General features: G+C 43.9%; 1 long non-coding RNA gene across 1 annotated transcript; it reads right to left on the minus strand.

The window, feature by feature from the left end:
• Positions 1–29,346: 29,346 nt before the first annotated feature.
• Positions 29,347–36,808, minus strand: LOC138674116 (uncharacterized). The gene is made up of 2 exons (XR_011320491.1): positions 36,108–36,808; positions 29,347–29,428 (listed from the first exon to the last, which is right to left on the minus strand). It is a non-coding gene; the product is annotated as an uncharacterized lncRNA (long non-coding RNA).
• Between the last annotated feature and the right edge of the window lie 35,281 nt (positions 36,809–72,089).

The raw sequence follows: 72,089 nt of genomic DNA on the forward strand, positions 1-72,089 counted from the left end.
TCCAATAAAAGGTTTCACATGTGCAATATCTTTATCATCAGGCATGTGAGGGCTATCAGATATACCCAACAGTAATTCTGCATCTTCTCTCATATCTGCTAATGCCCCCATACCTGCCATAAACCCCAATGGGCCAATCTGACATGGTGTCTCACCTTCTGGGACCGCTACAGACTGCGATTGATTTATAAATGCTTTATGGAGATGGATTTTCCTAATAGACTTAAACAGATCAATTTTAAATTCTGGTGGCTGCAATGGGATTCTGCGTGGTCTCTCTGTTTTCGCTTCTTTGACAGTTGGTGGCAGCAGTGGAATTTTGAGTGGGGTCTCTGGTGCCCTTTCTTTGACAATAAGTATTAAAAAATGCCATAAAATGCACTTTTGCAGTGCATGCAATTCATGTAACTTAAAAGCAAATCTCACATCAAACTTCACAATACTGACCAGATTTGATGCAAATAGATTCATAGGACCAAGTCCATCCTCCACGTCAATTATTCTGTGGCAGCTGGACAGGATCCCCGAGATGTTAATTACCTGATGGCCTTCCACAGCTCTTCCTTTGATTGGTTGGCCTGGCAAAAGTCATCTTTGTTGCTTGATGCACATGGAAAGTCTCAACAGGCCTGCTATTCAAAAGAAGAGCCATCAGGTAAGAAACTGTTCTTAAGGCTCAAATCCAGTAACCACAGATTCCTAACATACAGCAAGCAGATCTTATGGCTCACATCCTGTGACCACAGATTCCTGACATTGGTGGTTACTACGGATCACATTCAGCAACCCTAGGTTCCTGAGATTCCTGACATACCAGATTCTTAATATCAATTTGCATCAACTTTCATATTAAATAATCTCTTAGGCCTTTTTACAGTGATTAATGGAGCAAATACTTTGATGAATCTGAACTTTAGACTCATGAGTTCTCACTCGATCACTCATAAAATGCTCATCTCATCTTATTGAACAATTATAAAAAAAATGTGTAAAAAGCCAATCAAGAAAGGAAAGTTTGAGACAGAGAGACTCTTTGCCAAAGAAAGTAAAAATAATTCAAAAATATTCTTCAACTACATAAACAGGAAGAAACTCGAAAATGATAGTGCTGGCCCCTTCAAAAATAGTCTGGGTCAAATGGTGGAAGAGTATGATGGAAAGGCCATTCTATGAAATGCTCTTTTCAATACAGTATTTATACAAGAAAATCCCATGACAGATGACATGATTACAGCTATTATCCAGGGACATGATTACAGCTATTATCCAGGGAGATAGTGGATTATATCCAGACAACTCAGAATACAAAATACAGTTAAGGGATGATGATGGTTAATTGTACGCGTTTCGAAGTCATCAGGACTTCTTCTTCAGGATATACCACAAAGACAGTCGATTGTCTTTGTGGTATTTCCTTAAGAAGAAGTCCTGATGACTTCAAAATGCATAGAATAAACCACAATCATCCTTTAACCGTATTTTGTATTCTTAGTTGTCTGGATATAATCCACTATCTCCCTGGATAATAGCTGTAATTAGGTCGCTTGCTGAATTGTGGATCTGCGGCAGCTGACATACAAGCATTGTTTCTACACCACCAGGTGAGCAGTTTTTGATCAAAATTGCACATTGTATAACGTGGGATAAGACCCTATCTGCGCTCCTTGTTTTCCTACAGTTTGCACTACTAGATGACATGATTAGGGATACCATAAATTCTTCATTAAATGTCACCTACTTAAACCAGCAGGAATTATAGCACCACCTTAAAATCACTAAAATAGACAAACTCCGGGCCTAGATGACATACACACCATCAAATAATGCAGGAATTATGTACCATGATAGATTGACCATTATTTTATGTTTAATAGTCAGACACTGATTCCATAATAACTACTGTAGATCTGTAGCACAGAACTGGAACATAGCAAATGTGGTGCCAATATTCAAAAATGCGACAAAATCTGAGCTTGGAAATTATAGTCAAGTAAGTGTAAAATCCTTTTTTGCAAAAATGCTACCCTGGAATTTCTCAATAAGAATAGCCTTATGACCCAACATGGGTTTATGAGGGATCAGTCCTGTCAAACTAATCTGATCAGATCAAAATGAGAATCATGGGACTAGGGAAAAATATCTATAACTGGGTTAAACAACTAGATCAGCGATAGGAAGCGAAGAGTGTTTATTAACCCCTTTCTGTCATTGGACGTACTATTCCGTCCATGTGGGGTGGGCCTTACTTCCCAAGGACGGAATAGTACGTCCAGCGCGATCGGCCGCACTCACAGGATGGTGGGGGGGGCGTATCGCGGCCGGGTGTCAGCTGCCTATCGCAGCTGACATCCGGCGCTATGTGCCAGGAGCGGTCATGGACTGTCCCGGCACATTAACCCCTGGCACACCGCAATCAAACATGATCGCGGTGTGCCGGCGGTATAGGGAAGCATCGCACAGGGGGTGGGCTCCCTGCGGGCTTCCCTGAGACCCCCGCATCAACGCGATATGATTGCGTTGCTGCAAGGGTCTCTTACCTCCTTCCTCGCTGCAGGCCCCGGATCCAAGATGGCCGCGGCATCCGGGTCCTGCAGGGAGGGAGGTGACTTACCAAGTGCCTGCTCAGAGCAGGCGCTTGGTAAGCCTGCAGTGCTCTAAGTCAGATCGCTGATCTGACAAGAGTGCTGTGCAATCTGTCAGATCAATGATCTGTGATGTCTCCCCCCGGGGACAAAGTAAAAAAGTTTAAAATAAGATTTCCACATGTGTAAAAAAAAAAAAAAAAAATCCTAAATAAAGAAAAAAAATATATATATTATTCCCATAAATACATTTCTTTATCTAAATTTAAAAAAAAAAAACAATAAAAGTACACATATTTAGCATAGCCACGTCCGTAACGACCCAACCTATAAAACTGTCTCACTAGTTAACCCCTTCAGTAAACACCATAAGAAAAAAAAAAAACGAGGCAAAAACAACGCTTCTCATACCGCTGAACAAAAAGTGGAATAACACGCGATCAAAAAGACAGATATAAATAACCATGGTACCGATGAAAACGTCATCTTGTTCCGCAAAAAACAAGCTGCCATACAGCATCATCAGCAAAAAAATAAAAAAGTTATAGTCTTCAGAATAAAGCGATGCAAAAATAATTGTTTTTTATATAAAATAGTTTTTATCGTATAAAAGCGCAAAACATAAAAAAATGATATAAATGAGGTATCGCTGTAATCGTACTGACCCGAAGAATAAAACTGCTTTATCAATTTTACCAAATGCGGAACGGTATAAACGCCTCCCCCAAAAGAAATTCATGAATAGCTGTTTTTTGGTCATTCTGCCTCACAAAAATCGGAATAAAAAGCGATCAAAAAATGTCATGTGCCCGAAAATGTTACCAATAAAACGTCAACTCGTCCTGCAAAAAACAAGACCTCTCATGACTCTGTGTACTCAAATATGGAAAAATTATAGCTCTCAAAATGTGGTAACGCAAAAAATATTTTTTGCAATAAAAAGCGTCTTTCAGTGTGTGACGACTGCCAATCATAAAAATCCGCTAGAAAACCCGCTAGAAAAGTAAATCAAACCCCCCTTCATCACCCCCTTAGTTAGGGAAAAATTAAAAAAAATGTATTTATTTCCATTTTCCCATTAGGGTTAGGGCTAGGGCTAGGGTTAGGGCTAGGGTTAGGACTAGGGTTAGGGCTAGGGTTAGGGCTAGGGTTAGGGTTAGGGCTAGGGTTAGGACTAGGGTTAGGGTTAGAGCTAGGGTTAGGGCTAGGGCTAGGGTTAGGGTTAGGGCTAGGGTTAGGGTTGGGGCTAAAGTTAGGGTTAGGGTTGGGGCTAAAGTTAGGGTTAGGGTTTGGATTACATTTACGGTTGGGAATAGGGTTGGGATTAGGGTTAGGGGTGTGTCAGGGTTAGAGGTGTGGTTAGGGTTACCGTTGGGATTAGGGTTAGGGGTGTGTTTGGATTAGGGTCTCAGTTATAATTGTGGGGTTTCCACTGTTTAGGCACATCAGGGGCTCTCCAAACGCGACATGGCGTCCGATCGCAATTCCAGCCAATTCTGCGTTGAAAAAGTAAAACAGTGCTCCTTCCCTTCCGAGCTCTCCCGTATGCCCAAACAGGGGTTTACCCCAACATATGGGGTATCAGGGTACTCAGGACAAATTGGACAACAACTTTTGGGGTCCAATTTCTCCTGTTACCCATGGGAAAATACAAAACTGGGGGCTAAAAAATAATTTTTGTGGGAAAAAAAAGTTTTTTATTTTCACAGCTTTGCGTTATAAACTGTAGTGAAACACTTGGGGGCTCAAAGTTCTCACAACACATCTGGATAAGTTCCTTGGGGGGTCTAGTTTCCAATATAGGGTCACTTGTGGGGGGTTTCTACTGTTTAGGTACATTAGGGGCTCTGCAAACGCAATGTGACGCCTGCAGACCAATCTATCTAAGACTGCATTCCAAATGATGCTCCTTCACTTCTGAGCTCTGCCATGCGCCCAAACGGTGGTTCCCCCCACATATGGGGTATCAGCGTACTCAGGACAAATTGGACAACAACTTTTGGGGTCCAATTTCTCCTGTTACCCTTGGAAAAATAAAAAATTGGGGGCGAAAAGATAATTTTTGTGAAAACAAATGATTTTTTATTTTTACGGTTCTGCATTATAAACTTCTGTGAAGCATTTGGTGGGTCAAAGTGCTCACCACACCTCTAGATAAGTTCCTTAGGGGGTCTACTTTCCAAAATGGTGTCACTTGTGGGGGGTTTCAATGTTTAGGCACATCAGTCGCTCTCCAAACGCAACATGGCGTCCCATCTCAATTCCTGTCAATTTTGCATTGAAAAGTCAAACGGCGCTCCTTCCCTTCCGAGCTCTCCCATGCGCCCAAACAGTGGTTTACCCCAACATATGGGGTATCAGCATACTCAGGACAAATTGTACAACAACGTTTGGGGTCCAATTTCTTCTCTTACCATTGGGAAAATAAAAAATTGGGGGCGAAAAGATAATTTTTGTGAAAAAAATGATTTTTTATTTTTACGGTTCTGCATTATAAACTTCTGTGAAGCGCTTGGTGGGTCAAAGTGCTCACCACACCTCTAGATAAGTTCCTTAGGGGGTCTACTTTCCAAAATGGTGTCACTTGTGGGGGGTTTCAATGTTTAGGCACATCAGTGGCTCTCCAAACGCAACATGGCATCCCATCTCAATTCCTGTCAATTTTGCATTGAAAAGTCAAATGGCGCTCCTTCGCTTCCGAGCTCTGTCATGCGCCCAAACAGTGGTTTACCCCCACATATGGGGTATTGCCGTACTCAGGACAAATTGTACAACAACTTTTGGGGTCCATTTTTTCCTGTTACACTTGGTAAAATAAAACAAATTGGAGATGAAATAAATGTTTTGTGAAAAAAAGTTAAATGTTCATTTTTATTTAAACATTCCAAAAATTCCTGTGAAACATCTGAAGGGTTAATAAACTTCTTGAATGTGGTTTTGAGCACCTTGAGAGGTGCAGTTTTTAGAATGGTGTCAAACTTGGGTATTTTCTATCATATAGACCCCTCAAAATGACTTCAAATGAGATGTGGTCCCTAAACAAAATGGTGTTGTAAAAATGAGAAATTGCTGGTCAATTTTAACCCTTATAACTCCCTAAAAAAAAAAAATTGGTTCCAAAATTGTGCTGATGTAAAGTAGACATGTGGGAAATGTTACTTATTAAGTATTTTGTGTGACATATCTCTGTAATTTAATTGCATAAAAATTCAAATTTGGAAAATTGCAAAATTTTCAAAATTTTTGCCAAATTTCTGTTTTTTTTCACAAATAAACGCAGGTAATATCAAAGAAATGTTACCACTATCATGAAGTACGATATGTCATGGGAAAACATTGTCAGAATCACTGGGATCCGTTGAAGCGTTCCAGAGTTATAACCTCATAAAGGGACAGTGGTCAGAATTGTAAAAATTGGCCTGATCATTAACGTGCAAACCACCCTTGGGGGTAAAGGGGTTAATGGAAGACACTCAGGTTGGGTCATAGTTAACAGTAGGGTATCACAGGGGTCAGCATTGGGCCCTCTTCTTTTTAACATATTTATTAATGACTTTGTAGGGGAAATACAGAGTAGAATTACAATATTTGCAGATGATACTAAACTCTGCAGGCTAAATAAGTTGGAGGCTTGTGCTGAGAAATGGCAATTGAAGTTTAATCTAAATAAATATTAGGTTATGGAGGAAATAAAATGTATAATTATATACTAAATAATTGTAAAACACTGGGTAAAATCATCACTGAAAAAGCCTTGCGTGTATGGGTGGATGCAAACTCAAATTTAGTGAGCAATGCCAGACAACTGCTGCCAAAATGAATTAAAAATAATAGGATGAACAAAGTTTTGCTTCTCAACAAGTCACTAGTGTGGCCACACTTAGAATGCTGTATGCTATTTGCTAGTGATGAGAACAAAATTTTGCTTCTAAGCAAGTCGCAAGTGCGGCCACACTTAGAATACTGTGTGTTATTTTGGTCTCCAGTGTATAAGAAGGATGCAGTTGAAGTTGAGCGAGTGCAGAGACGAGAAACCAAGACAATTAAGGGAATGGTTGAACTGCAAAAGCATGTTCTTGGTGATATTAAGTTTAGACAAATGAAGGCTAATGGACAATGTTATTACAACGTACAAATACTGTATATAAGGGGAACCCTCAAACAAGAAGTATGCCACCGCCTACCTAGATGACATTGTGGTCTTCAGCCCTGACCGGGGTAGACATCTACCAAGGTGCAGGCAGTTCTGGATGCCCTGAGGAATGCGGGGTTTACCATAAACCCCCAAAAATGTGCCATAGGAAAGGAATATTTATTTATGGGTTCAATATATAGTTTTTTTTGTGATTTAAAAATATATATTTTTACAATTAATTTTTACTTTTTTGTGGGACTTTCACTCTCAGCAGTCTGATTACAGCTATGTAGCATTGCAATGCAGGAGCTAACCATGGCAAGCATCGGGTCATCGTGATGACGTCACAGGGTGCCAATCGGAGGTGAGAGGGAACTTCCTCTCTCTCCCTGCCTCCTAAATGCTGCGATTGATATTGATTGCAGCATTTAAAGGTTTAAACTGCCTGGAGCAGAGCAGGCACTGCTCCTGGCATTGAGAGCCGGGTGTCAGCTGTGATGTACGCTGACTACCCATCGGCCATCACCCGCGCACAGCCTGCTGTGCATGGGCGATCGCAATGACATACAACCCCTGGCAAAAATTATGGAATCCCCGGCCTTGGAAGATGTTTATTCAGTTGTTTGATTTTGTAGAAAAAAAGCAGATCACAGAAATGGCACAAAACTAAAGTCATTTCCAATGGCAACTTTCTGGCTTTAAGAAACACTAAAAGAAATCAAGAACAAAAATGTGGTAATCAGTAATGGTTACTTTTTTAACCAAGCATAGGGAAAAAATTATGGAATCACTCGATTTTGAGGAAATAATTATGGAATCATGAAAAACAAGCAAGCAAAAAACACTCCAAAACATCACTAGTATTTTGTTGCACCACCTTTGGCTTTTATAACAGATTGCACTCTCTGAGGCATGGACGTAATGAGTGTCAAACAGTACTCTTCATCAATCTGGCTCCAACTTTCTCTGATTGCTGTTGCCAGATCAGCTTTGCAGGTTGGAGCCTTGTCATGGACCATATTCTTCAACTTCCACCAAAGATTTTCAATTGGATTGAGATCCGGACTATTTGCAGGCCATGACATTGACTGTATGTATCTTTTTTCAAGGAATGTTTTCACAGTTTTTGCTCTATGGCAGGATGCATTAACATCTTGAAAATGATTTCATCTTCCCCAAACATCCTTTCAATTGATGGGATAAGAAAAGTGTCCAAAATAACAACATAAACGTGTGCATTTATTGAAGATGTAATGACAGCCATCTCCCCAGTGCCTTTACCTGACATTTCAGCCCCATATCATCAATGACTGTGGAAATTTGCATGTTCTCTTCAGGCAGTCATCTTTAGAACTGCACCAAACAAAAGTTCCAGCATCATCACCTTGCCCAATGCAGATTCGCGATTCATCACTGAATATGACTTTCATCCAGTCATCCACAGTCCACTATTGCTTTTCCTAAGCCCATTCGTTCCTCATTTGTTTTGTTGTGCATTTCCTGTTTTGGAGACATATTGCTTTAAGTTTCCAGTCTTGATGCTTTGATGTCTTCCTTGGTCTACCAGCATGTTTGCCTTTAACAACCTTCCCATGTTGTTTGTCCAGATTTTAGACACAGTTGACTGTGAACAACCAACATCTCTTGCAACATTGCGTGATGATTTACCCTCTTTTAAGAGTTTGATAATCCTCTCCTTTGTTTCAATTTACATCTCTTGTGTTGAAGCCATGATTCATGTCAGTCCACTTTGTGCAACAGCTCTTCAAGGTGTGATCATGATCACTCCTTTTTAGATGCAGACTAACGAGCAGATATAATTTGATACAGGTGTTATTTTTCAGTATGAAAATTTACAAGGTGATTCTATAATTATTTCCTCAGAATTGGGTGATTCCATAATTTTCCCCCTATGCTTGGTTAAAAAAGTAACCATTACTGACTACCACATTTTTTGTTCTTGATTTCATTTAGTGTTTCTTAAATCCAGAAAGTTGGCATTTGAAATGACTTTAGTTTTGTGCCATTTCTGTGATCTGCTTTTTTTCTACAAAATTAAACAACTAAATGAACATCCTCCAAGGCCAGTGATTCCATAATTTTTGCCAGGGGTTGTATGTCATTGCGATCGCCCATGCACAGCAGGCTGTGTGCGGGTGATGGCCGATGGGTAGTCAGCGTACATCACAGCTGACACCCGGCTCTCACTACCAGGAGCAGTGCCCGCTCTGCTCCAGGCAGTTTAAACCTTTAAATGCTGCAATCAATATCAATCGCATTTAGGAGGCAGGCAGAGAGAGGAAGTTCCCTCTCACCTCCGATTGGCGCCCTGTGACGTCATCGCGATGACCCGATGCTTGCCATGGTTAGCTCCTGCATTGTAATGCTATATAGCTGTAATCAGACTGCTGAGAGTGAAAGTCCCACAAAAAAGTAAAAATTAATTGTAAAAATAAATATTTTTAAATCACAAAAAAAACTATATATTGAACCCATAAATAAATATTTGTATGCAAAAAAGAATAAACAAAAAAGTAAACATATTTCGTATCTCTGCATCCAGAACGACCCAGCCTATAAAACTGTCACACTAGTTAACCCCTTCAGTGAACACCGTAAAAACAAATTAAATAAAATCGAACCAAAAAAGTAATTTCATCGTACCGCGGAAGACAAAGTGTAATAAAACACAATAAAAAAGGTGAATGTAAATAAAGTTACTACCACTGAAAACTTCATCTTCTCCCACAAAAATCAAGCCACCGTACAGCTACCGTAATTTTTGGACTATAAGATGCACTTTTTTCTGGCTCTGGCTGTGGTGGGGAGGTGAGGGAGCTGCATCTGCATACCAGCGGGTCACAGAGGCAGGAGGCGGCTGCTGGGCTAACTTCTGTGGCAGCTGCTAAAGAGAAATGAATATTCACTGTACTGCATTTCTCTTTAATAGCATCCTGGTATGATAAGCCCCCAACCCCTGGTATGCATGGCCCCATACCTATCCTGGTATGATTGGCCCCAACTACATCCTGGCATCCATGACCCCATCAGAAAATGCTAAAAAAAACAAACCATTACACTTACCTTCCTCGCATTATCTTGTTCTGATGCCAGCAGCTGCTTTATGCTTGTAAGCAGCACATGGCATTGAATTCATGGGCTGTTTACAAACCGAAGGGTAGCTGCTGAAAAACTCACTGCTCTGCAAGCCTGGACTTTGTGCATGGAGAGCAGTGAGTATTTATTGCTGTTTAATAGCGAGCACAGTGTCAGCCGGAGCCTTCCTGCAGCTGCTGGCGGTCACATGTCCCCGCTACTAAAGGGAATAAATATTCACCGCATTCCACGCCCATGGGAGTTGAATGCGGTGAATATTCATTTCTCTTATGTAGCTGCACATGTGACACAGGGCTTGCTATTAAAGAGCAATGAATACTCACTGCACTCCATGCACACAGTCCCAACATGCAGAGCAGTGAGTATTTCAGCAGCTGCCCTTTGGCTTGCAAGCAACACATGACATCCCTGCTATCTGCTGCTTGCAAACATAAAAGCAGATACTGGCATCGGAACAAGACACTGCGAGGGAGCGCTAGGAAGGTAAGTGTAATGGTTTGGGGGGTTTATTGTTTTCTGATGGGGCCATGAATGTCAGAATGGAGGTGGGGGCCAATTATACCAAGATAAGGATGAGGCCATGCATACCTGGACAGGGATGGGGCCAATCATACCAGGTTAAGGATGGGGCCCTGCATACCAGGATAGGAATGGGGCCATGCATACTAGGATGAGATGGGGGCCCTGCATACCAGGATAGGGATGAGGGCGATCATTCCAGCCAGGATAGGGATGAGGGGAGCCATTTCTACCAGGATAGGGATAAGGAGGCCATGTTTTCAAGGCTAGAGATAAGGGGGACATGTATACCAGGATAGGGATAATGGGGACATGCACACCAGGATATGAAAGAGGGAGCCATGCATACCAGGATAGAGATGAGGGCACCATGTGTATCAGGATGAGGATGAGGGGACCATATATACCAGGATAGGGGCTATTAAGTACAGAACTGACCACATAATTTTGCTTCAATTTTTTTTCCTAATTTCCTCCTGTAAAACCTAGGTGCGTCTTATGGTCTTGCATGGAACGCCTCTCACCTCACTGACGTCATGGCAAGCGTGAGAAAGTTCTCATGCTTGTGGTGCCATCAGAAAGGTCCTGGCAGTTCACAGCCAATGAACTCAGTTCAACTCATTAACATCACCGCGAGTGTCATTAGAACTTTTCCCACAGTGTTCGCGCTGACGTCTGCTTCAAAATTCTCCTAAAAAAATCAGTGTAAGGCTGGCTGCAGATGAGAGTACAAAAACTCAGTTGGGTCACCTCCACAAATCGTGGACATGACTGACTGCAAGTGGAGCGCTTTGTGCCCTTTCAAATATAGGAAGAGTGCAGGAGCTGCCAGCTATGTACATGCAGTATTCTATTCCGTAACTCTGAACAAAGTAGTGCATGCTGCATTTTTTTTCTCACAGTTTTAGAAGACTATCTACATGCAGATACTAAGTTAATTTATTTGGGGGTAAAAGCATCTTTTGACATGACAGGTTCCTTTTAAATCCAACACCGCAATCATTTTTGCTGAGTTTTCGGAGAAGAAAATGAACAGAACATCCAAGTTTATGAGGAGTTTTGAGCTTTGTAAGAGGAGCTACCGGCAAGCTTAGGAAGCTGACCAAGTCCAGTGAGGTATGTGGCGAGGTGTATATTCCAACCTAGAGTCTCCAAATGTCTTAGAGGGTTCAGTGATGTTCAATGGAGCAGATCTGTATTCCTCCAGCTAGGGCTGCAGTCCTTTAAGCTGGCATCCTGTAGAAACCCTCAAATCTGTATTCATGGTGTCTTGGCTGCTGTTCTATAGAGTTTAAGGAGAATAATGGTATGCACTCAGATCAAGAATAATAGTTTGAGGTGCTGGTAAAACAGACCAGGAGGCCCGAACAGTCACATATCAAAAAAATTACCGCACACTCAGACTGGATATGCTGAAAAAGGTTTTAACCAATTTATTATAACAAAAAAAGGAAAAATAGCCACAGAAAAAGTAGGAACAAATGTGTTCATATCAGACCGAACCCAACGTTTCGACCCACCAGGGTCTTTTTCATAGGGTTACTGGGGAGATAAAAAAAACAGTGTAAACAAACAACAGTGGTATGGCAATAATACAGTGAAGAGAAGTCAAATAATCTGTACAAACATAAAATCACCGAGTTATATATACAAAGGGAAAATATACAGACATAGAACCAGAATATACATACTAGATGCAATAGAGGTAATAGATGATATTACTATTAAGGTTCAAACTAGTGAATTTAGTAGAGTATCTCTAGGAGGGAGGGGGGAAAAGAAGGGAGAAAAGGGGGGGGGAGGAGAAAAGAGGGAGGAGGAAGAAAGGAACGAAAATACGAGAACGATAGTAGTAAAGCGGGATGATTACCTTGGCTTCCAGAGGTATGCGCATATGTGGCAAAGAGGAGGGAAAGGCAGGAAGGCAAATTTTTGTAGTACAAGTCCTGTCACTATGATAAACAAGGTAGTGTTATGAAATTATATATGCCTAGCGGTCCCAAATTTAGAGAGCTAAAGGAAAGAATCGAAGGGAGAGAGGAATGTACAATAATAATATGTATGTCATAGTATATAGTGTACCATATATAGATATACCTGAAATGTCCTAGGTGGGCGCTCCAGTGTCGAGATGATCGACTGATATATACTGGAACAGGCTGTAGGCCGATAGTGTGTCCCAAATAGTACAATTTAGTACATAGTAGTCCTAAAATATGAGGAGGCTATATAAGGTAAGCGGAAAGGATGGACAAGTGAATAATGTAACATAGTAACATAGTAACATAGTTAGTAAGGCCGAAAAAAGACATTTGTCCATCCAGTTCAGCCTATATTCCATCATAATAAATACCCAGATCTACGTCCTTCTACAGAACCTAATAATTGTATGATACAATATTGTTCTGCTCCAGGAAGACATCCAGGCCTCTCTTGAACCCCTCGACTGAGTTCGCCATCACCACCTCCTCAGGCAAGCAATTCCAGATTCTCACTGCCCTAACAGTAAAGAATCCTCTTCTATGTTGGTGGAAAAACCTTCTCTCCTCCAGACGCAAAGAATGCCCCCTTGTGCCCGTCACCTTCCTTGGTATAAACAGATCCTCAGCGAGATATTTGTATTGTCCCCTTATATACTTATACATGGTTATTAGATCGCCCCTCAGTCGTCTTTTTTCTAGACTAAATAATCCTAATTTCGCTACTCTATCTGGGTATTGTAGTTCTCCCATCCCCTTTATTAATTTTGTTGCCCTCCTTTGTACTCTCTCTAGTTCCATTATATCCTTCCTGAGCACCGGTGCCCAAAACTGGACACAGTACTCCATGTGCGGTCTAACTAGGGATTTGTACAGAGGCAGTATAATGCTCTCATCATGTGTATCCAGACCTCTTTTAATGCACCCCATGATCCTGTTTGCCTTGGCAGCTGCTGCTGTAATAGGTAGAAAGGTACCTAAGGTGTCCTTGTGCAGTGATACCAGGTATGGTCCAATAGGGTATACGGGAGGTGGCAATTCCACAAGCCCTGGGAGAAGTAGCCGGATTAAGCGTACTAAAATGATAAGGGGAACTAGTAAGGATGGTATGTACACAAAGTGTAAGAAAGTAACAGATAGAGCATCACCTATGGTACCTGCTTTGTCCTGAAAAGGCTGTGTGAAGTTGCCCACTGGAATGACAGGGGATAATGGACAAGTGGGTCCAAGGGCTCCTGCTGGCCCTGGGGTAGTAGACCTAAAGATAAGGTCATAAATGATGAAGGTGCAGTAGGGTGAAAAATAAAATAGAAGACCAATGGTGGCGCAGCGCAGAGAGACAGCTAAAGTACCTGTAAGGTCCTAAGTTTCTCGCGGGGTAGAGTGGTGGAGCGGCACTCCCGTGCCTTGCTCTAGGCCGTGTGCTGAAGAGGAGCTGATCGGAGCTATAAATAGTACCGGCGGTCTGATAAACCGGAAGTGCGGCCGCCGGACCGGAAGTGACGTATCGTAACTGAGAACAGGCTAGGCGCCTGCGCGATGGGCGCTAATGGTCTAAGGCGGATGGGGGGGGGGAAAGGAGGAAAAAGATGTAGGGGCGCCTGCGCAGTGAGCACAGGTAGATGAGGGCGGCGCCATAATGGATGAGCGTGGGCGCCTGCGCAGTAAGCATTAGTGTAAAAAGCGGCATCCAAATATGCTGCCACTTGCGCAATGGGCACAAATGGGCATGACTGAGGAGTCAGATATGTAAAGTACAGGGGAGGGTGTATGCTAATGCATACATGAACACATTTGAACTTGATTTTGTGTACACAGACGACAGATTCAAACAACACGCACAGTGCTACCATCGCTATATAGACGATATTTTTTTCATATGGACAGGCCCTGTAGAAACATTGGTTACATTCCATGAGTCTCTGAATGGGATTTACCCGGAACTAGAGTTTACTATGCACTATGACTCTAAACAAATCTCCTTCCTGGACACTCTCGTATGTAAAAACAACCAGGGTCACCTTTCAACTGATCTATACTCCAAGCCCACCGATTGTAACAGCCTGCTACACTACTCTAGCAGCCATCCAAAGGCAACACGTGACAGCCTCCCTTGCTCACAATTCACGAGAGTATCCAAAATTGTCTCTGACCCCGAGGTCCTCCCTACACGTCTTACGAGTATGTCAGATAAATTTAGAGAAAGGAGTTACCCTCAACGCCTACTGGACCAGGAAAGATTGCGGGCACTCCATCCCCAACCACCACCACTTAGGCAAACCAATACAGATAGAGTGCCTTTTGTCCATACCTACCACCCTTTCATGCCAAAGGTCGAAGCAGTAATTAAGAAACACTGGCCTTTATTGGCTAGAGCAAACCCTAACATCGACAGCTTCTCCCGTCCAGCTCTCGTGTGTAACAGGCGGGCACCCAACATCAGGGACCGGCTAGTCCGGGCCGACATTGGCAGCACTCATCCTACTACTAGTCAGAGTACTCTCTCGACACGTCGTCACGGTACATTTCCTTGCCTCAATTGTGCATCCTGCTCTAATATTATCAAGTCCGACAACATTACTCACCCCAGAACAGGTAAATCATATCCCATACAAGGGTATTTCACCTGTAACTCTAACTTCGTGATTTACGTAATAAAATGCCCCTGTGGCCTACTTTATGTGGGTGAGACAACACAACATGTCAAGGACAGAATAGCCAGCCACAAATCTACCATACGTTGTGGGAAAACGTGGCTGCCCATCCCGGATCATTTCATTAAGTCTAGACACACGATAGCGCAATTAAAATATCAGATTATTGAACAGGTTCCCAGACCCAGGAGAGGTGGAGATCATGTCAGATTACTTAAACTCAGGGAAACTTACTGGATCCACAAACTAGAGACATTAACCCCCAAGGGTCTGAATAGGGAGATTAACTGGTTATTGTAATGCCTCCTTAATCCTCTTGGTTTTCTTTCTAGACACTCTGAATCTACATTCCATTAAGTGAGTCCTTTTCCTTATACCTTTTTTTATCGCCTCCCATAGTCTTCTGGCCTTACTGCCTCCTTGGCCCCTGCCCCCCCCCCCCTTTTTTTTTTTTTTATATTCTTTTAGCTCCATTTCCATGCCCCATCCCTAGCTTGTCCCATCCCTGTTGTGAATTCTGTGGCTGAGTTCACTTCTGTGGTCACAAGTGGTATTGCAGTCTCTGGGCTTCCTCCCTCAGGTGTTTTGGTGAGCTCGTTGGCTGCCTTGCTATTTAGCTCCACCTGAGTCTGTCTTCCTTGCTCCTTGTCAATGTTCCAGTGTTGGATCTGAGCTACTGCATCTTTCCTTGGGCCTGCTGCTCTGCTAGATAAGTGCTTCTAGTTTGTTTTCTGTTTTTTCTGTCCGGCTTGCTATTAACTTTTGCTGGAAGCTCTGAGAAGCAAAGGGGTGCACCGCCGTGCTGTTAGTTCGGCACGGTGGGTCTTTTTGCCCCTTTGCGTGGTTTTCGTTTTAGGGTTTTTTGTGGACTGCATAGTTCTCTTTGCTATCCTCGCTCTGTCTAGAATATCGGGCCTCACTTTGCTGAATCTATTTCATTCCTACGTTTGTCTTTTCATCTTGCTAACAGTCATTATATGTGGGGGGCTGCCTATTCCTTTGGGGTATTTCTCTGAGGTAAGTCAGGCTTGTATTTCTATCTTCAGGCTAGTCAGCTCCTCAGGCAGTGCCGAGTTGCATAGGTAGTGATAGGCGCAATCCACTGCTGCTTATAGTTGTGTGAGGATAGATCAGGTACTGCAGTCTACAGAGATTCCACGTCTCAGAGCTCGTCCTATTGTTTTTGGTTATTGCCAGATCTCTGTATGTGCGCTGATTACTGCACGCTGTGTTGCCTGATTGCCAGCCATAACAGTACAAGGAGCCACACCAATGATTCCCAATAGAGGGAAAAAAGAAATCCTGACATCATTTTTTTTTCTTAGCTCTGTCTTCAGTCTTTTTTTTCCCCTAGACATTAGAGTGCTTCAGGACACAGCTGTGGACATGGATATTCAGGCTCTGTGCTCCTCAATGGATAATCTCGTTGTAAATGTACAAAAGATTCAAGATACTATTGATCAGAAATCGATGCTAGAACCAAGAATTCCGATTCCTGATTTGTTTTTTGGTGACAGAACTAAGTTCCTGAGCTTCAGAAATAATTGTAAGCTATTTTTGGCCTTGAAACCTCATTCTTCTGGTAATCCTATTCAACAGGTTTTGATTATTATTTCTTTTTTGCGCGGCGACCCACAGGACTGGGCGTTTTCTCTTGCACCAGGAGATTCTGCATTGAGTAATGTTGATGCATTTTTCCAGGCGCTGGGATTGCTTTACGATGAGCCTAATTCAGTGGATCAGGCTGAGAAAAATCTGCTGGCTTTATGCCAGGGTCAGGATGATGTAGAAGTATATTGTCAGAAATTTAGGAAGTGGTCAGTACTCACTCTGTGGAATGAATCTGCACTAGCGGCTTTGTTCAGAAAGGGTCTCTCTGAAGCTCTTAAGGATGTAATGGTGGGATTTCCTATGCCTGCTGGTTTGAATGAGTCTATGTCCTTGGCCATTCAGATCGGTCGTCGCTTGCGCGAGCGTAAATCTGTGCACCATCTGGCGGTATTGTCTGAGAGTAAACCTGAGTCTATGCAGTGCGACAGGACTATGACTAAAGTAGAACGGCAAGAACACAGACGTCTGAACAGACTGTCTTTCTATTGTGGTGATTCTACTCATGCTATTTCTAATTGTCCTAAACGCACTAGGCGGTTCGATAGCTCTGCCGTTATTGGTACTGTACAGTCTAAATTCCTTTTGTCCATTACCTTAATGTGCTCTTTGTCATCGTATTCTGTCATGGCGTTTGTGGATTCAGGCGCTGCCCTGAATCTGATGGATTTGGATTATGCTAAACGTTGTGGATTTTTCTTGGAGCCTTTGCGGTGTCCTATTCCGTTGAGAGGAATTGATGCTACACCTTTGGCCAAGAATAAGCCTCAGTACTGGGCCCAGCTGACCATGTGCATGGCTCCTGCACATCAGGAAGTTATTCGCTTTCTGGTACTGCATAATTTGCATGATGTGGTCGTGTTGGGGTTGCCATGGCTACAAACCCATAATCCAGTATTGGATTGGAACTCTATGTCGGTAACCAGCTGGGGTTGTCAGGGAGTACATGGTGATGTTCCATTTTTGTCTATTTCGTCATCCATTCCTTCTGACATCCCAGAGTTCTTGTCGGACTTTCAGGATGTATTTGAAGAGTCCAAGTCTGATGCCCTACCTCCGCATAGGAATTGTGATTGTGCTATCGATTTGATTCCTGGTAGTAAATTCCCTAAGGGTCGTTTATTTAATTTGTCCGTACCTGAACACACCGCTATGTGCAGTTATGTGAAGGAGTCCCTGGAGAAGGGACATATTCGCCCATCGTCGTCACCATTGGGAGCAGGGTTCTTTTTTGTAGCCAAGAAGGATGGTTCGCTAAGACCGTGTATTGATTACCGCCTTCTTAATAAGATCACTGTTAAGTTTCAGTATCCCTTGCCATTGATTTCTGACTTGTTTGCTCGGATTAAGGGGGCTAGTTGGTTTACTAAGATTGATCTTCGTGGTGCGTATAATCTGGTGAGAATCAGGCAGGGAGATGAATGGAAAACGGCATTTAATACGCCCGAGGGTCATTTTGAGTATCTGGTGATGCCGTTCGGACTTGCCAATGCTCCATCTGTTTTTCAGTCTTTTATGCATGACATTTTCCGTGAGTATCTGGATAAATTCTTGATTGTTTACTTGGATGACATTTTGATCTTCTCAGATGATTGGGAGTCTCATGTGAAGCAAGTCAGAATGGTTTTCCAGGTACTGCGTGCTAATTCCTTGTTTGTGAAGGGATCAAAGTGTCTCTTCGGTGTGCAGAAAGTTTCATTTTTGGGGTTCATCTTTTCCCCTTCTACTATCGAGATGGATCCGGTTAAGGTTCAGGCCATCCAGGATTGGACTCAGCCGACATCTCTAAAAAGTCTGCAGAAATTCCTGGGCTTTGCTAATTTTTATCGTCGCTTCATCTGTAATTTTTCTAGCATTGCCAGACCATTGACCGATTTGACCAAGAAGGGTGCTGATTTGGTTAATTGGTCTTCTGCTGCCGTGGAAGCTTTTCAGGAGTTGAAGCGTCGTTTTTGCTGTGCCCCTGTGTTGTGTCAACCTGATGTTTCTCTTCCGTTCCAGGTCGAGGTTGATGCTTCTGAGATTGGTGCAGGGGCGGTTTTGTCACAGAGAGGTTCTGGTTGCTCAGTGTTCAAACCATGTGCTTTCTTTTCCAGGAAATTTTCTGCTGCTGAGCGTAATTATGATGTGGGCAACCGAGAGTTGCTGGCCATGAAGTGGGCATTCGAGGAGTGGCGTCATTGGCTTGAGGGTGCTAAGCATCGCGTGGTGGTTTTGACTGATCATAAGAACCTTACTTATCTTGAGTCTGCCAAGCGCTTGAATCCTAGACAGGCCCGTTGGTCGTTATTTTTTGCTCGTTTTGATTTTGTGATTTCATACCTTCCGGGCTCTAAAAATGTGAAGGCGGATGCTCTGTCTAGGAGTTTTGTGCCCGACTCTCCGGGGTTATCTGAGCCGGCGAGTATCCTCAAGGAAGGAGTCATTGTGTCTGCCATCTCCCCTGATTTGCGGAGAGTGTTGCAGAAATTTCAGGCTAATAAACCTGATCGTTGTCCGGCCGAGAAACTGTTCGTCCCTGATAGGTGGACTAGTAAAGTTATCTCTGAACTTCATTGTTCGGTGCTGGCCGGTCATCCAGGAATCTTTGGTACCAGGGAGTTGGTTGCTAGATCCTTCTGGTGGCCATCTCTGTCACGGGATGTGCGTGCTTTTGTGCAGTCCTGTGGAATTTGTGCTAGGGCTAAGCCCTGCTGTTCACGTGCCAGTGGGTTGCTTTTGCCCTTGCCGGTCCCGAAGAGGCCTTGGACACATATTTCGATGGATTTCATTTCTGACCTTCCCGTTTCTCAAAAAATGTCGGTCATTTGGGTGGTCTGTGATCGCTTTTCTAAAATGGTCCATCTGGTGCCCTTGGTTAAATTGCCTTCCTCCTCTGATTTGGTGCCTTTGTTCTTCCAGCATGTGGTTCGTTTACATGGCATTCCTGAGAATATTATTTCTGACAGAGGTTCCCAGTTTGTCTCGAGGTTCTGGCGAGCCTTTTGTGGTAGGATGGGCATTGACCTATCTTTCTCCTCGGCCTTCCATCCTCAGACTAATGGCCAGACCGAACGAACCAATCAGACCTTGGAAACATATCTGAGATGTTTTGTTTCCGCTGACCAGGATGATTGGGTGTCATTTTTGCCGTTGGCTGAGTTCGCCCTTAATAATCGGGCCAGCTCGGCTACCTTGGTCTCTCCATTTTTCTGCAATTCTGGGTTCCATCCTCGTTTCTCTTCAGGACAGGTTGAGTCTTCGGACTGTCCTGGTGTGGATTCTGTGGTGGACAGGTTGCAGCAGATCTGGACTCAGGTAGTGGACAATTTGACCTTGTCCCAGGAGAAGGCTCAGCTTTTCGCTAATCGCAGACGCCGTGTGGGACCCCGACTTCGTGTTGGGGTTCTGGTTTGGTTATCTTCTCGTCATATTCCTATGAAGGTTTCCTCTCCTAAATTTAAACCTCGTTTTATTGGTCCGTATAGGATTTCTGAGATTCTCAATCCGGTGTCTTTTCGTCTGACCCTCCCAGACTCCTTTTCCATACATAATGTATTCCATAGGTCGTTGTTGAGGAGATACGTGGCACCTATGGTTCCATCTGTGGAGCCTCCTGCCCCTGTTTTGGTGGAGGGGGAATTGGAGTATATTGTGGAGAAGATTTTGGATTCTCGTGTCTCTAGACGGAAACTCCAGTATCTGGTCAAATGGAAGGGTTATGCTCAGGAAGATAATTCCTGGGTTTTTGCCTCTGATGTCCATGCTCCAGATCTTGTTCGTGCCTTTCATGTGGCTCATCCTGGTCGGCCTGGGGGTTCTGGTGAGGGTTCGGTGACCCCTCCTCAAGGGGGGGGTACTGTTGTGAATTCTGTGGCTGAGTTCACTTCTGTGGTCACAAGTGGTATTGCAGTCTCTGGGCTTCCTCCCTCAGGTGTTTTGGTGAGCTCGTTGGCTGCCTTGCTATTTAGCTCCACCTGAGTCTGTCTTCCTTGCTCCTTGTCAATGTTCCAGTGTTGGATCTGAGCTACTGCATCTTTCCTTGGGCCTGCTGCTCTGCTAGATAAGTGCTTCTAGTTTGTTTTCTGTTTTTTCTGTCCGGCTTGCTATTAACTTTTGCTGGAAGCTCTGAGAAGCAAAGGGGTGCACCGCCGTGCTGTTAGTTCGGCACGGTGGGTCTTTTTGCCCCTTTGCGTGGTTTTCGTTTTAGGGTTTTTTGTGGACTGCATAGTTCTCTTTGCTATCCTCGCTCTGTCTAGAATATCGGGCCTCACTTTGCTGAATCTATTTCATTCCTACGTTTGTCTTTTCATCTTGCTAACAGTCATTATATGTGGGGGGCTGCCTATTCCTTTGGGGTATTTCTCTGAGGTAAGTCAGGCTTGTATTTCTATCTTCAGGCTAGTCAGCTCCTCAGGCAGTGCCGAGTTGCATAGGTAGTGATAGGCGCAATCCACTGCTGCTTATAGTTGTGTGAGGATAGATCAGGTACTGCAGTCTACAGAGATTCCACGTCTCAGAGCTCGTCCTATTGTTTTTGGTTATTGCCAGATCTCTGTATGTGCGCTGATTACTGCACGCTGTGTTGCCTGATTGCCAGCCATAACACATCCCCATATATGTATGGACCTTGTGTGCCCCCATACAGCATCACTACTCCATCACCTTGTCCTGCTAATCTTGCCCGCATAGATTAGGCTGTTTCGCAATACACCCTCCCCTGTACTTTATATATCTGACTCCTCAGTCATGCCCATTTGTGCCCATTGCGCAAGCGGCAGCATATTTGGATGCCGCTTTTTACACTAATGCTTACTGCGCAGGCGCCCACGCTCATCCATTATGGCGCCGCACTCATCTACCTGTGCTCACTGCGCAGGCGCCCCTACATCTTTTTCCTCCTTTTCCCCCCCGTCCGCCTTAGACCATTAGCGCCCATCGCGCAGGCGCCTAGCCTGTTCTCAGTTACGATACTTCACTTCCGGTCCGGCGGCCGCACTTCCGGTTTATCGGACCGCCGGTACTATTTATAGCTCCGATCAGCTCCTCTTCAGCACACGGCCTAGAGCAAGGCACGGGAGTGCCGCTCCACCACTCTACCCCGCGAGAAACTTAGGACCTTACAGGTACTTTAGCTGTCTCTCTGCGCTGCGCCACCATTGGTCTTCTATTTTATTTTTCACCCTACTGCACCTTCATCATTTATGACCTTATCTTTAGGTCTACTACCCCAGGGCCAGCAGGAGCCCTTGGACCCACTTGTCCATTATCCCCTGTCATTCCAGTGGGCAACTTCACACAGCTTTTTCAGGACAAAGCAGGTACCATAGGTGATGCTCTATCTGTTACTTTCTTACACTTTGTGTACATACCATCCTTACTAGTTCCCCTTATCATTTTAGTACGCTTAATCCGGCTACTTCTCCCAGGGCTTGTGGAATTGCCACCTCCCGTATACCCTATTGGACCATACCTGGTATCACTGCACAAGGACACCTTAGGTACCTTTCTACCTATTACATTATTCACTTGTCCATCCTTTCCGCTTACCTTATATAGCCTCCTCATATTTTAGGACTACTATGTACTAAATTGTACTATTTGAGACACACTATCGGCCTACAGCCTGTTCCAGTATATATCAGTCGATCATCTCGACACTGGAGCGCCCACCTAGGACATTTCAGGTATATCTATATATGGTACACTATATACTATGACATACATATTATTATTGTACATTCCTCTCTCCCTTCGATTCTTTCCTTTAGCTCTCTAAATTTGGGACCGCTAGGCATATATAATTTCATAACACTACCTTGTTTATCATAGTGACAGGACTTGTACTACAAAAATTTGCCTTCCTGCCTTTCCCTCCTCTTTGCCACATATGCGCATACCTCTGGAAGCCAAGGTAATCATCCCGCTTTACTACTATCGTTCTCGTATTTTCGTTCCTTTCTTCCTCCTCCCTCTTTTCTCCTTCCCCCCCTTTTCTCCCTTCTTTTCCCCCCTCCCTCCTAGAGATACTCTACTAAATTCACTAGTTTGAACCTTAATAGTAATATCATCTATTACCTCTATTGCATCTAGTATGTATATTCTGGTTCTATGTCTGTATATTTTCCCTTTGTATATATAACTCGGTGATTTTATGTTTGTACAGATTATTTGACTTCTCTTCACTGTATTATTGCCATACCACTGTTGTTTGTTTACACTGTTTTTTATCTCCCCAGTAACCCTATGAAAAAGACCCTGGTGGGTCGAAACGTTGGGTTCGGTCTGATATGAACACATTTGTTCCTACTTTTTCTGTGGCTATTTTTCCTTTTTTTGTTATAATAAATTGGTTAAAACCTTTTTCAGCATATCCAGTCTGAGTGTTCTATAGAGTTTCTCTGCAGAAGAATAAAGGTGCCTTTTGTTTACCCAGATCTGTCCTTCATGCCATGAAACACAGGTCAGCAAGAAGATGGGATAAAGACAACTCTCATTGTTTATTTATTCAATTTGCATAGTTAATTTGTACTTTATTGTTTGCAGGTCAACAAGCTACATGGACTTATACAATGGGTAATCACATATTAGCAAACATTAATTGTTCAATGACCCTGAGTTCCTGTCCTCCAAGGATAGCAGCACAATAAACTATAGGAGCTGATATAATAGGTAAACAGCAGCTATTCAACAATTCACAAACATCAATTCAATCTACAACAAAAGTCGGTGTCCAGACTCACATGAGCAATAGTCTATGTCTCCTGACCTACTGAAAAATACATCTGGCCTATTTAAGAATTAATGCTTTATTGTCACACTCTTCAAAACTCTTCAAGTATGTTTTGAGTACTCTTTCTATGCATTTACAGTTATATGAAAAAGTTTGGGCACCCCTATTAATCTTAAGCTTAATGTTTTATAAAAATTGTTTTTTTGCAACAGCTATTTCAGTTTCATGTATCTAATAACTGTTGGGCACAGTAATGTTTCTGCCTTGAAATGAGGTTTATTGTACTAACAGAAAATAAGCAATCTGCATTCAAACAAAATTTGACAGGTGCATAAGTATGGGCACCCCACCAGAAAAATGACATTAATAATTAGTAGATCCTCATTTTGCAAAAATAACAGCCTCTAGTCGCTTCCTGTAACTTTTAATGAGTTCCTGGATCCTGGATGAAGGTATTTTTGACCATTCCTCTTTACAAAACAATTCCAGTTAAGTTAAGTTTGATGGTCGCCGAGCATGGACAGCCCTCTTCAAATGATCCCACAGATGTTCAATGATATTCAGGTCTGGGGACTGGGATGGCCATTCCAGAACAGTGTAATTGTTCCTCTGCATGAATGCCTGAGTAGATTTGGAGTGGTGTTTTGGATCATTGTCTTGCTGAAAGATCCATCCCTTGCGTAACTTCAACTTTGTCACTGATTCATGAACATTATTGTCAAGAATCTGCTGATACTGAGAGGAATCCATGCGTCCCTCAACTTTAACAAGATTCCCAGTGCCGGCATTGGCCACACAGCCCCAAAGCATGATGGAACCTCCACCAAATTTTACTGTGGGTAGCAAGTGTTTTTCTTGGAATGCTGTGTTTTTTGGCCGCCATGCATAACGCCTTTTTGTATGACCAAACAACTCAATCTTGGTTTCATCAGTCCACAGGACCTTCTTCCAAAAAGAAATTGGCTTCTCCAAATGTGCTTTTGCATACCTCAGCCGACTCTGTTTGTGGCGTGCTTGCAGAAACGGCTTCTTTTGCATCACTCTCCCATACAGCTTCTCCTTGTGCAAAGTGCGTTGTATAGTTGACCGATGCACAGTGACACCATCTGCAGCAAGTTGATGCTGCAGCTCTCTGGAGGTGGTCTGAGGATTGTCCTTGACTGATCTCACCATTCTTCTTCTCTGCCTTTCTGATGTTTTTCTTGGCCTGCCACTTCTGGCCTTAACAAGTACTGTACCTGTGTTCTTCCATTTCCTTACTATGTTCCTCACAGTGGAAATTGACAGGTTAAATCTCTGAGACAGATTTTTGTATCCTTCCCCTGAACAACTATGTGGAATAATCTTTGTTTTCAGATCATTAGATAGTTGTTTTGAGGAGCCCATGATGCCACTCTTCAGAGGATATTCAAACAGGAGAACAACTTGCAAGTGGACACTTTAAGTAGCTTTTCTCATGATTGCATACACCTGGCTATGAAGTTCAAAGCTCAATGAGGTTAGAAAACCAAAAAAGTGCTTTAGTAAGTCAGTAAAAAGTAGGTAGGAGTATTTAAAACAAGAAAATTATAAGGGTGCCCATACTTATGCACCTGTCAAATTTTGTTTGAATGCAGATTGCACATTTTCTGTTAGTACAATAAACCTCATTTCAAGGTAGAAACATTACTGTGTCCAACAGTTATTAGATATATGAAACTGAAATAGCTGTTGAAAAATTTTTTTTTTATAAAACATTAACCCCTTCACGACATGCGCCGTACTAGTATGGCGCATGCAGTGTCACCCCCTTTGATGTGGGCTCCGGCGGTGAGCCCACATCAAAGTCGCGACATGTCAGCTGTTTTGTACAGCTGACATGTGCGCGCAATAGCGGCGGGTGAAATCGCTATTCACCCGCCGCTATTAACCTGTTAAATGCTGCTGTCAAATGCAGACAGCAGCATTTAACCGGCGCTTCCGGCCGGGCGGCCGGAAATGATGTCATCACCGACCCCCGTCACATGATTGGGGGTCGGCGATGCATCAGGAAGGTAACCATAGAGGTCCTTGAGACCTCTATGGTTACTGATGCCGGCCTGCTGTGAGCGCCCCCCTGTGGTTGGCGCTCACAGCACACCTGCATTTCATAGTAACATAGTAACATAGTAACATAGTTAGTAAGGCCGAAAAAAGACATTTGTCCATCCAGTTCAGCCCATATTCCATCATAATAAATCCCCAGATCTACGTCCTTCTACAGAACCTAATAATTGTATGATACAATATTGTTCTGCTCCAGTAAGACATCCAGGCCTCTCTTGAACCCCTCGACTGAGTTCACCATTACCACCTCCTCAGGCAAGCAATTCCAGATTCTCACTGCCCTAACAGTAAAGAATCCTCTTCTATGTTGGTGGAAAAACCTTCTATCCTCCAGACGCAAAGAATGCCCCCTTGTGCCCGTCACCTTCCTTGGTATAAACAGATCCTCAGCGAGATATTTGTATTGTCCCCTTATATACTTATACATGGTTATTAGATCGCCCCTCAGTCGTCTTTTTTCTAGACTAAATAATCCTAATTTCGCTAATCTATCTGGGTATTGTAGTTCTCCCATCCCCTTTATTAATTTTGTTGCCCTCCTTTGTACTATTTCAGCTACATAGCAGCGATCTGATGATCGGTGCTATGTAGCAGAGCCGATCAGGCTATGCCAGCTTCTAGCCTCCCATGGAGGCTATTGAAGCATGGCACAAGTAAAGAAAAATGTTTTTAAAAATATGAAAAAAATATAAAAAATATAAAAGTTTAAATCACCCCCCTTTCGCCCCATCCTAAATAAAACAATTAAAAAAAAAAAACTACACGTATTTGGTATTGCCACGTTCAGAATTGCCCGATCTATCAATAAAAAAAGCATTAACCTGATCGCTAAACAGCGTAGCGAGAAAAAATCCAAAACGCCAGAATTACGTTTTTTTGGTCGCCGTGACATTGCATTAAAATGCAATAACGGGCGATCAAAAGAATGTTTCTGCACCGAAATGGTATCATAAAAAAAACATCAGCTCGGCACGCAAAAAATAAGCCCTCACCCGACCCCAGATCACGAAAAATGGAGACGCTTCGGGTATCGGAAAATGGCACTTTTTTTTTTTAAGCAAAGTTTTGAATTTTTTTTCACCACTTGGATAAAAAATAACCTAGACATGTTAGGTGTCTATGAACTCGTAATGACCTAGAGAATCACAATGGCAGGTTAGTTTTAGCATTTAATGAACCTAGCAAAAAAAGCCAAGCAAAAAACAAGTGTGGGATTGCACTTTTTTTGCAATTTCACCGCACTTGGAATTTTTTTTCCCGTTTTCTAGTAAAAGACATGGTAAAACCAATGGTGTCGTTCAAAAGTACAACTCGTCCCGCAAAAAATAAGCCCTCACATGGCCATATTGACGGAAAAAAAAAAAGTTATGGCTCTGGGAAGGAAGGAAGTGAAAAATGAAAACGCAAAAACGAAAAAGGGCCGCGACTTGAAGGGGTTAAGCTTAAGATTAATAGGGGTGCCCAAACTTTTTCATATAACTGTAAATAGAATATTAACTTTTCTACTGTATACATAGTGTGAGTTTTCCAGGCTTTTTTTCCAATGAGGTTTTGAAAACTATACTACAAAATTTAAAAAAAAAATGACATTTCCTTGATTTCTTTGAGAAATTTCAGTGACAACAACAAAGAAATAGGCTGCCAAACACCATGTGTGGAAAACCAATTTAAAAACATATTAAAAATTTCTTCAAAAACGCTTCAGAGAAAAACAAAATGCTTAACTCTCCCCCCACCAACACCACAAAAACAATGTTTCCTGAAGTAAAAAGCTTGTGGATTTTACTGCCTCTCAAAACTCTGTGCCAACCTTAGCTTAAGAGTATGTGCACATGGTGTCACTTAAACACTGGCACAGCCACTGAATTTATCCAGGCAAAGTCATTTCAGGAAAACAGCAGTGGTTGCTTTTCTGACGTGGCTTACCCAGCAGCTTTGCTGTCATTATTGTGGTGGTTTCGGCGCCAGTAGTTTTCACTCTGTACAGTATAGAAAGAGGGCAGATTTCCGGCTTCCCTGAAGATGTTAAAAGAAGTGACATAAGTCATATGCACAGCAATGTCATCTTTGCATTGCTGAGCATTATGCTCATGTTATGAGGCACTTTTGTGACAGATTTTCAGGCAGTTTCTGGGTGTAATCAGCCTAAAAGAGATGCCATGTGCACATACCCTAAGTGTTTGTGCAAACGACTGTATTATTGGTCCAATTGCAATCCTGTAAAACATCAGATCACATTCGGACAATTGCTATTCTTTGGCACCATGCACATGTCCTTTTTTTTTCATTTTACTGAGGAAAAAATCGCAGCATGTAAAATTCATATCTGTTAATTAGATTGCACTTGTCGAGGCAGCGATGCAAGTTAATGGGTCAATCAAAAAATCGGGCCATACTTGGATGGCATCTGAGAGCAGTCTGATTTTTCATGGACTGACAGAATGGAGAAGATGGAGATTTTTTTTTTTTTAATTAGAAAAATAGGATTACAATGATCAAACTCTGATCAAACACTTTCACTCTTTCCAAAATGTTAATGTTCAGAAATTCACATTATTTTCGTGTCATAAATATTCAAGTTCATGACCTATAGCAAAAACTATAATTGGCTTGTCAGTGTCAGGATATACTGGAAACCCCAGAATGGGGACCTTAGCTTAAAAACCCCACAATAATGTGTTTTCTACATCTTCTGGTAGAAAGTATAAATATATGCATACATCATTTTGCTAATTACCTCATTACATCTCAGTCGATGTATTGCACATTGTCAGTGGGATAAGACACCTTTAACACATCATATATTTCCATAATATCTTTTTTATATTTACTTACCCAACTCTTTTCTCAAGAAACACCTTTCACACATTTCAAGTTCTTCTTGTTCTCAGATTTGGTGCATGAAAGCTTTTTAACAGCATTTCTGTTACTTGATAAAGTAACAACAATTTGTAGTTGCCTGCAGCCGAAATCAGCATTAAATCTTACATAAGACATATTTAATAATTCAGCATTTCAGTGACACTTGTTAGATAACAAAAAGAACTTTATACAGAAGTTCAAGTTGAAAATATGAAAAACCGTTTGTAATCATCTATAATGTATAATATTACCATTTGCATGGTCAGTTATGATGCTAGTTATATTGTTGAGGGAGGATCTAAAGTGATCCTTCACGGTTGACTCAGTGATTTCCAGATTAATCTACAGGGCGTTGCCGGCAACTGAAAATGACCAGACGGAGACTCGTGCCTCTGTGTGGGGGATCGAGCAGATCTCTGGGCCCCTGTTCATTGTCTGACTTTTCATAGTCATAGAAATTATACTTCAACCAATCAGCATAAGAGCACGTTCACAGTTCTTAACCTATAAGAATACAGGAAAAACTTAACCCATGAGGATACAGGAAAAATGGAAACTACAGATATAGTCATGTCTTTTTGGCATAGAAAAACATATTAACAGATGCCTCAGTCTTGTATAGCGATACCCCCACGAGTCTCTTATCTGGCTCACTCGAGTTAGAATACTCAAGGTCTTTATACCAATTATGAACCATAGACTAGCTGAATAACAAAATGTTATCTTCGTGAGAAACAGGACAGAATTATTTCATAGCAGCTGTAACCTTCTACCTAAGTAAATAACAGAATTTATCTTTAACTAACAACAAAATGGAGTCAAAGCACAAAATGGAGAATCTTTCATAATTTGTTCCTTCACATTCCCCCCTAGATAAAGTTTGTTAACTAATGTCCAGCATCAGAGGTACTATCCCAAGCTATAAGCTCGAGGGGTACTGATCTTCACATGACTGGTGCCATGTTACCAGCCATGGCTGTTGCGGCGTACCCGTCCCCCCTGTATACTAGAATTTATGAATAACAATTATTGATAACAGTGGTTGGGATCTTTTGAAGATAGCCATGCGCTTGGCTTCAACATCTTCATCAGGTAACTTTGTAAAATCGGTGTAGAGAAGAGCAGGGGTGGCAACGCTTTTGGTTTCATCATTAGTTGTCTTAGTGCAGAATTTCCTAATACATACAGAAATACACCAAAAAACAAGTTTTAGTATTACATACATGACAAGGATAAAGGCAGCGATATGTAACAAACTTTGTAAGATTCCAGCTATCCAGCCGCAGGTCCCTCAAACCAATTGGCTGGATTAAGAAAGGAGAAGGTGTCTGCCCACCAACTGTCCTTATTACGGTCATTGTCTTTATCATATTAATCTCTGAGTCTTTGAATATCTTCTAACTTATGTGAATACTGGCAGCCATCTTAAATACAGTTAAATTTGCATTAGCAAACATAAGGGGTTGTTTCACAGCATAAGAATATATAAAAGTACAAAAGAGTATAAAGATATATATTTTCACCTTGACAATCCCCCCTAAACACTAAGTTTTTCCCTAAAAAGAAAGATCCTTCGAGACTGTCCATGTGATGGGGAAAGGGGAGGTGGATTTCTTCATCCAGACACCTCAGAAGCTCTCCCCTTGTGAGAGGCCTCCAGGCAGCTGAACCCTTCACTAGCTTCACATGGAGTTCTCCCGCTGTCCCTAAACTAAATCTCTTAGCATCATCTGAGAGTAAAGGGTATTGTCTATCTTCTTGAGGGGGACGTACTTGGGGATCTCCCCTGGATCAGTGCCATCATACTCTGGTGAGTCTACTTCTTGGTTGAGGAAGGTGCCAGTCGGAGTTGCCTCAGTAATAACCCTTTTATACAAGGGAATAACACAACAGAGGATTATCAATCCAACTACAAGAAGGGCAATCAGTACCAGACAAGCTTGTTGGAGGAATCCTTTAAGCCCACCGAACCAACCGGAAAAGAAAGATGTGTCTACTCCAACACTAGTTTTTAATTCTGCTGCTAACCCATTTATCTTTTTAAGGGCTATCATGGTCTTTCCATTTACCCCAGAGTTCTGAGGGATATAGGTACAACATTCCTCTCCCACCATCCCACAGACTCCTCCTTTCTCAGCTAAGATCGTATCAAGGGCTAGTTGGTTTTGGAGCGTCATTCTAGTGTTAGGGCTCAACTCCTCAACTATACCCTGGAAAGCATCACAGGTAAAATTGACAAACCTTTGTTCACTGTAATATATGTAATTGATCCAATCAACATTTTTATTAATCTGCACCTGTGGGATTATAGAAGCAAAGCTAGCATAGATCTAGTTCTGGGCTTTAAATTGGTCAGGCACCCCCCTTGGCACTCCAATGCCATCGACATATATCAATGGATTTTCTTCATAACTCATATGGAGCTGATCGAGACTTCTCCTCTTTCTGGTATATTCATCAGGTGTCTCTGGATCCCAAGGTAAAATCTTGAACTGCATGGCTAGTTTAACAAGGGTGCATTGACCTGTCCAGGTATTAGGCAACCTAGGACGGAGCTTACCATCTCCACATAACCAATAAATGTCGTACATATACTGTGTATGATTAGCTAGCAAGTCAGTATCCAGGGAACTGTTCTCTTTACAGAAACCTGTCTCGAAGACCCCTACTGGTGTACCTGTAGTGTCGTGGGAATTATAGCAGGTATAATTATCAGCTAATACAGTTATCCCCCCTGGGACCTTTAGTTTAGGTGCTTCATGAATTAGTGGGACATAATCTGAGCAATCAGTGGGCTTTAAACCCTTCAACAGATTCATAACACAGGCAGTGGTATTAAGTATATCCAATATATCCCAAATTTGATCATCTGGATAATCTGTGGCCCTAACAAATTTATCCCACATTTGTATAACTGACAATTTTATTGGCTATACCCATCTGTACTACTAATCTTTCATGATATTGTACAAACTTATTATTCAAGGATGTTGGAGAATTTAGGCTGTCCCATTCGGTTATCAATATTATTATATGGAAATACGAAAAACCAAAACATCATGTCCCCTTATTTGCTACTAGTCTGTTTGACCAGCTTGCAGTGCGATACGTGGATCCACGTCGGCCTTCCTTCCAGCTTTACTGACATAGAAATAATGAGAACTTGGTAGGGACCGTCATACAGGGGTTCTAGTCCGTGTCTTCTGACATAGCTTTTCACGACCATAAAATCACCAGGCTTCAAATTGTGACAAGTGTCGGTTTCTGCTGAATCTGGAAGGAAAGAAGAAACTAAAACATGGGTGTTAGCAACATTTTTACTAAACTGAATAACATATTGAACAGCACGGTCAGTTTCTTCTGACAACTACTGAGACTGAAAATTTACAACTGAGAACCTAGCACCAAACAATATCTCATATGGGAATAGGCCATATTTTGCAATAGGGGTAGTACGAATATATAAGAGCCCTGGCCATGGAGCCGTAGTCTCCTGCATCATTTTGGTCAATTGTCCCTTCAATGTGCCATTTAGCCTCTTAACTTTCCCACTAGATTGTGGATGGTACGGAATATGGACGGCTACAGTGGATCCAAGCATTGTCAGAACCTCCTGATACACATGAGCCTTGGTCACTTTCAACAACTTCTGGAACACAATATCTGCATATAACTTCCATCACCAGTTTCTTTGCTGTGGTCTTTGCAGTCACGTTGGTAACGCGGAATACTTCTGGCCAACTGGAGAACATGTCGACAACCACCAGACAATATTCATACCTTCCAGACTTAGGCAACGTGATGTGGTCCACCTGGAGCCTTTGGAAAGGATAGTCGGGCTTAGCAAGGTGCTTCGGGGTTACACGTTGAAGTTGACCGGGATTGCAGGTCTGACAGATACCTCGATGTGTGGGCCCATGCGTCCACGTGGCAATAGCAGGGTACATCCGCTTAGGGAGACACACAAGTTGGTCCTTTTTCCAGAGACCATTGTCCATACATGCTCCATCAGCTTCCACTGCTTCACTTCTTCCTTTGGAAACATTCTCTGCATCGTCATTAAGCGGTCTCGCGGGGTCCGGCAGAAAACCTCAGTCTGTCGTAGATCATCAGGTTCCTGTAGAGTCAGTGTCTCTTGTAACTGTTTACGCTCAAAGCGTGTGGTCACCATAGCTGGTATGGTCTGTTCAACGGGTAGAAGAGCAGCAGCTTTTGCTTGCTTATCCGCAAAGGTGTTACCAACAGTCTGTGGACTGTTCCATAGTACCATGCTCCTTAACTTTGATAATGGCCACCTGGGTAGGTAATCTGATTGAGTCTATGAGGGTTTTAACAGCTTCAGCATTCTTCACTGGAGTCCCGGCAATAGTAATAAACCCTAGATTGGCCCATAGAGCTCCGAAATCATGAGCAATACCAAATGCATACTGTGAGTCCGTGTATATATTAGCCCGCCTGTCTTTGGCCAGAACACATGCAGTAGACAGATCCTGAAGTTCTGCTTCTTGTCCTGACAGGGAGGGAGGGAGGGAGGGAGTGCAGCTCCGTGCACTACAGTGTCTTCCGTAGTAACAGCTTATCCAGTGTGGAATCTGCCAAAATCATCACCATATCTTGAACAGTCATTCAGGGCATTGTAGAGAGGTAGCATTATGCGGGATGCGTCCGGTATCCACTAACAACAATAAGTACATAGTCCAAGAAAACGCTGGAGCTCAGTCTCATCCTTTGTAGCTGACGGCTATTTTTCTTTCTTCTGTGAGGTGTCTGGCACCCTGAAGGAGACAGTGACCCAAAAATATCACTTGACCAAGGCAGAACCGAAGTTTCGAGGCCGAAACCCGACAGTTCAGATCTGCCAGATACTTGCGAAAACTAACAGTGGCAACAATGGCTTCCTGCTCTGTCTGTGCACACAACAAAAAACAAAAAATTACCCACATACTGAAGCAGCGTGACATAAGGATATTCTAACTGCCAGGGTTAGAGACACTATCCCCCCCCCCCCCTTTTTTTTTTTCTTTTTTTTTTTTTTTTTTACAAACTGATTGGGAAAGGGCGTGTAAGATACACATCTCATTATACTCATCTGCATAGGGGTTATATAACGTAAATACCATTTGACCATCATCTTGAAATTATATTCTGGAGCGGAACTGTGATAATAAATCTGTCCCCAGTAAATTTACCGGACATGAGGGAGAGATTACAAACTGAGCAGTAACTTCAGGGAAAGGTCCCACAGGGATAGGTTTTGTAAGAGCATGTTTATTGGGTCTGCCATCTACTCCAATTAAAACAAGCTCTTGATCCGAGAATTGAATAGGGATATCCGTAGATACATCTGATGACTTGATTATAGAGTTGGCCGCCCCAGTGTCTACCATAAACTTAACAAGAGTGTCCCCGACAGGAAGTGTGACAGATGAGCATGCCCCAGGTTTGGTGGAGGACATTGTGATGGCAGACCCTGGTTGGCCACCCCTTCAGTATGGGCGATTATCAGGATTTTGAGGTTGTCCGTAACTAGAGTATCCCCTAGGGTTTCCAGTATTCAGATTGCAACTGGAAGGGGGAACTTGAGGGTAGCATCTGTCAGCAGGGGTGTGACAATCTCTCTGAAAGTGACCGAGTCAGCCACAGCGCCAGCACTGCAAGCGAGAACTGGTGCGGCGGGGCTGGGGAGCGAGATTCCCAGACATAGGGTTAAAATAGATATTGGAGCGTAAGACTGGATTTGTGTAAGGGAGGGGGGCTGGAGCTGAAGTCTTCTGCTTGGGCCACTGATAAGGAACAAGCTGGGAGCTGTGTCCTTGCAGCTGTGGGAGGGGGGGCTGAGAGCGGGGGGGGGCTAGAGAGCGCAGCTGCTGATACAGAATGGGTTAAGTTCTTCTGGAAACTTTGTACTACTTTTTTTTTTTTTTCAATGCATCGTCCAGAATGGAAGTCTCAGTATCGGGTCTCATTGACATTATTGCCTCTTTCAATTCAGATTTAAGGCCGGACATCAAAGCTACTGCAAAAAGGTGTGAATGGGCTTTATTATACAGTGAAAACCCCAAATCTTTAAGTACTACCATAAGACGCCCATAGAACTTCTCGGCAGTCTCCCCCTTGTCCTGTGTGACATCTGTGAGGGAGGTAGCGTGGTCCGCTCGTCTATCTTGTGCCCAAACCTTTAAAGCATTACAGAAATCAACATCACTCTCATAGGTTCCCCCTCAATAATTGGAAAATACCCCTCCCCAGCCTTCACATGGAGTAAGTGTAACAGATCTCTCCAGGGAGTGGAATAAATCTCTCGATTCGCTGCTATTTGTCTATAGGAGGCCATGGGGGATATTTCTGAATCGGGTAACTAAAGTAGGAGGGGGTGGATACTCATAACCACTAGCAATACTAAGCATACCAGGGACTGGTGCTGGCGGTGGCTGATAATAAGTGCCGTCAGCGTTTAGCAAGGGAAAGGTGGGGGCTACAACTCCGGGTCTTCTTGCTTCACAATTGTAACAGACCTGTCTCCACTGAGAATTAGTAACTCCGCATACATCAAAAATCCACCCGGCAGGATTATAGGGTGGGGGTGCACTAAGTTTTGACAACCCAGAATATATTGGTGCTTTGTGATTGAGGGGCATGGAGTTTACAGTCGGGAGGAGAGGCTTGATTTCCTGGGGAGGGACCATATCATCTAACAGGGAGCCCCCCCTGTTTCAGATTGTTATTTTTTAATTATTTGGCTTTCTAACATATTACCCTCAATCACTTTCTCAATTCCTTCCTGCACCACAAAACATTCAGCCACTTTCTCAGTCTTTGTCATAGTAGTAGGCCGCTTCCCTTTTTCAACGTAACAAAAACAAATCCGAATTCACTTTCTCTTTTAATCCTTAATTTGCTATATATCAACCACTCAACTTGAAGCAGATAAATCTTTTACCAATCTTTTAATTACTCTGATAACCAAACTATCATACAAGTTCCTTCTAAAACAAGACACCATATTTTACTTTAAACTTACAATAATTCTTACTACACAAGGAGAGGATGCAGCGACTCGCCCCCTCCATACCAGAAACACAGAACTGATAAGAACATCACAACATTCCTCAGCACAGAAAGCAGAAAGACACAGCGCAGTTGTTTGACCCCTCCCATCGGGAAATCTACACAGAAACAGAATACAGCAGTTCTCAGACTTACGGTAATTAATTTCTACAAAACCTTCATCACACAATTCATATGCCAGAACACCTTAGAAAAACCAATGATTGAGAATATTTTCCTCATCTTTGGGCTAACAGTATCAGATTCAACACACACATTCAAAGTCTTCTCTTACTTCCATGGAAACATGATTCTCCTTTAGAGCTAAATATCCTTACCTAGTTGTGCACAATACCGAGAGGCCTTTACGGTTTGTTCCACTGGGTCTCTCTGCCCCCCACTGGGACAACCCAAAAACGCGGTGCTCAGTGAAAGGAGGAGGGAGTCTTAAACTTCCCTCCGAATACCTCTGGATATATATATATATATATATACTGTATACTTCTATATATTCCTGAGTTACGTATCCTACCCAATCTTCGATCACCTCACCGCGCCTGATTCTAACATTGATGAGGAATTCAGGATATTTTGACTATAAAGAGAATTACATCACTGGTCAATCCGCGGTGTCCGTCCCTTATGAGGTACGGTTCGAGCACTGGGCTCCCAACGGAACTACACCTCTATATGATTCCACCCAAAAATCACCCACCATCGGGGACAAACCTCAGATCCTCTTTGCAGCAACAAACACAGGAAAACCACACCAAATGGTCAGTCTGGACAGTATAACTGCCAACTTACCGTGGTTGTTGTGGGGGATGATCAGTCCCAATTTTCCAGTGCCCGTGTCCGCTCCGAGGGTCCTTTGTCTGGTTGTCCTCCGGGGGGCAGAGGCGTTCCTGGTTGGGGCCCCACGTTTCGGGCGCCAAGCTGTTGAGGGAGGATCTAAAGTGATCCTTCACGGTTGACTCAGTGATTTCCAGATTAATCTACAGGGCGTTGCCGGCAACTGAAAATGACCAGACGGAGACTCGTGCCTCTGTGTGGGGGATCGAGCAGATCTCTGGGCCCCTGTTCATTGTCTGACTTTTCATAGTCATAGAAATTATACTTCAACCAATCAGCATAAGAGCACGTTCACAGTTCTTAACCTATAAGAATACAGGAAAAACTTAACCCATGAGGATACAGGAAAAATGGAAACTACAGATATAGTCATGTCTTTTTGGCATAGAAAAACATATTAACAGATGCCTCAGTCTTGTATAGCGATACCCCCACGAGTCTCTTATCTGGCTCACTCGAGTTAGAATACTCAAGGTCTTTATACCAATTATGAACCATAGACTAGCTGAATAACAAAATGTTATCTTCGTGAGAAACAGGACAGAATTATTTCATAGCAGCTGTAACCTTCTACCTAAGTAAATAACAGAATTTATCTTTAACCAACAACAAAATGGAGTCAAAGCACAAAATGGAGAATCTTTCATAATTTGTTCCTTCACAATATGTGATACAGCATGCAAGAAGCAACATGTCATCAATGAACATGTGACAGCTTTTGACATATGGTTGTAAAAAGTCTATAGACTAAGTAGACTGTAACAGCCATAATTTCCCAATACAGTAGGCATTTATTCTGCTTTCTCCATTACAAAAAAATGTTCCATTATGTATTCAAATTGCCTAGGAGAAATGTTACCCCTTAGACCCCATTATGTATTGAAAGATTCATGTATCTTTACTGCGATATAGTGATCACGATTGATAATGCAATTGTCAGGGTACTGGTCATTTACTAGCCCTAAAAAACCCATGGGTTACAAATTGTGTTCTTTTTGCCTTAGTCTGTATCTGTATACTATATAATATGGAGATTCAGCCTATCATGTCAAATCCCAATGCAGTCCGGAACACAGATAGCATCTCTGCCAGAACGCAGTAATATTGAAGAGATGGAGTGGAGACACTTGGGTCAGTGGGTTCTCTTGTCCACTGGGCTTACTTTCTTTAGAAAGACCGCATGGACCAGGGCTCATCCCACTGAACACCCACTCAATCCCCATGGGCAGAATACTACTCAGTCATACAGAACACAGAAGACATGGTGACTAACACATTGTGGTAATACTTTATTTGATTACCAACAGTCATTAACATATAATACAGTCAAAGCAATACACAAGATGTTGCAAATTACAGAGTGTTGCTCACTAACATTCCAACCCTTCAGGTTATCTTTTGTTCCTGGAGCTGCAGCTCACATGTTACTGCACGGCACCAATCTCTGCTCTCTCCTCTCTCTTCCACTGTCTCTGAACAGCTAACTAACTCCTCCTCCAGACCAGAATACATATATCTGGGGGAAGCTCCCCTGAATCCGGGTTCAGAGCTCCTCCTTCTGGCCTGGATTCAGAATGTATTGCATGTAGGTGCTTTACCTGGTAAAGGAAATCCTTCTTGCCTCCAAGCATGACATCACCCTCCCCAAAAGGAAGGCAACATCACTGTAGCAACCGGTTACCTGGGGTGTTACACTCCACTCCATTAACTCCAGTACTCCTGGACTGGGAAAAGAAAAACAACAGTACAAGTTAAAGATGTAAACATTTTTGGACATGCATGTCAACAGGTTTAACAGGTCAAAACTTAGGCTTCCCTTTATGGGAGGTACATGACTTGAACGTTACATAACATATTTACAAAATTGCAGAAAAGTGCAAACATGTGGAAAGTGTAAACATTTCAATAACAGGGTGTCCTTGTGCACCAATGAAAGTAATGATGCGGGGGACCCGTCATAAACCCCCAACATTGGTCTTGGGCGGGTTACAGCGCATAACAGCCAGACCTGGTCTTCAGCTGCACCAAATGGTTTTTCTTCGGTCTGTAAAACAACAGTGTAAACAGGGTCCTACACACGCTGCCGGCACGTGGTAAAACCAATAAGGGGCACATTAAGAGGTGCCAACTATTTACAAGTGAACGTTCTCAGGTAAGCACTTGTTGTGAATTCCGCTCTTGGGCTCCCTCCGGTGGTTGTAAGTGGCACTTTTGTGAGTTCTGCTCTTGGGCTCCCTCCGGTGGTTTTAAGTGGTATGGCTGCTCCTTGGATTTAGCAGTCTGCAGCTGCTTCCACTGATTGTCTTTCTGCTCGGCTATTTATGCCTGGCTCTTCCCTTCAGCCAGTGCCACTTGTCTATGGTTCCTGGTTGGATTCACACCTCTTTTGGATTTCCCTGTTATCCTGACCAGTTCAGCAAAGTTAAGTCCTTGCTTGCTCCTTTCTGTCCACATGTTGTGGACTTATCCGTTCTGTGCTTTCTATGTTTTGTCCAGCTTGTCAGTATGAATTAATTCAGTGAAGCTGGAAGCTCTGGGAAGCAGATTTACCCTCCACACCTTTAGTCAGGTGTGGAGATTTTTGTAAACTCTGTGTGGATTTTTTGTAGTGTTTTATATACACCGCACAGTATTCCATCCTGTTCTATCTATCTAGCTAGACTGGCCTCCTGTGCTACATCCTGGTTTCATTCTGTGTATGTCTTTTCCCTCTCCACTCACAGTCATTACTTGTGGGGGGCTGTTGTGAATTCCGCTCTTGGGCTCCCTCCGGTGGTTGTAAGTGGCACTTTTGTGAGTTCTGCTCTTGGGCTCCCTCTTGTGGTTTCTAGTGGTATGGCTGCTCCTTGGAGCTAGCTGTCTTCAGCTGCATCCACTTATTGTCCGCTATTTAAGTCTGGCTCTTTCTTCAGCCTGTGCCACTTGTCAATGTTCCTGGCTGGATTCACATCTCTGCTTGGATTCTCCTGGTTTCCTGACCAGTTCTGCAAAGATAAGTTCTGGCTTTGCTCATTTCAGTCCACATGTTGTGGACTTATTGTTCTGTGCATTCTATATTTGTCCAGCTTGTCAGTATGGATTTTTTCCTTGTTAGCTGGAAGCTCTGGGAAGCAGATTTACCCTCCACACCTTTAGTCAGGTGTGGAGATTTTGTAAACTCTGTGTGGATTGTTTTGTAGCTTTTATACTGACCGCACAGTATCCTTTCCTGTCCTATCTATCAAGCTAGACTGGCCTCCTATGCTAAAATCTGATTTCATTTCTGCGTATGTTATTTTCCCCTCCTCTCACTGTCAATATTTGTGGGGGGCTATCTTTCCTTTGGGGATTTTCTCTGAGGCAAGATAGGTTTCCTGTTTCCATCTTTAGGGGAAGTTAGATCTTAGGCTGTGCCGAGGGGTCTAGGGAGCGTCAGGTACCCCCACGGCTATTTTTAGTTGCGTTGCTAGGTTCAGGGTTTGTGGTCAGTACAGATACCACCTCCTTCAGAGCTTGTCTCATGTTGTTCCTAAACCACCAGATCATAACAGTACAAGTGGCCAAAAATGAATTAAATGTATCTCAAAAGAAGGAAAAGAAAGTTCTGAACCATTTTTTTTTCTGTGCTTTGGTTTGTCTTTTTTTTTTCCTCTTGATATCTGGGTGGCCAAGGATAAACCTCAGTACTGGACACAGATGACTATCTACATGGCTCCTGCACATCAGGAAGATTGCCGTTTTCTGGTGTTGCATAACCTGCATGATGTTGTTGTGCTGGGATTTCCATGGTTACGGGAACATAATCCGGTGCTGAATTGGAAAACTATGTCGGTGACTAGTTGGGGTTGTCGAGGAGTACATAGTGACGTTCCTTTGATGTCAATTTCCTCTTCCCCCTCTTCTGAGGTCCCTGAGTTTTTGTCAGATTTCCAGGATGTATTTGATGAGCCCAATTCCAGTTCCCTTCCTCCACATAGGGACTGTGATTGTGCTATTAACTTGATTCCTGGTTGTAAGTTCTCTAAGGGCCGACTTTTCAATCTGTCTGTGCCAGAGCATGCCGCCATGCGGAGCTATGTTAAGGAATCTTTGGAGAAAGGGCATATTCCGCCCTCTTCATCACCATTGGGAGCGGGTTTCTTTTTTGTTGCTAAGAAGGATGGCTCCTTGAGACCCTGTATTGATTATCGTCTTCTTAATAAGATCACAGTTAAATTCCAATACCCCTTGCCTCTGCTTACTGATTTGTTTGCTCAGATTAAGGGGGCTAGTTGGTTTACTAAGATTGACCTCCGAGGGGCATATAATCTTGATCGTATTAAACAGGGTGACGAATGGAAAACTGCATTTAATACGCCCGAAGGCCATTTTGAATACCTTGTGATGCCATTTGGGCTCTCTAATGCTCCATCTGTGTTCCAGTATTTCATGCATGATATTTTCCGCAATTATCTTGATAAATTCATGGTCGTATATTTGGATGATATTTTGATTTTTTCCAATGATTGGGAGTCTCATGTGAAGCAGGTCAGGATGGTGTTCCAGATCCTTCATGATAATGCTTTATTTGTGAAGGGGTCTAAGTGCCTATTCGGAGTTCAGAAGGTCTCTTTTTTGGGTTTTATTTTTTCTCCCTCGTCTGTTATGACCTGGTGGTAAGGACAATAATGGACCTAGTGGTTAAGAGCACACGGAATGACCTGATAGTTACTAATAATATAGGACGAGCTCTGAGACATGGGAACTCTGCTGACCGCAATCCCTAATCCTATAACACACTAGAAATAGCCGTGGATTGCTCCTAACGCTCCCTATGCAACTCGACACAGCCTAAGAAACTAGCTAGCCCTAGAGATAGAAAAATAAAGCCTACCTTGCCTCAGAGAAATTCCCCAAAGGAAAAGGCAGCCCCCACATATAATGACTGTGAGTAAAGATGAAAATTACAAACACAGAGATGAAATAGATTTAGCAAAGTGAGGCCCGACTTACTGAACAGACAGAGGATAGGAAAGGTAACTTTGCGGTCAGCACAAAAACCTACAAAAAGACCACGCAGAGGGCGCAAAAAGACCCTCCGCACCGACTCACGGTGCGGAGGCGCTCCCTCTGCATCCCAGAGCTTCCAGCAAGCAAGACGAAAATCAAAATAGCAAGCTGGACAGAAAGATAGCAAACCAGAGAAAAACAAGCAGGAACTTAGCTTCAGCTGGGAAGACAGGTCACAAGAACGATCCAGGAGAGAGCTAGACCAATACTGGAACATTGACAGGTGGCATGGAGCAATGATCTAGGTGAGTTAAATAGAGCAGCCAGCTAACGAATTAACCTCGTCACCTGTAGAAGGAAACTCAGAAGCCGCAGCTCCACTCACACCCACCAGAGGAAGCCCATGGACAAAACCAGCCAAAGTACCATTCATGACCACAGGAGTGAGCTTGACAACAGAATTCACAACACTCGTCTATAGAAATAGATCCTGTTAAGGTCCAAGGCATTCATGACTGGATCCAACCCACATCTGTGAAGAGCCTTCAAAAATTTTTGGGCTTTGCTAATTTCTATCGCCGTTTCATTGCCAACTTTTCCAGTGTGGTTAAGCCCCTTACTGATTTGACGAAGAAAGGCGCTGATGTGACTAATTGGTCCTCTGAGGCTGTTGAGGCTTAAACGCCAATTTACTTCTGCCCCTGTATTGCGTCAACCGGATGTTTCTCTTCCTTTTCAGGTTGAGGTCGACGCTTCTGAGATTGGGGCAGGGGCCGTTTTGTCTCAGAGGGAGTCTGATGGTTCTTTGATGAAACCGTGTGCTTTTTTTTCCAGAAAGTTTTCACCTGCGGAACGCAATTATGATGTCGGCAATCGGGAGTTGTTGGCTATGAAGTGAGCATTTGAGGAGTGGCGACATTGGCTTGAGGGAGCTAAACACCGCGTTGTGGTCCTGACCGATCATAAGAATCTGATTTACCTCGAGTCGGCCAAGCGGCTGAATCCTAGACAGGCTCGATGGTCCCTGTTTTTCTCCCGTTTTGATTTTGTGGTCTCGTATCTTCCGGGATCTAAGAATGTTAAGGCTGATGCCCTCTCTAGGAGTTTTTTGCCTAATTCTCCTGGAGTCCTGGAGCCGGTTGGCATTCATAAGGAGGGGGTGATTCTTTCTGCTATCTCCCCTGATTTGCGGCGGGTGCTTCAGGAATTTCAGGCTGATAGGCCTGACCGCTGTCCAGTGGGGAAGCTGTTTGTTCCTGATAAATGGAAAAGTAAGGTAATTTCTGAGGTTCATTGTTCAGTGTTGGCTGGTCATCCTGGGATTTTTGGTACCAGAGATTTGGTTGCTAGGTCCTTTTGGTGGCCTTCCTTGTCTCGCGATGTGCGTGCTTTTGTGCAGTCCTGTGGGACTTGCGCCCGGGCCAAGCCTTGCTGTTCCCGCGCTAGTGGGTAGCTTTTGCCTTTGCCGGTCCCTGAGAGGCCCTGGACGCATATTTGCATGGATTTTATTTTGGATCTTCCTGTTTCCCAGAAGATGTGTGTTATCCGGGTTGTTTGTGACCGGTTCTCTAAAATGGTCCATCTGGTACCTTTGCCTAAGTTGCCTTCCTCCTCAGATCTGGTTCCATTGTTTTTTCAGCATGTGGTTCGTTTGCATGGCTGTTATGACCTGGTGGTTAGGAGCACCCGAAATGACCTGATGGTTAAACCGATACAGGACAAGCTCTGGGAAGTGGGAACTCTGCTGACCGCAATCCCTAATCCTATCACACACACTAGAAATAGCCGTGGAGCGTACCTGACGTGGCCTAGACGCCTCGACACAGCCTAAGAACTAGCTAGCCCTAGAGATAGAAAATAAAGCCTACCTTGCCTCAGAGAAATTTCCCCAAAGGAAAATGCAGCCCCCCACAAATATTAACTGTGAGTTAAGATGAAAGACACAAACACAGAAATGAAACAGGTTTTAGCAAAGGGAGGCCAGACTAACTAAACAGACAGAGGATAGGAAAGGTATCTGTGTGGTCAGCACAAAAAACTACAAAAGACCACGCAGAGTGTGCAAAAAGACCCCCGCACCGACTCACGGTGCGGAGGTGCCACTCTGCATCCCAGAGCTTCCAGCTAGCAAAGCAAACTCAAGAAAGCAAGCTGGACAAGAAAACTATGAACAGAAGATAACAATCGTGGACTTAGCTTCTTGCAGGAAGAGACAGGTCACCAGAAAGATCCAAGAGCGAACTGAACCAGTACAGGAACATTGACAGCTGGCATGGAGTAACAATCTGTGTGGAGTTAAATAGAACAGCCAGCAAAAGAGTAAACTACGTCACCTGTGGAAGGAACCTCAGAAGCAGCAGCTCCACTCACAGCCACCCGAGGGAGTCCATGGACAGAACTCGCCGAAGTACCATTCATGACCACAGGAGGGAGTTCGATAACAGAATTCACAACACATGGCATTCCGGAGAATATTGTGTCTGACAGAGGTTCTCAGTTTGTCTCTAGATTTTGGCGGGCCTTTTGTGCTAGGATGGGCATTGATTTGTCTTTTTCTTCGGCATTTCATCCTCAGACTAATGGCCAAACTGAGCTAACTAATCAGACCTTGGAGACCTATTTAAGATGCTTTGTGTCTGCTGATCAGGATGATTGGGTGGCTTTCTTGCCGTTGGCAGAGTTTGCCCTTAATAATCGGGCTAGTTCGGCTACTTTGGTTTCACCTTTCTTTTGTAATTTTGGTTTTCATCCTCGTTTTTCTTCTGGGCAGGGTGAGCCTTCTGATTGTCCTGGTGTTGATTCTGTGGTGGACAGGCTGCAGCAGATTTGGACTCATGTGGTGGACAATTTGACGTTGTCTCAGGAAAGGGCTCAACATTTTTCTAACCGCCGTCGGTGTGTTGGTCCCCGGCTTCGTGTGGGGGATTTGGTTTGGTTGTCTTCTCGTCATGTTCCTATGAAGGTTTCTTCCCTTAAGTTTAAGCCTCGGTTTATTGGTCCTTATAAGATTTCTGAAATTATCAATCCGGTGTCTTTTCGTTTGGCTCTTCCAGCCTCTTTTGCCATTCATAATGTTTTCCATAGATCTTTGTTGCGGAGATATGTGGTGCCCGTTGTTCCCTCGGTTGATCCTCCTGCCCCTGTGTTGGTTGAGGGAGAGTTGGAATATGAGGTTGAGAAAATTTTGAATTCTCGTTTTTCGAGGCGGAGGCTTCAGTATCTTGTCAAGTGGAAGGGTTATGGCCAGGAGGATAATTCTTGGGTTGTTGCCTCCGATGTCCATGCCGCCGATTTGGTTCGTGCTTTTCACTTGGCTTGTTCTGATCGGCCTGGGGGCTCTGGTGAGGGTTCGGTGACCCCTCCTCAAGGGGGGTACTGTTGTGAATTCCGCTCTTGGGCTCCCTCCGGTGGTTGTAAGTGGCACTTTTGTGAGTTCTGCTCTTGGGCTCCCTCCGGTGGTTTTAAATGGTATGGCTGCTCCTTGGATTTAGCAGTCTGCAGCTGCTTCCACTGATTGTCTTTCTGCTCGGCTATTTATGCCTGGCTCTTCCCTTCAGCCAGTGCCACTTGTCTATGGTTCCTGGTTGGATTCACACCTCTTTTGGATTTCCCTGTTATCCTGACCAGTTCAGCAAAGTTAAGTCCTTGCTTGCTCTTTTCTGTCCACAGGTTGTGGACTTATCCGTTCTGTGCTTTCTATGTTTTGTCAAGCTTGTCAGTATGAATTAATTCAGTGAAGCTGGACGCTCTGGGAAGCAGATTTACCCTCCACACCTTTAGTCAGGTGTGGAGATTTTTGTAAACTCTGTGTGGATTTTTTGTAGTGTTTTATACTGACCGCACAGTATCCTGTCCTATCTATCTAGCTAGACTGGCCTCCTGTGCTACATCCTGGTTTCATTCTGTGTATGTCTTTTCCCTCTCCACTCACAGTCATTACTTGTGGGGGGCTATCTATCCTTTGGGGATTTTCTCTGAGGCAAGATAGTTTTCCTGTTTCTATCTTTAGGGGTAGTTAGTTCTCAGGCTGTGACGAGGTGCCTAGGGAGTGTCAGGAGCATCCCACGGCTACTTCTAGTGTTGTGTTGAGCTTAGGGACTGCGGTCAGTACAGGTACCACTTCCTTCAGAGCTCGTCCCATGTTGCTCCTAAACCACCAGTTCATAACAAGCACTGTTCATTACCCTATTATCTCTTTAAACTGTAAGAAACATCAATAAAACATAATAAAACATTTTCAAAGCAGGTAAATGTCTCTATACTTTCTTTTCCATGGCAGGACATGGTGTCCACTGCTTCCTAACTGGGGAAGTTCTTTGGTGTATGTCACAACTGGTAAATCAGCTGAAAACAGTCCATCAACAGGGGTTTGTGTAGCCTGGTTATGCACTCCACTTTCAGTGGCTACACTGGTATTGGTACATTGTCCTAGGCACCTTTTAACATGTAGGGCATAATATCCCCTTTCACCACGGTGCTGGGTAAAGGTTACTTTGTCTCCTGGGTACATGTCACGGTCAGAGTGTCCCTTGAAGAGGTGTGACTCCACGTCTATGAGTTTTAGAAACCGTTCAGTTGTTTCTCCATGTTTCTTAATAAACCCCCACTCTCTATCCAGGTTAACTGAAACCAAAGTTCCTGATCTTATTGGTCCTCTATCTGCGGGTCTAGTTTTGTGGGATTGGGCTTTAGCCAGTATATTGCGCTCCTACATAGCCTCCCATTTAACTCTAAGTTGCTTTTTTTTTTGCGGCAAGTTTTAGGATTTGTTGTCTACAGTAATATTCTTTTTCTATCATTTGCACACAGTTAGCTGCTGCTTGGACCTCTACTGGGAATCCCATTAGGTCAGTTTTAGGGTGCCTCCAGTGTATGATTTTATTTTGTCTGCACGCCTTCAGGGGCGAGGGTTCAAGTACTAGCAGGTCAGTTAGTGCATTCCCCAGGTCAGTCATGCGGTCCCAGGTTATAGCTGTTGCTGCCTGGCCAGGCGTTAAAGTTGGCGGGGGTTCTAGGTGTCCCACCAGGGTTTCCTCAGCTATCGGGGCAGTTTGCATACTTGTCTCTCCTATGCCAGTGTCCTCTTCCGCCTCTGCTGGGGTAAGTTGCGCTGGTCACAGGGCCTAGTGCTGCGGTGTTGTCGTCTCCTTCGGCAGCATCTCACTTTCTGGCTCCGCTGAGTTCAAGGGTGCAGGCTCCAAGTTTGTCATCGGCGCCGCCATCATTTTCAGCAGTGCCACTTTTTCTTGCTCCACCGGGGTTGTGAGCACTGGTGGTGAGGTCTGAAGTTGTGTGGTCATCATCTTCCTGATCAGGGACTCCTTCCATGAGGCCACCGCTGTCATCTGGGTCCGCAGGAGTCGTCGGGCCAGCTCCTCCATCTCTGCGCCGAGGAGCTCCAGATCCAAGGTGGTCATCAGGTCTGGGGTTTCTTGTGGCTGATCGGGGACATCCTTTCGGGTTCGGCAGGTCCCAGCGGCTCTCCACTGCTGTCCACCATCACTTTCACTGGGTAGCGTGCAGCCACGCTTTCCCGCGTCTTCTTCCTTCTCTCTATTCGTGGGCGGTCTCTGCTCCACTTTCCCGCCTGCCATCTCCGGGGGCGGATCCATTCCCCTGACGTACATTTTTTGTTCTCATTAGAGTCTTTGTAGTGGGCGGGATCAGCTTTTGCTCCGGTGCTTGAACTCCACCCATGGCAACACATCTCCCGTTCTTTATCCACCTTGTGGTGCAATAATGGCAGCCAATCCATTACACAGTCCAATACAATTTATTGTGCACAGGACCCATTCCAATCGGTCAGTCCATCCTGTTCGTGATGCCAAAATTGAGTCGCCCACCAGGGCCTAGGGATACTCGGGAACAGTCTTTCAAGGGATTTTGTGAATAAAGTTTGTGATGCCACCTGGGGTTCTTGGTAAGGGGTGACTGACGCTGCTTAATGGGGTTCTCTGGGGGTGATGGTATGGCAGCCAGATGGTATCGCTTCCCACAGGTGAAGCTCGGTCTCCCAGGGCTCCCGGTGTGCTGGGCAGGGATGGTGGTGGATGCCAGCAAATAAATGGAGGACACAGGGTTGTAACGTCTTTACCTGGTTTACTGGTTGAATCAGGCCACAGTCCAGGGTACCAGCAACAGGTGGTGATGTGGTCCAGCCAGCCTGGAGGCACTGGTGGATCCCTCTCCCAGTTTAGGTCCGTTAGCCTTCCTGCTCGTGCTTGTATGCGAGGTCCTTGCAGCCTGTGGTTCATTGACAAAGTCCTCTCTCCTGTCCTGGGACAGTTCCCGTATGGTGGGCAGTGTGAGCCTTTTTATAGGGTCTCTATCACGATCCGGGCTCTTCATGTACTGCTGCACCTTCAGGTGTGGGTGCGGACAAATTACATAAAGTCCTTTACCCTCCAGTTCTGCTGTGTGACCTGGAGTACAACACAGCCTTGGCCTCCCGGTGCCCGGTTTCTGCACTTCGGCTCAGAGGGTGCCCAGTCACAATTCCCCTCTAAGCTCTTTCCTTCTCCTTTGCTCCTTTCCTCAGATGCTCACTAACATTCCAACCCTTCAGGTTATTTTCCATTCCTGGAGCTGCAGCTCAACACAGTCAACATCACTGTAACAACTGGTTACGTGGGGTGTTACACTTAACATTCCTCCAGAGTTTGTAGCTGTCATGTACAAGAAAAATATTTTCATGGCCGGTTCAAATCCCTTCCATATTCTACAATAATACCGCTCTTATCTGCAATTCGTCTAAGGTGAGGTGTGGCAGTTGGAATAGAATATTACATGCATCTAGTCAGGGATTATTGCCTTATTATTTATTTATAAGGCACCATTGATTCCATGGTGCTGTACACGAGAAGGGGTTACATACAAATTACAGATATCACATACAGTAAACAAACTAACAATCACAGACTGATACAGAGTGGAAATGACCCTGTGGGCTTACATTCTACAAGATGGTGGAGAAGGAGACAGTAGGTTGGGGGTTGCAGCAGCTCCGGTGTTGGTGAGGCGGTAGCTCCGGTAGTTGTGGCCTTATAAATTATAATCTTTGATGCTGCTTTTTTCCATACACTCATTAACAGATTTGTGTTTTTTATGGTGTCTTGGGGTTTCTTGAAGTATATTTGGGGTCATTGTCCTGCTTGAATACCCATGACCTAGAATGCAAACCAAGTTTTCTGACACTTGGCACTACATTGCAACGCTAAATGCTTTGAGAATCTTCATATTTCATTATGCCTTGTACACAGTTAGCGCACCCAGTGCCAGAGGCATCTAAACAACCCCAAATTATATTTGATCCGCTACTTATTTGACTGTAGCTGCTGTGTTCTTTGATTTGTAAGCCTCATTCCATTTACAGTAAATAGTAGATGGGTGTGCTTTATCAAAAAGATTCATCTTTGTCTCATCTGTACAAAAGACATCTGCTGGCTCTCTAAAAATAGTAGGAGCCACCGCTGGCTCTCTATAAATTGTAAGGGCCGCCTGCTGGCCCTCCAAGTTTTAAACTTTACAATATTAGTATGAAAAAGAAAATGGATAGATTATATTGCAGTAGCAATAAATGGCTATGCAAAGCACAGCCGGCTGCTGACCCTCCAAAAATGCTTAGTGAGAACTGGCTCCTAACCCTCTAAAACTGTTGAGTGAAGACTGGCTGCTGGCCCTCTAACAATAATGAGGAACAACTGCTGGCCCTCTAACAATAGTATGGGTCGCCTGATAGCCCTCTACAATAGTATGGGCTGTCTGATGTCCGTGAAAAAAAAATTGTGACTTTCAGAGTCCCTACTTCATAAATTAAACAGGATGTGTCCGATCAGGTCTTACACACCACATGGCCAGATAAGGTAATTAATAAAATGTTAAAATTACGTTTCCTGGTGAATGTTTTTTCCACTTCAAACCAATGGAAATGTGCAAAAACGCAGCAAAAACACTACGTGTGAATATAGCTCAAGGTGTGGAGAATAATTTTTTTTTCTCTTATTTATTTTGCCTTACATACAGTTAGGTCCATATATATTTGGACAGAGACAACATTTTTCTAATCTTGGTTATAGACATTACCACAATGAATTTTAAACAAAACAATTCAGATGCAGTTGAAGTTCAGACTTTCAGCTTTCATTTAAGGGTATCCACATTAAAATTGGATGAAGGGTTTTTGGAATTTCAGCTCCTTAACATGTGCCACCCTGTTTTTAAAGGGACCAAAAGTAATTGGACAATTGACTCCAAGGCTATTTCATGGACAGGTGTGGGCAATCCCTTCATTATGTCGTTCTCAATTAAGCAGATAAAAGGCCTGGAGTTGATTTGAAGTGTGGTGCTTGCATTTGGAAGGTTTTGCTATGAAGTAAACATGCGGTCAAAGGAGCTCTCCATGCAGGTGAAACAAGCCATCCTTAGGCTGCGAAAACAGAAAAAAAATCCGAGAAATTGCTACAATATTAGGAGTGGCAAAATCTACAGTTTGGTACATCCTGAGAAAGAAAGAAAGCACTGGTGAACTCATCAATGCAAAAAGACCTGGGCGACCACGGAAGACAACAGTGGTGGATGATCGCAGAATAATCTCCATGGTGAAGAGAAACCCCTTCACAACAGCCAACCATGTGAACAACACTCTCTAGGAGGTAGGAGTATCAATATCCAAATCTACCATAAAGAGAAGACTGCATGAAAGTAAATACAGAGGAATCACTGCACGGTACAAGCCACTCATAAGCATCAAGAACAAAAAGGCTAGACTGAACTTTGCTAAAAAACATCTAAAAAAAGCCAGCACAGTTCTGGAAGAACAGTCTTTGGACAGATGAAACCAAGATCAACCTCTACCAGAATGATGGAAAGAGAAAAGTATGGTGAAGGCGTGGTACAGCTCCTGATCCAAAGCATACCACATCACCTGTAAAACACGGCGGAGGCAGCGTGATGGCTTGGGCATGCATGGCTGCTAGTGGCAATGGGTCACTAGTATTTATTTATGATGTGACACAAGACAGAAGCAGCCGAATGAATTATGAGGTATTCAGAGACATACTGGGTGCTCAGATCCAGCAAAATGCAGCAAAACTGATTGGTCATCGTTTCATACTACAGATGGACAATGACCCAAAACATAAAGCCAAAGCAACCCAGGAGTTTATTAAAGCAAAGAAGTGGAATATTCTTGAATGGCCATGTCAGTCACCTGATCTCAACCCAATTTAGCATGCATTTCACTTGTTAAAGACTAAACTTCAGACAGAAAGGCCCACAAACAAACAGCAACTGAAAACCACCGCAGTGAAGGCCTGGCAGAGCATCAAAAAGGAGGAAACACAGCGTCTGATGATGTCCATGAGTTCAAGACTTCAGGCAATCATTGCCAACAAAGGGTTTTCAACCAAGTACTAAAAATGAACATTTTATTTACAATTATTGAATTTGTCCAATTACTTTTGGTCCCTTTAAAAACAGGGTGACACATGCTAAGGAGCTGAAACTCCTAAACCCTTCATCCAATTTTAATGTGGATACCCTCAAATGAAAGCTGAAAGTCTGAACTTCAACTGGATCTGAATTGTTTTGTTTAAAATTCATTATGGTAATGTCTATAACCAAAATTAGAAAAATGTTGTCTCTGTCCAAATATATATGGACCTAACTGTACAAGTCATTATCCTGGAAAGAATGTTTCTTAACATTTTTTCCAGTAAAATACATTTTAACTTCAGTTTTGTATGTTTTATTGTCAGTCCGTAAAAGTGGAGTAATATACTGACAACATTGTTCCCAGCAGTGACCTGGGATTCAGAGATGCTTTCAGGGATTTTCCCCACGCTGTTCCCATGACGTTTCAACGCTTTCTTCATCAATTTCAGCAGTTTTTAGACCACCTCCAGACCTTTGGGGAGGTTGCAGTAAAAATGCTCGAGTTTCCCACTGACTTCCATTATACTCGTTACTCGGGTCAAGCACCCGAGCATTATGATTTCCTTGACTCGAGTAGCGAGTACCAGAGCATTTTACTGCTCGCTCATCACTACTTCCCATTTCTTTTTGTATCTTTCTTTCTTCATGTATTCAATACTTTTTCCTTATGTAATTTTTCATCATTAAACTGTACATAACCTATTTATGGACATCTATGGTTTGATTTCTTTACCTGTCTGAATTGTATAGGTTGTTACCAACATCTTGTGATAATTTCATGTTAATAGCACCTTTAGATATACAGTGGGTATGGAAAGTATTCCGACCCCTTTCAAAAATTTTTCACTCTTTGTTTCATTGTAGCCATTTGGTAAATTCAAAAAAGTTCATTTTTCACATTAATGTACACTCTGCATCCCATGTTGACTGAAAAAAAAACAAAAATATAGAATTTTTTGCAAATTTAATAAAAAAAAGAAAAACGGAACTATCACATGGTCATAAGTATTCTGACCCTTTGCTCTGGCACTCATGTTTAACTCACATGCTGTCCATTTCCTTGCGATCCTCCTTTAGAAGGTTCTACTCCTTCATTGAAATCCAGCTGTGTTTAATTAAACTGATAGGACTTGATTTGGAAAGGCACACACATGTCTATATAAGGCTATCTGCACACGTAAGAAAAGAGGTGCAGAATCGGCATCTCCTGGCAGAATCCGCAGCCGCGGATTTGCAACGGTTTTTATGCGGATTTTGTGCAGTTTTTATGCGGAATTGATGCAGATTTTGTACGGATTTTCTGCGTTTTTTGCCACTGCAGAATTTTAACATGGAGAAGTGCAGAAACGCTGCAGATCCGCACAAAAGAAGTGACATGCACTTCTTTGATATCCGCAGCAATTCCGCACTGATTCATTCAACAGAAATTGCACTGATCAAAGTGACCAATGACCTTCTGACAGCAAAACATAACGGTGACCACTCTGCTCATTCTTCTCAACCTTTCTGCAGCTTTTGACACTGTTGACCACCCTCTCCTACTCTGTAGGCTCCAGTCACTTGGCATTTAGGACATTGCTCTCTCCTGGTTCTCCTCCTATCTTTCTGAACGCTCCTTCAGTGTTCTGTTCTCTGGCTCCACTTCATCTCCTCTTCCTCTCACTGTCGGGGTACCTCAGGGCTCAGTCCTTGGCCCCTTCTCTTCTCTCTACATGGCCCCAATTGGACAGACCATCAGCAGATTTGGCTTTCAGTACCATGTTTATGCTGATGACACACAACTATACACATCATCCCCTGACCTTACCCCCGCTGTACTACAGAACGCCACTGACTGTCTGTCTGCAGTCTCCAAAATCATGTCCGCTTTCTATCTGAAACTCAACCTCTCCAAAACTGAACTTCTTCTGCTCCCGCCATCTACTAACCTCCCTAAATCTGACATTTCACTCTCCGTTGGTGGCACCATAATAACACCCCTACAGCAGGCGAGCTGTCTGGGTGTTATGTTTGACTCCGATCTCTCCTTCACCTCCCATATACATTCTCTTGCCCGCTCGTGCCGCTTACACCTAAAGAACATCTCTAGAATCCGCCCTTTTCTCACCATGGAAACAACAAAAACCCTCACTGTCGCCCTGATCCACTCCCGCCTGGACTACTGTAATGCTCTACTAATTGGCCTCCCCCTCACTCGACTTTCCCCTCTCCAGTCCATCCTTAATGCAGCATCAAGGGTCGTCCATCTGGCTAATCATTACTCGGACGCGTCCGGTCTTCGCCAGTCGTTACACTGGCTGCCCATTCATTACAGGATACAATTCAAAGTACTTGTTCTCACCCACAAAGCTCTCCACAATGCGGCACCCCCTTACATCTCCTCCCTCATTTCAGTCTATCGGCCTAACCGACTGCTGCGTTCTGCAAATGACTTTCGACTAACCTCTGCACTAATCCGTACCTCCAACTTCCGACTCCAAGACTTCTCCCGTGCTGCACCAATCCTCCGGAATGCTCTACTCCAAGATATTAGGACCATCCACAATTTGCATAGTTTTAGGCACTCGCTCAAAACACATTTGTTCAGAGCGGCCTACCACGTTCACTAATCAAAGTCATTTTATGTTTGTGTGTGTAGCCCATTCACTATCCCCATCTATCCCCCTCCCCTGAAGATGGCTGGACCATCATTGTAAATACATCATTGTAAATACACACCTGTGCTTTGTATCTCCCCCACCTCATTGTAGATTGTAAGCTCTCACGAGCAGGGTCGTCTTATTTTGCTTTAATTATTGTATTGTTAACGTTGTTACTTATGACTGTTGTGTCTGAAACTGTTAAACTGTAAAGCGCTGCGGAATATGTTGGCGCTATATAAATAAAGATTATTATTATTATTCTGCACAGCTTTTTTTCCCATTGAATAACATTATACTGTACATCACAGTGCGGATCTGCAGCGTTTCTGTGCTGAAAAATCCGCTGAGGGATCCGCAGCAAATCCGCATCGTGTGCACATAGCCTAAGACCTGTCACGCTGCAGCAATGCAGGTATGTGCTGACTCCACAAGGGGGAGTAGATGAGAGCAAAAGAGGTCGCACTTGCCGCACCACAGCACAGTGCACGCTGCACCGTGCCACCAGGTGGCGACAGAGTGGTCAAAACGAGCCAAGTCAGTAACGGTCGGTAAGCGTATAGTTTAAAGGGGAAAACAGAACTCGTAGTCAAAATACAAGCCGAGGTTCAGAACCAGTCAGGAGCAAAGGTACCAGAGATGTGAGACAGAGAACGGAGTCAGAGTATGCCAGTAGGTCAAAAGCCAGACAGATGTGTGGTAACAAAGACAGGAGATAGGAGACAAAGTTAGAGTTCAAGCCGAGTCAAAAAATGGAGGGGATACACACCAGAGTCACACTAGGTCAGGTACAGGAGACAGGTCAGGCACCTGTAAGGGAGGTCAGAGGCAAAAGGAACACTGGGGTTTAACAGGTTAGCACCCCCAGCAAGCCCAAAACTATCACTTTCACAAGCTGCCAGAGCAACAAGAGCACCAAGAAATAGCCACTCCCAAATCAAAGAGAGGCAGAAATAGTTAACCCCACCATGACCAGGTCAGAGTAGGAGAAACAGAAAGCAAACTCCGATCCGGAACATGACAGTACCCTCCTCTCAAGAGGGGCCACTGGACCCCCAGGTTTCCCAGGATAGCGGGTGTGAAAGGCCCGGACCAATCGATCTGCATGGACCGACCGCGCCGGAAACCAGGACTGGTTCTCAGTACCGTAACCCTTCCAATGAATAAGAAACTGGAGGTAACGATGGACCATGTGGGAGTCTACAATCTGTTCCACCTCAAATTCATTCTGGCCTCCCTCCGACACCAGTCACGGATAAGACGGACACTCCCCAGACGAATGACCCAACGATTTCAAAAGAGATTTATGGAATACATTGGGAATCCGGAAAGATGGAGGAAGACGTAAACGAAATGACACCGGGTTGACCACCTCCATAATCTCGTTAGGGCCAATGAACTTAGGCCCCAACTTAGCTGAAGGAATCTTGAGCTTTATGTTCCGGGTAGATAACCATACCTTTTCCCCAACCCGGAATACAGGCCCTAAAGCTACACTGTGCAATAGCACCACATGTTCCACAAGCAATTTAGCAAGCATCTCAGCATTTGGCAAACCTGACAAAGGCACAAAATGCGCATGCTAACTAAATCCATCCACCACCACCCAAATGACAATTTTTCCATTAGAAGGAGGAAGATCGGTGATAAAATCCATGGACAGATGGGTCCATGGTCTATCAGAAATTGGCAATGGCACCAATTCCCCGGCCGGCCGATAATGCAAGTTCTTTGCACGGGCACATACAAAACAGGAGGACACAAATCTTACCACATCTGAGGCCAATGAGGACCACCAAACCTAGCAATTGCTCTACGGGTGGCCGCGATCCCGGGGTGCCCACTCAAAGCAGAATCATGAAACTCACAGAGAACCCTGAAACGAATTTGAACGGGCATGAAAAGCTTACCCACAGGCATAGACAGAGGAGCCAGAGACTGGGCCCCATGAATCTCTCGCTCCAACACCGAGGAAACCCCGGCCACCACCACACCATACTGAAGAATGGAGGAAGGAGGCTCAGTAGGTGACATCGGGTCCAGACTACAAGACAAGGCATCAGCCTTAATATTTTTAGAACCTGGCCAAAAGGTGATAGAGAACTGAAACCGAGAGAAAAAAGTGACCATCTTGCCTGTCTCGGAGTCAGTCTTTTGGCCGACCCAATATAAGCCAGATTCTTATGGTCCGTAATTACAGTGATTTTATGGACAGCCCCTCCAAAAACACCTCGATTCTTCAAATGCCAATTTAATGGCCAACAATTCTTGATTCCCCACATCATAATTCCTTTCTGCAGGAGAGAATTTCCTATAGAAGAAAGCACAGGGTCTTAAGTTGGTTAGAGTGGCAGCCCCCTGGGACAACATCGCCCCCACCCCCACCTCAGAGGAGTCCACCTCTACAATAATTGGTTCTGATGGATCTGGTTGAATCAAAACAGGGGTGGACATAAAACCTTTTTTTAATGCCGAAAAGGCCGCTACAGCAGGAGCCAGCCAATTCTTAACATCAGACCCTTTCTGAGTGAAATCTGTGAGGGGTTTGACAATCTGCGAAAACCCCTTTAGAAATTTTCGATAATAATTTGCAAACCCTAAGAAACGCTGGAGACCCTTAAGATCTTTAGGTTGCACCCAATCAACAATGACCTGAACCTTTCTAGGGTCCATACGAAACCCCTCAGGAGACAAGGTAAACCCCAGAAAGGACAATTCCTGAACAACAAATAAACATTTCTCAGGTTTAGCAAAAAGATAGCTCTCCTGGAGCCTCTGGAGAACTGCACAAAGATGACCTATGTGATCCTGCTTATCAGCTGAATACACCAGAATATCATCGAGATAGACTACCATAAAGCGCCCAATGAAGTCAGAGAAGATATGATTGATAAAATTCTGGAAAACTGATGGCACATTAGTGAGACCAAAAGGCTTAAGGTACCGTTACACTAAACGACTTGCCAACGATCACGACCAGCGATACGATCTGGCCGTGATCGTTGGTAAGTCGTTGTGTGGTCGCTGGGGAGTTGTCACACAGACAGCGCTCTCCAGCGACCAACGATTCGTGGAACAACTTCGGCATCATTGAAACTGTCTTCAACTATGCCGAAGTCCCCGGGTAACCAGGGTAAACATCGCGTTACTAAGCGCTGGGCCGCGCTTAGTAACCCGATATTTACCCTGGTTACCATTGTAAAAGTTAAAAAAAAAAAAAAAAACAGTACATACTCACATTCCGATGTCTGTCCCATCCCCCGGCGTCCACAGGGTTAAAACTGCTTTCGGCAGGAGTGCTGCTAATGCACGCGCTGCTGCTGAGAGCTTTCCCTGCACTGATGTCACCGCTGTGCTTTGCTTTACGGCCGGCCGGCGCAGATCTCTCAGGACCAGATAGATTGTATAAACGGGCCTTGGGCAATTTAGCATTAGAAACCAGGTCTATAGTACAGTCAAATGGGCAGTGTGGTGGTAAAGCCTCAGCCTCTTTTTCCGAGAACACATCCTAAAAGTCTCTCAGGTACTCCGGAATACCCTCGAGACTGACAGATGACACAGACACAGAAATAAGGCAACATTTAGAACAATTAGATCCCCACTTTACAATATCTCGGGACCCCAGTCAATAACCATTATGTAGTTGCAACCATGGAAAGCCTAACACCAGTCTGGCTGGGAGATTGTCCAGGACAAAGCATGACATAAGCTCCTGGTGTAAGGCCCCCACCTTGAGGGTAAGCTTCTCAGAGATGACATTAACCTCATTCTTTGTGAGAGGCGAAGAGTCAATAGCCACAAGTTTAATGGGAGTCTCCAACCTAGCTGTCCCTAACTTACAGGTGGCCACCAGTTTGGAGTCAATCAGGTTCATGGAGGACCCGCAGTCCACAAAAGCTGAGGTAGCAAAAACACAGTCCATAACAGCAGGTTCCACTTTCAACAATATTTTTGCAAATGAAGAAAAAGGTACCTGTGAATCTGGGTGACCACCATGACAATCACCCAGACTCAGTCGCTGGTAAGCCGGTGAACAGGAAAGACAGTCCATTTTCCAATGTCCAGGATCTCCGCAGTAAAAACAGAGTTTGCCAAGTCGCCGACGTCTCCTCTCCTTTTCTTTGAGAGTGATGGCTCCCACTTCCATGTGCTCAACAGGTGGCAAAGACTCCGGCTTACCTGGAAGGAAAGGAGCCTCTCGTTGCATGACTCCGCTCTCTCGTAACCACCAATCCATGTGGACAGCCTGAGTCATGGCCATTTTTCAAGTTGCTGGGGGGAGGATGGAGAGCCAGAGCGCCCTTTAAATGTTCAAATTGTCTCTTCAGAAAGGAAGAGGACAAGAACTTTAGTGCCACCTATTGGAAGTAGCAGTCCTAACAGTCAATGTCGGCCCTTTAACGAGCCTTGTCACATACCTTAGGATAAAAGCCAAACCAGAATCTCAATTTGCAGACATTGTGTTTCAGGGTACTGCCCCTCGTCAGTGCAAAGTGGAGATCTGGTTTGACTGATTGAGAGACGTCTGACCGGGATCCAAGAAGTATTGTCTCTCCTTACGGAGAGTGACATGTTAAATAAATGTTCAGACATTCCCCTCTGGAACAAAAAACTGAGAGCTGAGTTGCTCCAGGAAACCTCTGAAGACCACCGCCAGAACTCCGAACAGTATCACTTGGCTGAGAGCTTACCCTGAGAGAGCCCCATAATAGTGTCCTCTGCCAGTCTAACATGATCCGGTTCGTCATGTATCAATCCCATCAAAGAACCTATAGACAGAAATTCTTTCAGGGGCAGTTGGAGGTAAGGAAAAAGCCCACGACTGCAGACCCTTCCTAAGTAAAGATATATCTATCACCACCCGCTGATTCTCATCCCCTGAAGATTGGGGTCTAAGGGAAAATAATAGTTTGCAACTCTAATTGAAAACGTGAAATTTTTCTTTCTCACCAGAAAAGGTGTCAGGTAGTTTAACAGAGGGTTCAGGAGAGTGCAGAAAAACATCAGTCATCTCACCTGACCTACTGACAGAGGAAGAGGAAACACCCAGGACTATCTTAACTGTCTCTGCAAACTCCCTCTGCACCTGATTCTGAGAGGTAGTCAAGGTCCTCTGCTCTATGGATAATATCTGCATCATATGTGACAGGTTAGTTATTTGATATATAATAATATTTTCTTTTTATATAGCGCTAACATATTCCGCAGTGCTTTATAGTTTTTGCACACATTATCATCAATGTCCCTGATAGGGCTCACAATCTAAATTTCCTATCAGTCTGTCTTTGGAATGTGGGAGGAAACCGGAGTACCCAGAGGAAACCCACACAAACACGGGGAGAACATACAAACTCTTGTACATGTTGTCCAAGGTGGGATTAGAACCCAGGACTCCAGCGTTGCAAGACTGCAGTGCTATCCACTGAGCCACTGTGCTGCCCTTTGATCCACCAAGGTATGCAGTGGATCCATGACCAGAGAGCGAGAAGAAAAAAAAAAGTGTGAAGTCTCATTTAAATGTTTCAGGTCAGTGATAATGTCAGGCTGCAGCATGGTATGTGCTGACTCCACGAGGGTGAGAGCAAAAGAGATTGCACTTGCCGCACCACAGCACAGTGCACGCTGCACTGCGCCACCAGGTGGCGACAAAGAGTGGTCAAAACGAGCCAAGTCAGTAACGGTCGGTAAGCGTATAGTTTAAGGGGGAAAACAGAACTCGTAGTCAAAATACAAGCCGAGGGTCAGAACCAGCCAGGAGCAAAGGTACCGCAGATGTGAGACAGAGAACAGAGTCAGAGAAAGTCAGTAGGTCAAAAGCCAGGCAGACGTGTGGTAATAAAGATGGGAGACAGGAGACAAAGTCAGAGTTCAAGCCGAGTCAAAAAACAGAGGGGATACACACCAGAGTTACACTAGGTCAGGTACAGGAGACAGGTCAGGCACCGGTAAGGGAGGTCAGAGGCAAAAGGAACACTGGGGTTTAACAGGTTAGCAGCCCCAGTAAGCCCAAAACTATCACTGACAGAAGCTGCCAGCAAGAACAGAAAAGAAATAGCCACTCCCAAATCAAAGAGAGGCAGAAATAGTTAACCCCACCATGACCAGGCCAGAGTAGGAGAAACAGAAAGCAAACTCAGACCTGGATCATGACAGTACCCTCCTCTCAAAGGGGGCCACAGGACCCCCAGTGTCCCAGGATAGCGAGTGTGAAAAGCCCAGACCAATCGATCCGCATGGACCGACCGCGCCAGAACCCAGGACCGGTCCTCAGGACCGTAACCCTTCCAATGAATAAGATAATGGAGGGAGCAACGGACCATGTGGGAGTCCACAATCTGTTCCACCTCAAATTCATTCTGGCCTCCCTCCGACACCAGTCGCGGAGGAGACGGACACTCCCCAGACAAATGACCCAACGATTTCAAAAGAGCTTTATGGAATATGTTGGGAATCCGGAAAGACGGAGGAAGACATAAACAAAAGGACATCGGGTTGACCACCTCCATAATCACGTAAGGGTCAATGAACTTAGGCCCCAACTTAGCTGAAGGAATCTTGAGCTTTATATTCCGTGTAGATAACCATACCTTATCCCCAACCTGGAATACAGGCCTTACAGATCAAAGTAAATACAAATGGTGGCGCAAAGTGTAAGAAAAAGGAGGGGAAAGGCTATAAATCCTTGCTGCAATACCAAACCAACCTCCACACTAGGTTGGTAAGAAAGTAAATAATACAATAAAATGATGCACCTAAGTGCAAACAGGTGTGCGCTTGATAATAGCCTCTAAAATATCAATAGCTCCAATAGGTGGGGGAAATAGACCGCAGTTGCTCTATATATATACCACAAAGGTAGTTATAGATATCCGTAGTGGATATGTAGGATTACAACATAGAAGTTCCTACCTTCAAAGGAAGGACTGTAATAAATAAAAAGTCCGTGATGAATAAAATCCTTCTCGTGCTGCCGCTGTATTTTCAGGAGGCTCCAGGTACAGAGCGCCGTAATAAAGTCCACATAGGTGGCTACCCCGGCCGGTAGCAGCCACCTGAAACGAGCCTTCGGGTTGGAGCGGGGTCCCGGAACAACAGACGCCGCGCGGTGCAGGAGCGGTGAGTCTAAGTGAACCGAAGGACCTGTGTGACGTGCGCAGTCACGTGACCGTTCCCAGAGCCCGAGAGTGAGTACGGAACGATGTGAGGGTCAATCTGAGGCCTTACAGATCGTTTTTTGCCAGCAAAGAATTTATATTTACCCTGAGCCCTGCCAATATTCTTCTGAACTTCCTGCCACACCTCCCCCAACTGCTGAACCACATAATCAGCCCCAGGACATCCCCAATGCAGTCAGGAAAATTCCCCAAAATGAGGGTGAAAGCCATAGTTACAGAAGAAAGGGGAGGTACCTGTGGACTTATTAATGCAATTATTAAAAGCAAACTCAGCCACAGGCAAGGAGGAACACCAATTATTGTGCCGAGCCGTGACCAGACATCGCAAAATTTATCAGGTCAGGCACCGATAAGGGAGGTCAGAGGTGAAGGGAACACTGGGGTTTAACAGGTTAGCAGCCCCAGCAAGCCCAAAACTATCACTGACACAAGCTGCCACCAAGAAATAGCCACTCCCAAATCAAAGAGAGGCAGAAATAGTTAACCCCACCATGACCAGGCTGGAGTAGGAGAAGCAGAAAGCAAACACAGACCCCGATCATGGCAAGACCTCACAGCTCACAGTGTATGTCAAGCCAAATGAGAATCATGAGGTCAAAGGAACTGGCCAAGGAGCTCAGAGACAGAATTGTGGCAAGGCACAGATCTGGCCAAGGTTACAAAAGAATGTATGCAGTACTCAAGGTTCCAAAGAGCACAGTGGCCTCCATAATCCTTAAATAGAAGAAGTTTGAGACCACCAGAAGTCTTCCTATACCTGGCCTTCCAGCCAAACTGCGCAATCGTGGGAGAAGAGCCTTGGTGAGAGAGGTAAAGAAGAACCACAAGATCACTGTGGCTGAGCTCTAGAGATGCAGTAGGGAGATGGGAGAAATTTCCACAAAATCAACTATCACTGCAGCCCAACGGAAACCTCTCCTCAGTGCAAGACATACGAAAGCCCACATAGAGTTTGATAAAAAAAAACACATGAAGGACCCCCAGACTATGAGAAATAAGATTCTCTGGTCTGATGAGACGAAGATAGACCTTTTTGGTGAGAATTCTAAGCGGTATGTGGGGAGTAAACCAGGCACTGCTCATCACCTGCCCAATACAATCCCAACAACGAAACATGGTGGTGGCAGCATCATGCTATGAGGGTGTTTTTCAGCTGCAGGGACAAGATGACTGGTTGTCATTGCAGGAAACATGAATGCAGCCAAGTACAGAGATATCCTAGATGAAAACCTCTTCCAGAGTGGTATGGACCTCAGAATTGGCCAAAGGTTCACCTTCCAACAAGACAATTACCCTAAGCGCACAGCTAAAATAACAAAGGAGTGGCTTCAGAACAACTCTGTGACCATTCTTGACTGGACCAGTCAGAGCCCTGACCTAAACCCAATTGAGCATTTCTGAAGAGACCTGAAAATGGCTGTCCACCAACGTTCACCATCCAACCTGACAGAACTGGAGAGGATCAGCAAGTTAGAGTGGCAGAGGATCCCCATATCCAGGTGTGAAAAACTTGTTGCATTATTCCCAAGAAGACTCATAGCTGTACTAGCTCAAAAGGGTGCTTCTACTCATTACTGAGCAAAGGGTCTGAATACTTATGACCATGTGATATTTCAGTTTTTCTTTTTTAATAAATTTGCAAAAATTACTATAATTCTTCTTTTTTTTAGTCAAGATAGGGTGCAGAGTGTACATTAATGAGAAAAAAATGAACTTTTTTGAATTTACCAAATGGCTGCAATGAAACAAAGAGTTATTTTGTTATATACATGTGCATTTCCTTTGTGTACATTGGAACAAAACAAAAAAAAAAAACACAGAGGAAAAACAGGCAAATTGCACATAATTTCACACAAAACCCCAAAATGATCCCAACAAAATTGTTGTCATGTTTCCAAAATTGTGAGTAAACAACTTTGTTTGAAGCATGTGATGCTCATTCAAACTCAACTGTAGCATGTAACAGGTGTGGGCGATATGGAAATCATACTTGAAACCAGATAAAAAGGGAAGAAGTTGACTCAATCTTTACATATTGTGTCTGTGTGTGCCACACTAAGCAAACAGAACAGAAAGAGAAGAGAACTGTCCAAGGACTTGAAAAATAAAATTGTTGAAAAATATCAACAATCTCAAGGTTAAGAGTTCATCTCCAGAGATCTTGATATTTCTTTGTCCACTGTGCACAACATAATCAAGAAGTTTACAACCCATGGCATTGTAGTTATCTCCCTGGACATGGACGGCAGAGAAAAACTGAAAGGTTGCAGCGCAGGATATCCCGGATAGTGGATAAGCAGCCCCAATCATGTTCCAAAGAAATTCAAGCTCTCCTGAAGGTTCAGGGTGCATTAGTAATATAATCAAACTCCCAGAAATGACATGGGTGTAACAAAAATCTAAATCCTAGTGAATATCTAGTTATACCCATGTAAATTACAGGACTATAAATGTATACTCCTGATGCAATTTAGAAACAAACAAAAAATGGAGTTACATACAATGTAGTAAAATCAGATGAAAAATACTTTATTGCACATAATGAAAGAGTACAAAAATAACACAAAAGATATGTAAACTAGAATACAAGCAAGGAAAAAGACCCTTGTATAAAACACATGGGTCCAAGGCATCAAAAAATATATATATTGATGATTCAGCCACATGTATTAATGACAGGTTTAAATTTTATATAATCCTATAGTATTGACCACCATACAATGAAACTGCACGGTTAATGATTGTTTTTTCCTATGGCAGCCTAGGAAATCTAAGTGCCCTTAATAGCAAAGTTGCTTACCCATGATGAAAAGTGACTTAGTGCCTGGGACCCCGGTCCACCCCCTAACGCATGTTTCACGCACGCTTTATCAAAGAGGGTTCATTAGTGTCAAGGTTCAAAAGACTTTTGCATATAGCCCACAGAAATCAACACATACGCACGTGGTCAAAATTGTTGGTACCCCTCGTTTAATGACAGAAAAACTGACAATGGTCATAGAAATAACTTGAATCTGACAAAAGTAATAATAAATAAAAGATCTATGAAAATGAACAAATGAAAGTCAGACATTGTTTTTCAACCATGCTACCACAGAATAAAAAAAAAAAAGAATAAAACTCATGAAATAGGCCTGGACAGAAATGGTGATACCCTTAACTTTATATTTTGTTGCACAACCACTGCAATCAATCGATTCCTGTAACTGTCTATGAGACTTTTGCACCTCTCGATAGGTATTTTGGGCCACTCCTCAAGAGCGAACTGCTCCAGTTGTCTTGTGTTTATTATTATTATTATTATTATTATTATTATTATTATTATTATTATTATTATTATTATTATACATTTATTCCATGGAGCTTTACATGTGAAAAGGGGGCAAATATAGATAAATACATGTTTGAAGGTTGCCTTTTCCAAATGGCATGTTTCAGCTCTTTCCAAAGATGCTCAATAGGATTTAGGTCAGGGCTCATAGAAGGCCACTTCAGAATAGTCCAATGTTTTCCTCTTAGCCATTCTTGGGTGTTTTTAGCTGTGTGTTTTGGGTCATTATCTTGTTGCAAGACCCATGACCTGCGACTGAGACCAAGCTTTCTGACACTGGCCAGCATATTTCTCTCTAGAATCCCTTGATAGTCTTGAGATTTCATTGTACTCTGCACAGATTCTAGACACACTGTGCCAGATGCAGCAAAGCAGCCCAGAATATAGCAGAGCCTCCTCCATTTTTCCCAGTAGGGACAGTCTTCTTTTCTTGATAGGCTTCATTTTTCCATCTGTGAAGATAGAGCTAATGTGCCTTGCCAAAAAGTAGCATTTTTGTCTCATCTGTCCATTCGAAATTCTCCCAGAAGCTTTGTGGCTTGTCAACATGTAGTTTGGCAAATTCCAGTCTAGCTTTTTTATGTTTTTTTTTCAACAATGGTGTCCTCCTTGGTCGTTTCCCATGAAGTCCACTTTGGCTCATACAACGACGGATGGTGCGATCTGGTACTGATGTTCCTTGAGCTTGAAGTTCACCTTTAATCTGTTTAGAAGTTTTTCTGGGCTCCTTTCCATCTCTTTGATTTGTCATCAATTTTCCTCCTGCAGCCACGTCCAGGGAGGTTGGCTACAGTCCCACGGATCTGAATAATATGTGCAACTGTAGTCACAAGAGCATCAAGCTGCTTGGAGATGGTCTCATAACTTCTACCTTTAACATGTTTGTCTATAATTTTTTTCTAATCTCCTGAAACGACTCTTACCTTCGCTTCCTCTGGTCCATGTTGAGTGTGATACACACCATGTCACCAAACAGAACGGTGAGTATCAGTAGCCCTATATACAGGCCCACTCACTGATTCCAAGATTGTAGAAACCTGTGATGCTAGTTAGTGGACACACCTTGATTTAACATGTCCCTTTTGTCACATTATTTTCAGGGGTACCATCATTTCTGTCCAGGCCTATTTCATAAGTTTTTTTTTTTTTTTTTTTTAATTCTGTGGAAGCATGGTTGAAAAACCATGTCTGACTCATTTGCTCATTTTCATAGATCTTTTACTTATTATTACTTTTGTCAGATTCAAACCATTGTGGGTTTTTCTGTCATGTTACAGTTATCGTTGTTCCTGCAACTGACAATTGATTCCAGAAACTTAATTTTCCAACAAGGAGAAGCTTCACCCGACTGTCATTCAGAGGTACATCGCTATCTTTACCAGTGGATTGGGAGCTGTACTGGTGTTGACTTGGCACTCTTCAAATGGCCCCCCAGGACTCCTGAACTGACAGTGCTGACTTCTTCTTTTGGGGGTACATCAAAGACATTGATTATGTGCTGCCTTTGCCAACAACACTGAATCAGCTCTTGGACGGCTTTACTGCAGCTCTAATAACCATCAACAATGAGATGCTGCAGCATGTTTAGGTTTAACTGGATTGCCACATAGATGTGTGTCATGTGATAAAAGGAGGACACAGAACAATTCTAAACATTACCGTATTTTTCGGACTATAAGACGCACTTTCCCCCCCCAAAAAAATGTGAGGAAAATGGGGGGGTGCGTCTTATAGTTGGAATGCAGGCCTACCGGCAGTGGTGTGGTGGCGGCAGAGGTGCGGGGATGATGAGGCGCAGTGAGCGGTATGGCGTGAACGGGGTCCCTTCCACAGGTGAGGTAACACAGCGGCCCAGTATCCAAGGTAAGCAGCAGAGCCGGGTGAATCATGGCTTTATCAGTGGCGGCAGCCATCTTCCTGAGGCCACGCATGCGCAGATTGAGTGCTCTGCTTCCCGGGGCTTCAGGAAAATGGCTGTGGGAGGCAGCACGCGCGTGCAGATGGAGATCGCGGTGGCCATTTTCCTGAAGCCGAGATCTAAATCTGCGAACTCGGCTTCACCATCTGTGCACGAGCGGCCTCCGCGGCCATTTTCCTGAAGCCCCTGGAAGCACAGTACTTCATCTGTGCACGAGCGGCCTCAGGAAGATGGCCGCCGCCACCAATAAAGCCATGATTCACCCAGCTCTGCTGCTTACCTTGGATACTGGGCCGCTGCGTCACCTCACCTTTGGAAGGGACCCTGCTCACACCATACCGCTCACTGTGCCTCATCATCCCTGCACCTCTGCCGCCGCCACAGCACTGCTGCAACCCCCCCATGGACACCAGGACGTGGTGTCGCCCACCTAAACAGGAAGGGACCCTTCTCAGGTGCACGCCATATCGCCCACCGCATCACCGCACCTCTGCCGACAACATGCCTCCTGTTACCCTGCTCTGCCACTGCCAGCCCTTAGGTAAGATACTGTAAATTCGGACAATAAGATGTACCCCATCTTATAAAAAAAATCTTTTTTTCTGCAACTTTCACCCCAAATTTCGGGTGCGTCTTATGGTCCGATGCGTCTTATAGTCCGGGAAAAAAAACGGTGTATGCTAAACTTGGAGAGTTTATGTTCCTTATAATATGCTATTCACTAGGGGTGTCAAACTGCAATCCTCAAGGGCTGCAAACAGGTCATGTTTTCAGGATTTCCTTGTACTGCACAGGTGATAATTTAATCACCCAGCCACATAATGATGACAGCACCTTGTGCAAAGCTAAGGAAAGCTTGAAAACACGCATGGTTTGCGGCCCTCGAGGAATGCAGTTTGACACCCCTGCTATTCACTATTGTGCATCTAAGGCCGGAGTCACACAACAGCGAGATACGGCCGAGTCTCGCAGGTTAAAATCAAGCTCTGGCACCGGTACTCTGGAGCGGAGCATGCAGCTCCATGTATTGCTGTGCAGCTGCACGCTCCGCTCTGGAGTGCCGGTGCCAGAGCTTGGTTTTAACCTGAGAGACACGGCCGTATCTCGCTGTGTGTGATCCTGGCCTCATACATTTTGAAATATATCTCTTTGAAACCCAATGAACCTTTTATAATCACCCTGCATATACTTGTATATATTTTTTGTAAAGGACATCTAGAATAGATAGCATCCATCCAGACTGTGGCCACATTTATGCATATGCCTCATTAACATATACACCTGACAGTAGGCTCAGACATTGTGTGCACTGTGGCAGATCAACGCAATTGGCTGCACATAGAGGAAGATACAGGAACACTGTCACTTTAAATCTTCCACTGGTTTATTAAAAGTACTGCATTAACCAGTGCAACGTTAGCAAAAGCAAACCTGTCCTTCCTGGCCTAACAGGAAAACAAAAACATAACATATGACACAGTCCTTGTTGATATAGGAATCCGCCAGATTCAGGAACAAACAATAAAAAAATTTAGTTTTCCTTAACATGAAAAGACAGCTCCAGAGCTTGCACCTCCATGCCCACCCCCACTCTGAATGCTCTAGAAGGCTGGCTATTTTTCCTCTGAACTCCTCCCACTCTACAGCTGTTCAATCAGCCTAGAACTAAACAAGGCCAAGTAACCCCACTCAATACTGTGTGCTAAAGCACTTTCCTAGGTTGACATCACTGGAGCTAACTTCCTTAAGGAGGTCATCAGGGGTGCAGCTATCATGGTGAAATTCAGCATAAACCACTGATAGTATCCCACCCTTCCCAAAAATGCCCAAACCTGTTTTTTGGAGACCGGTTGGAGCCAATATTGGATTGCTTCTCCCTTATTTACTTGAGGCTTTACTTCACCTTTTCCAACAATGCAGCCCAAGTGTTTTCCCTTCTCTATACCTATGGCACACTTCTTTGAGTTTATGGTAAACTCCCCCTCCTCAGCGCATCCAGCACAGCCTGGACCTTCTGCAGATGAGTTTCCCAAACTGGGATGAATATCCTTGCAGCCTGAACAGAATTCTGATATACTGAAAGCCAGCATCAAGTGTGGAAAAGGAAGTCTTCTCCTTTCCACTTTGAGAGAGAAGGATCTGCCACATTTAGTTTCCTGTGGTTTTTGCAGAAATACCACTCTCCACCAGTCTACCGCCCAAGGACAGTGAGGCTGGACCTGCCGCTCTTTATTTTCTTGACGACGCCCAGGCTCACTATTTTCCTCTTACCGAAGCAATAAAGGTCTCCACCATTCCCCCACAAATTCCAAAACAACACAAAGTTCCGGCCTTTGATAATTGAGTGCAATAAATACTGGACCATGCAGATCTCATGGGGCTCAGTACTTTGGGCCATCTCAATGACCTCTCGGGCCAGCAGATAGATCTTAACTTCCCTGTGAATGCAACAGACATCCACCTTCTTCCCAAAGATCAATTGGAGAGGGAGTGTAGCCCTCACGAGCATCACCAAACTACATGAGTCAAGTAGTCAAGTCATTTGCAGACCATTCACTTTTACCGGACAAGCTTTTGGCCCTTCGCTGTGTGAATAGTCCACACTACAAGCTGGATATGGGTAGAATGAACAACGGCGTCCCATGCTTCAGTCTATTTGCTCCGTGGTCAGGGGACAATAGGCAGCTATACTACCTGGGCTGTGACATCTCCAGCAAATTACATCTCCCCTGTGAGGCCCTCGTCATGACCTCCTCCGCCCCCTTGGACTTTGGACTCCCCACCCCTTTTTTACCTTTCACCCACTAATATGGAGTGGGTTGCCTTCCTAAGGAACCGTCAACCCCCTGATACCTTTCAACCAGTTCGAACACATCATCGGCTTTTCGGGCATCACAAGTCTGCATCGGGCTCATAAGGGACTGTACGAACCGGTCCATTACAACTTGATCTACCATCTGCGCTGGGGTAGAGGATTCCTGATGAAACCATGTTTGGATGAGGTGCAACAGATCAAACATTTGGGAGCAAGGGGGTTTGTCATGGTGATATTCCCAGGGGTGGACCCATTGTATTTTGACAGTGATTGTCACCCACAAGATCGCCAAAATTTCTGTTTTCAATTTTACATGTTCTTTGGAGAACTGTAAGGCCAAATCATAGTAGGCCTTTTATTGCTCCCTTGTTAAGCATGTTGCTAAGGCTTCTTCCCACTTCTCTGGTGGGACTTCCCCTTTTTCTCTTTCAAAAATGGTTAAAAAGGCCTCTGTGTCATCATCTGGGATCATTTTCTGCAAGGTTTTCCTCAACGCCTTTCAGACCACAAAATCATCAGCTGACATTGGGGTCAGAGCTGCCGCAGTGCCACGAATTGTTTCCGTGAGTAACTCAATCTGCTGCTGTTGTCAGTTCTGCTGCTGCTATTGCTGGAGCTGTTGCATCAGCAGATTACTTGTTTCCTGTTGTGCTAGCTGTTGCTGCTGCAACTGTTGTAGGTGCTGCTGGTGCTGCTGCTGGCTTTGGACCATGTGCCTGATTTACTCCTATTTTGTTTGACTGCTGTTCCATCCTTACTGCTGCCTTCACCCAGGACTTCCAGTTTGTCAACAGTTGCCACACTTGCTTCCTGGGGATTTTGCCTGCATCCTCCACCAACTGTAGTAGATTAGCTCACTTCACTGCAGATAGAGGTAAACATAGAAACACTGTCTCTTTAAATCGTCTACTGGTTTATTAAAATTACTGCATAAATCAGTGCAACATTAGCAAAAACAAACATGGCTTTCCTGGCCTAACAGAAAAACAAAATCATAACGTATGGCACAGTCCTTGTTAATACAGGAATACGCCCCCTTCAGATACAAGCAATGAACCGTTCAGCTTTCCTTAGCATGAAAACACAGCACCAGACCCACCCCCACTCTGAATGCTCTAGAAGGCTGAGTATTTATCCTCTGGACTACTCCCATTCTACAGTTGTTCAATCAACCTAGCACTTAACATGGCCAATTAACCCCTCTCAGCACTTGTGCTCTGGAGCACTTTCCTGGGTTACATCACTGAAGCTAACACCCTCAGTGAAACATACTTCCTGTCCAGTACTTTGCCAGTGACACTGTCACAGCAACCGATGTATATCCAATTAACAGCCCTTAACAGAATACTGTATCGAAATATCAGTATATTAGGAAAGGGTGAACATAGAGTGTAAATATATCTACTCCTAAAGGAGTTTTCTTCTTCCACAACAGTTCTAAGCTGACTGAATAAATCTCTATACCAGGCAGAAGAGACCAGCATACCACCAGTTTGTTACAAACAGATCTTTGATGCCATTGTGTACAGCACTTTGGAGAATGTAGGAATTTACACAAAATCAGTGGAGAATCTACAGTGAATCTAGAATGAAATCTACATACAGGTGCTTCTCACAAAATTAGAATATCATCAAAAAGTTAATTTATTTCAGTTCTTCAATACAAAAAGTGAAATTCATATATTATGTACAGTCATTACAAACATAGTGATCTATTTCAAGTATTTATTTCTGTTAATGTTGATGATTATGGCTTACAACCAATGAAAACCCAAAAGTCATTATCTGAGTAAATTAGAATAATTAACAAAACACACCTGCAAAGGATTCCTAAGCATTTAAAAAGGTCCCTTAGGCTCCACAATCATGGGGAAGACTGCTGACTTGACAGATGTCAAGAAGACAGTCATTGACATGCTCCACAAGGAGGGTAAGCTATAAAAGGTCATTGCTAAAGAAACTATGTAGTAAATAAACTTGCCACTCAACTGATGAAGAACATATTTTTTAATACAGTTCAAAAGAATGTAGTAAACAAAAATGTTTCAGTCAAATTGACCTTCCTTCCTTGAGTCTGAGGAGTCTCAGGCGTGTCAAGGCCAGAGTAAGACCTGAGAACCCACAGCATACACAGTGGAGCTGCTGTTCATGATGACTGGTCACGGATGTGGACAGGTCTTGTGCCCTGAGGTGAATCGGAGGTAGACTGTCCTGTGCCTGAAGGAAGGACCAGAATGTGTCACAGCTGCAGACAGGAGGATGTCAAGGTCTGTGTACGGCTGTGAGTAAAGACTGTGATACAGCGGTGCAGGACACCCATGTAACTAGTCAATGGAGGACTAGCATGTGTAGTGACTGCAATCTAAATGATGCTGTTATATGCACTGGTGTGAATTGAAGACTGAAGTTATGTGCATTGAAGTTATATGCTTGGAACCTTTTCTGTGTGACGATAACGAGTTAAAGAGACTTTTATGTTTGAACTTTGTGAGTCACTGCCTCTTCACTGCTACCGGTGCCTTACATTATGGTAGAAAGAATGCGGGCCGTGGAAATTAAGGCATACCCCAGAGAGTGCTGCAGATCATTGTGCAAGCCTGCTAGAGAAATGGAGGAACTTTTGGAGCAGGTTGTGCTCAATCAGCAAAGGCTTCAGCAAGAGACGCTGCAGTTTCAAAGGACGCAGCAAGAGGTTCTGCAGTAGCAGGAACTGCAGTTGCAGCAGCAGAGGTAGCAAGAGGCGCTGCAGTGGAAGCTAGCAGAGCTTCAGCATGGTAAAGAGGAGACCCCTAAGATGAGGGGTGATCAGCAGAGTCATGAAGAGACCCCAAAGGTAAGGGGTTATCATTGGGTGTACCAGTGGTCCTATGTAGAGTCTCGATCCGCCAGGTCTCAGGCAAATGACTTGTTGCAGTTGGAGGAATGGCTCCAGCCTGAGTTTTTTCCCAATTCGAGATAATGGAGAGAATCGTAGCTGACAGGATAGTGAGGGCTCTGCCAGCCTCCATGTAGCATTGGGTCGGGCTAAGGGACCTAAGCACCCTGGAACTGCTGATAGAGTTGATTGAGCAGTATAAACTCTCTCAGGACATTGTACCATTGCCCGGACACAGGGCTAGTAACTGTTCAGTGACATCTGAGCCCATGGTCTGCGGGAACACTCACCATGAGTCTATGTGTGCCCAGCCAGTATGTACCATCACCATGGACACTGTTGGCAACAAACCACGATTGTGCCAGGTACTCGTGAATGGGTGCCGAACAGAGGCTCTCCTGGACACAGTGAGTAAAGTGACTCTGGTCCATAGGTCCCTTGTTGCCAGGGACAACACCAAAGGACAGAAAGTTGAGGTGATCGGTATCCACGGGGAAATCTGGGAGAACCCGAGCGCGAAGGTCAATTTTTACACATCGTGTGGGGACTTTAAACAGGTGATGGGAGTGGCAAAGACCCTTCCATATGGGACTGTGCTGGGAAGAGCCTTGCCCCTGTTTTGATCCCTGTGGGAGACCAGGGTCAACCCTCTCACTGAAAATGTTGCACCGGGTGCAGTACTCAAAGATGCTGAGATACCTGCCATAGGGGTCACCAACCTAGGTCCAGAGTGTAACACCTTAGGATTGCCCCATGGTCGGCACTCATAGCAAAGTAGCATTTC

Source organism: Ranitomeya imitator, chromosome 4, assembly GCF_032444005.1.
Source record: "Ranitomeya imitator isolate aRanImi1 chromosome 4, aRanImi1.pri, whole genome shotgun sequence".
In the NCBI taxonomy this organism is placed as follows: domain Eukaryota; kingdom Metazoa; phylum Chordata; class Amphibia; order Anura; family Dendrobatidae; genus Ranitomeya; species Ranitomeya imitator.